The 69437-nt window shown below is 59.6% G+C and overlaps 2 protein-coding genes across 2 annotated transcripts; both read right to left on the reverse strand.

The window, feature by feature from the left end:
* Positions 1–267: 267 nt before the first annotated feature.
* Positions 268–22330, reverse strand: SCARF2 (scavenger receptor class F member 2). The gene is given in 14 exon segments (XM_050906866.1): positions 268–1025; positions 1028–1483; positions 1871–2023; positions 6283–6404; positions 7925–8042; positions 8127–8230; positions 10726–10854; positions 11260–11478; positions 11594–12113; positions 12434–12535; positions 14522–14580; positions 20854–21050; positions 21100–21961; positions 22320–22330. Coding segments are annotated over 14 exon segments (3798 nt in total). The 3' UTR covers positions 268–279.
* A 4810-nt stretch (positions 22331–27140) lies between these two features.
* Positions 27141–37880, reverse strand: LOC127022997 (proline dehydrogenase 1, mitochondrial-like). Its single transcript, XM_050906887.1, is given in 15 exon segments — positions 27141–27292; positions 27295–27405; positions 28641–28729; positions 29130–29228; positions 29320–29495; positions 29672–29818; positions 29921–30013; positions 30335–30416; positions 30692–30771; positions 30939–31055; positions 31437–31501; positions 31645–31794; positions 32131–32165; positions 37161–37369; positions 37593–37880. Coding segments are annotated over 14 exon segments (1476 nt in total). The 5' UTR covers positions 37319–37369; positions 37593–37880; the 3' UTR covers positions 27141–27218.
* Positions 37881–69437: the final 31557 nt, after the last annotated feature.

Here is a 69437-nt window from a genome sequence, read left to right on the forward strand (position 1 = left end):
GGCCAGCTCCCTGCGGTCCTGCCCTGCGCGGGGAGGGCGAGCTGCCAGACCTGGGCAGGGAGCAGGCAGCAGGGCACAGATGGGGAGGACCAGGTCCTGGGGCAGGGGAGACTAAAGGAAAAAGGGGGACGAGAGAGATGGAGGGGGAGGAAATGGAGGCTCAAGACTCTTCCAGTGCCCCCTGCCCAGTCCAGGCTTCCACGTCCACTGGCCATGCCAGCAAACGTCCTTCCTCCCGGCGCGCAGCTGGCCGGCGCGGGGCCGGTTCCCGGCTCCCGGTCACTGCACTGCCTGAGCGGGCACAGCGGCTGCTCTGGGTGGCTCCAGGCTGGCTTCTCGGCTCTTCTTCCTGGGAGGCTTTTTAATGGGGATTTTCTTGGCCGCTTGCTCGCTGGGGAGAGCCTGGTCCTGGCTGCTGCCGGTGCTTGGCTTCTCCACCCGCTTGGGCTCCCCGGCTGCCGGCTCGGCCGCCCCAGGGATCAGTTTTTGCAGGTGGGGAGAGGTAGGCAGCAAGGGCTTGCTGGTCTTCTGGCCGCCGGCGGCCGCCGAGCGCTTGGCTTTCTGCGGAGGGGTGGGCTTCTCCCGCTGGGCACCCACCCCGTTCGCCCGGGTGCCTCCGTCCCCCTTGTTGAGGCTCTGAGTCTTTTCCTTCAGCTGGGCGGCCAGCTCGGAGGCCAGGTGGGGATGGAGGGGCTCGGAGCGGGGTTTGCTGGCGCCGGGGCTGCGAGGAGCATCCCTGTTGTCCCCGACCCGCCGCTCCGGCTGGAAGGCGCCCATCTTTCGGAAGGCGTTCTGCACTGCCCCGTTGATGCTCTCTGTCGGCTCCGAGCCAGCTTTGCTCCTCTGCTTGGGCTTGGAGGGTGACTGGGGCTCACCGGCGAGGCTGGCTTTGCCCTCAGGGACGCCGGGCTCCTTCGGTTGCTTCTGCGCTTTCTCCTTGCCCCGCGCGCTGCTCTTCTCCTCTGCTCTGCCCTGCACGCCGGCTGACGTCTCGCTCGGGCTCCTCTTCCTCTTGGCCAAGCCTGGCCTTGCTCGGGGCTGCCAGACCGGGCGGCCACTCGGTCTGGGGACCGGCTGGGCGCTGGCAGAGAGTTGGACTGGCTGGAGTTGTACCTGCTGTGGATCCAGGAGACTTTGGGCTTCGTGGCCGGGTCTGGGGGACGCGGCTTGGTCCTTTCCGGGGATGGCGGCTTCCCAGGGCTGCGGGGCTCTGCGGTGGCATCCTCCTCCTCCTTGGACTGCTTGGAGAGTCGGGCAACCCGGGCATAGAGCGCGGCGCCGGCCGAGCCCGAGCCACAGGAGGAACGCTCGCTGTCTGAGGACTTGAGCAGGGGCGTTTCGCTGCTGTCGGCTGGGAAGGCTCTGACAGAGCCTGTCTCCTTCAGGAAGGTGTATTCGCCTGCTTCCTCCCCGCCGGCTGGGGCCACCAGCTTGTCCCCGGGGCTGGCGGGTGTCCCCCTGTCCCTGCTGTCGCTCACACTCTCTGTGGGAAGATAGCATGGGGGTGTCAGGCGGGGATGTGCCCGGGAAGGGGAAAGACCGAGATGCTCGCACAGCACGGTGGGACAGTATCCCACCTGGTTCCCCGCCGCACCCCGGTGCGTCCCCAGGTCCCCTCGTTCCCTCCTCCCAGTCAGGGACCCCAGCACAAGAGGGCTCTTAAAGCAATCCCAGAGCAGCAAACACCGGAGGAGGGAGCTCTGAAACTGCGTGGGAGGCAACATTGGCACCCGCATCCCTTCCCGGGGCATGAGGAGCCAGGGTGACGTGGTCCCCACTGCGCAAGGGTGAAGCCTCTCCACCGAACAGGAGGTGGCCCCTGGTGATGGCTCCAAAGTCCCCTGGGGAAGTGCCCCGTCCCCCTGCTCACCTTCATGGGGGACGCAGTACACCGGCCCCTCATCCGTGGTGTCGAAGGAGGAGAAGGAGCCGCGGGACGACCAGGATGGGGACGGCTGCTCCACCACGGAGGGCGGCTCGATGAAGCTGCAGTTCAGGGTGTTCTCCAGGTCATGATGGGCCACTGCGAGGGCAAGGAACTGCTGTCAGTGCCTGTCCTGCCGGACCCCCTCAGCCCCCATGCCAGCCAGGAGGGTGGGATGCTGCACAGCTCCCCCCTGCCCAACTTGCCGGTGGGTGTTGAGGACAGGGAGAGCATCCCAGGCATGGGGACAGCTCTCACCACGCATCCCCACCAGGTCCCCCAGCCAAGTGCCCACAGAAGCCATCAACCAGCAATGGTGGTGACCAGCATCCCCCATGCTTGGGGTTGAGTGGCTGTGGACAGCAGAGCCTGTGCAAGCCTTGCACCTCCCATCTATCCCCCCTCTCCACGGCAGGTCTCCAGCTGCCCAAAGTGAGGATGCACGTGGCGGAGGGATGAGCCACCCAAACCCCTGGCTCCCACGAGGACCTGGTGAGCGTCCCGGTGGTCACCCATAAGCTGCGCAACCCAGCACAGCCACCCTGCAAAGAAAGTCCCGGCGCTGTGACCATCCCCTTCCTGGGGAAAGAAATGAGCTGCCGGCTTTAATTGCACTAATTTCCACTTCAGCATCTCCGTTTGCATTTTCCTTTTCCTTCTGCTTCTGCAAAAGGAGGTAGAAGGATGGTAAAAGGATGCCTGCGGCAGGGGGACGTGCATCACCGTTTTTTCCTGATTCTGCCACTTTTCAATCCCTTTGCCAGCTTCTCCCATCCCGAAGCTGAGGAGGAGCATCCTCCCTCGCCCCGGCGCTGCCCCCTCTGCTGCGGGGGCCGCCCGCAGCAGAAGCCGAGTGGAAGAGAAAAACCACCAGAGAGGAAAAACTTGGTGTTAAAAATATTTTCGGTTTCAACGGTTTAAAAAAAAAAAAAAAAAAGCTGAGCAGTGACAGTTGTCTGCGCCGGGAGGGGCTGGTTTTTCTGTTTAATCATTTTTAAGGCTTTTATGTTGGATAAGTTCATGTCCCAACCCACCCTGCGGGGCTTCCCCAGGTGCCTGCAGCTTCAGCATCGTCCTCGGGGTACCCGCAGGACCACGGCAGCACCCAGCTGGGTGGAAGGGACTGACCCTCCCAGAGAGCTGGGCAGCACCAGATGCTCTTGTCCCCATCCCCTGCCCGCTGGCTTTTGTCCCCTGGGACAGTGGCAAGCTGCCTCCAAGGCCAGACAGAGCCCTGCTTTGCAGGCTCCCCCTGCGCAGCAGCTGTACGTCGATATTTCCAGGTATTTGTAACCTCTGCCCGCACATCCCAGCCATCTAAGTCGTGCTGCAATTTCCTGCTCAGACTGTTTGATTCTTGCACCACGTCCTTGTTTTACAATAAAATAACTCTTAAGTGTTATTGGGATGCCCACCGGAACGTTTATTCTTTATTAGGGAATCTGGCTTCAGAGCTGCAGAGCCATTAAAATGACAGCAGTGATGCACGCTCGCCCCTGCATAGTTTGGCTTCTTGGAGAAAGGAAAAAAAAAAAAGCAGAGATATTTAAAGAGCAAACGGCCTGGAGAGGGGGAAGCGGCAGTTTCAACATGGCTTTCCTTGTAATAAAAACCAAAAAGGGAAAATTAAAAGCAGCCGGCTGGAAGCGGATGAAGGGAGATGCTTCCTGAGAGGAGGCGTGACGAGCGGCTGGGACTCATGGCCACGAGGCGTCTCTGGGACTCGAATGAGACCCAGGATACAGCCAAAGGATGAAAAGAGGATGTGCAGCACACCCGGAGCCCGGCTCGGGGGCTCCTGCGTGGTCCTCTGGGATTTATCTCCCCTGGCCAATATATCACGGGCTGATGGGGCTGGGAGAAATGTGAATGCTTCCCACAGGTCCCCTCCTGCCGCTGCTCCCTGAAATCTCCCAGGGCCACAGCATCAGGGTGCCAACCCCAGCCCTGCTTGCACAGTGGCTGATCGCTCTCAAGACTGGGACAAAGCGTCAAGGAGCTGCAGAAGGGCCGTGGGAGGGTGGTCCCGGAGCCCTCCTGGCCGTCCTCTCCTGCTCATCCCAAGCTCCCCACGGTCGGCATCACCCTCAGGGCTGGCTGAGCTTCACTGCTTGGAGAGATGTGGCGGTGGGGTGCAGGAGCGGGCACTGCGCGGTGCAGAGCTTGGGTTAGCCCTGGCATCCACGGGGCGACACGCAACCGAGACCCACGCTGGTACCGCTGACATCCCAAGAGGCAAACCCCGTGAAACTCGCACACACAGGGATGCCCAAACCCTGGCACCGTGGCCGCTGGTGTCAGCCCAGGACGCGGCCGCGCGGGCTGCCAGCTCGGGTGCAATCCCCAGGGAGATGCTGTGGCTCTGAAGCTGGTGCCAAGGCTGGGGAGTAGCTTTCAAGGGGGGCACCTGAGACTCCAGGCACCCGATGAGCTTTGGTGGGGCTTCAAGACCTGCTGTCCCACCTGGGAAGGTTCTACTACGCATGGGCTTGTGCTTGCTGGTGGTGACCACGATCATGTTTGAGCCCAGAGGGAAAAACCCACCCAGTGCCAGCAAACACACGGCCGCAGCGGCGGCTCTGCAAGGATGCGAGCAGATCCAGAGCAACCATCTACCAGGCATCCTTGGCTTCACCCAGCACCGGTTTCACCGCGACATCCCCACAGGGTCCTGAGCACCTCCAGCGCCGACCTGGCACTTGGGATGGGGCATTTCGGCATCCCCTGGACCCTCCTGCTGGGGCAGGACCAACGCGGGGAACGGGTGGCCTCTGCCACCGGGTAGCGGGCACTGTGGCTTCCAGGTGGAGCCACGCGCTGACGTGGCACCGCAGTCACCGGGCATCGCAGGGATGCAGCCACCGCAGGCACCCCAGCAGGTCTCCCTCACCCGGGGGGTCCCCAGACCCAGTGGGGGCTGGAGGCATTGCCGGACCATGCACCAGAGGGACTGGGAGCTGCCGAAACCCACACCGGCTCCACCACGCAGGATAACACAATGAACACAAAAGGCAAGCCCTGACCAAAGCCTTTCCCTCCAGGGAAATAACAACCCCCAACCCCACAACCAGGCTCCAGGAATAGCCCCAGCCCTGCTGGGATCCAAGACCATCCCGAGCATCCCTCCGGCACCGGCACCGCATCCTCAGCCTTTCCCGGGGCTGCTGCCGCCCTGTTTACACAGAGCAGCTGGGTGGGCGCCAGCTGCCTCAGGGCCGGCGGGGGGAAGGCGCAGGCAGCCCCCGTGAGCCCCCCCTGCCCTCGCCGCACACAGGCACCCTCTGTCCTCCCCGAGCCCTGCCCGGCCCCTTCCACAAACACGGCCTCTGTTATCCTCTGTTATCCTTGCAGCAGGAATGTTTCTCCGGCCCTGGCGCACCCTGCTCTAGGGCAGGGCTTTGCCGTGCCCCACGCGGCAAGGAATCGTCCCCCCTGCTTTGATGCTGGAGCTCGGGCATGGCATGCCGGGACGGGGGCCGCCTCCATGTCCCACCCGGGATGGGGGATTTGGCCTCACGCCGAGCCGCTGTGTGCCGGGATGCGGCTGCTTGGGGCATCCCACCAGCATTGCACGCCCAGGGAGGTGCTGGGCTCAGGAAGGGGGGCATGGGACTGAGCCCCATGCCAGCGCGGGGTGGGGAGCGCTGCCTTCACCCCCGGGTTTATTCAACGGGGTCCTCTCCGAGGCAGCACATCCCCAGCTCCTCACGCTGGGATGAGTGCAGGGAGTGTTCGGAGCATGCAGGGGACAGTGTCCCCCAGCTGCCTGGATGCAGGGGGTCCCCAACAGCCCTGACAGCTCCAGGTCAGGGGCTTTACCAGGTGCGAGCAGCGCCCTGCAAGCCCAGTTTGTGCCCGGGCAGCACAGGGAGCTCACCCAAAGTCTCTGCCCCTCCATCCTCAACTCTGCTGCGCACAGCAGCGGGGCGGGCTCAGGCCCCAGCTTGGACGCTCTGGCTCCATGCAGAGCTGGGGCAGGGTTAGGTCAGGACCAAAAGGGCAAACCAGGCATTTCGCTGCTGCGACAGGGACCGTTCCTCTACCTGGGGAACCTAAAAACCTCTCAGAACAGCTCAGCAGAGCTCCAGGCACCAGGTACCCACCCTCACAGAGCAAAATGATGCGCTTTGAGATCCGGAAGCTGCAGATTGAGAAAGGGCTGAGCCCCTGCGAGCCAGGCAGCTCGCACCGAGCATTGACGGTCCTGGGGACCTGTGTGTCCCTGTCACTGCTCTGCCGTGCTTGCCGCCCTGGGTTTGGGGCTGGAAAGGATGCTGTGAGTCACGTGCGCTGCCCTGCCAGGAGTAAAGCCCCCGGGGTTTGGCTCTCTGCTCCCTCCCCAAACCCCAGCATCTTACCCATGACCTTGGGTAACTTCTGGCGGCGCAGGGGGATGCGTGGGAGCTTCATGCTGATCCGACTGAACCGCCCGCACAAGCGTCTCGGTGGCTTCTTGGCTGCTGCCGGGTCCTGGCTGGAGCTGCAAGAGAAGGCGATGGCCCCATCAGAGAGGCATCGGCACCCGCCTCGCGGTGGGGACAGCCTTCATGGGGCCATAGAGAGAGTCAGGAGCTCAGAGATGCTGCAAACGCAAAGGGGTTTCGGGAAAGATAACGGGGCGGATCAAAGCAGGGGGGTGCCCAGGGCACAGGGGGTCGAGGACCCACCGGGGCTGCTGCCAGCCCTGGGCACCAGCTCGCACTGCGCTGGGATGCAGAGCGGTGCCAGGGGATGGTGGCAAGGCCAGATCTGCCATGGCCGTTGGCAGCCTGGCCCCAAAACACCCGCAAAGCCCGGCCAAGACCCTGAATCTTTAAAAAAAATAAAAATCATCCCAACCCAAAAACAAACACGTGGCTTCTCTTTATTTGCTCTCTGGTTTTAAAGCCTCCCGGGGCCGAGGTTTCAAGCAATTATCTGCAGCCACAGGAACGAGCGGCTTCGCGTGTCGATGCAAGGCAACCTGCAACATGCCCACCGCTGCCGCGGTCCCTCGGGATGCTCCGGCAAGGGACCGCCGCTGGGACGGCACAGCAGGTGACCCAGCTGTTTGGCGACATTGCAGAGGTCCGGGCACCTCGGGAGAGAGGAAACTATTTTGAGCCATTTCCCCTCTCCCTGTGCCCCACGCGGGGCTGCGTTTGTGCTTTTATCTGCGGGATAATTACACGCAGCCCCCAGGCTCTCCAAGCCAGATGTGCTGGGCTGGGAATGAGCTGGCAGGGCTGCAAGGGGAGGCTTCTGGAAAATTCCTGTGCAGTGGCCGGTGGCACAAGGGGAGGCTTTCCTCCGCAGCCGGAGGAGCTCCCACGGCCTGCTTATCCCTTGCTGAGCAGCACAAGCCTTCCCGCCCCAGGCAATGGGGCTGTCCCCATCCCTGTCCTGTGGCGGGATGTCACCCGGTGCTGCCGAAATGCTGCCAGCATCCTGACCTTGCTGCAGGAACTCACCCTCCCTGCCCCGAACGTCCCCGTGCGGGACAGCCAGCAGTGCTGCAGCCCGTCACCCCCCCAGGTCTCACCCCATGGCTCAGGGATTTGTTCTGGGGGTCTCAGTCACGTCTCGATGCCCTCGCTGTATTTTAGGGTTCCCTTTGCAGATCAGTTCCAGCCCCGGGAGACTGGAGGGGACCTGGTGGGTCTCCATGAAGTGATGGCCCATGAGAGGGAAAAAAAGTCACGGAGAGGGGGAAGGGGGTCCCCAGGCAGGGCTCACCCCGAGCCCCTCCATCAGCCCTCCAGCTGGGTACTACCCTGAGGATGCAGCAGGACCTGCTCAGACCCTGGGGACCCACAGGGCACACAGTGCCGGGCAGACAGTGCTGCTCTGCCTCAGTTTCCCTGAAGCACCGCTGTCTCAGTGCAGTCCCTGCATCCTCCCACCAGTCCCAGCCCTGCACTGGTCACCGACGTCCCCAGCTGACCCCAGACCTGCAGGTCCCTGCTCTGCTCGGGCTTTGCGGCAGGGCCAGACGAGAGCCCGCCCGGCCCCGGCACTCACCCGCGGGCTTCGTCCTTCTTGCGGCAGACGCAGCAGCAGCAGAGCAGGGAGAGCAGGAGGATGAGCAGCAGCGCCAGGAGGGCTCCTGCCCCAATCACCCCCATCCGCTGGTTGGCCTCTGCAAGACAAAACCGGCCGGTCAGCCCCGGTGATGGCCCCACGGCAGAGCCCAGCACCCCGACCCGTGCCCGCCGGCACTCACCCATGTGGCAGGCACCCGTCAGCGGGTCGCAGGCGCCGTCATGGCAGCTGCAGGCTTCGGCGCAGTTGGCTCCATAGCGGCCGGGCAGGCAAGTCAGGTTACAGCTGGAGGGAAGGGGCCGAGTGAGAGCCCCCGCCACCCTGGCTGCTGCCTCCTCCCAAACCCTCCGTGCTCCGGGGAAAAGCAGGGGCCACTTCTCCAGGCTGCTCTGACACAGCCCCCCCCCCACACCCTGGGGGACCCCCTAATCCCCAGGGAGCAGGAGCCCATCGCCCACCCAGCGGCTTCGCCCATCACTCGGGAGATTTGGCCCAGCTGGAGCTCAGACGCCCTCGCTGCTCCCCACACGGGGCTTTGCAATTAGGCGCAGCAATTACAAAAGGTCGTTAACCCAGCGGTTGCATCTAAAGCCACCCCAGCGTCATACGCAGGGTTTCCAGCTCAGCTGGGCAGTGATGTGGCCGCGGCACCCCTGGGCCCTGCCATGCTGAGCCGGGCAGAGCCACGGCAGCACGAGCTGGGAAAGTGCTCAGATTGATTTTATTTTTATTTTTTTGGCCTCCAGGGAGAAAAAACAACTGAACGGCCCTGAGGCATTCGCTCTGTCAGGGTGGACCCTCCCGGTTCGGCTAAGCTCGGCATCAAATCCCCACCACTGGCAAAATGACCTCCCTGGCAGCGTCACCAAGGTGATGGGGACACGCATGGAATGGGCATTGACCTGCGAGCATCAAGGGTGTGAGCACAGAAAATACGCGCCAGGCACACGCCAAAGCAACCAGGGCTCTCAGTGTCGGTGAGACCAACCTGACCTTCCACCCCAGCGGTGGACAGGCACTGCGGTGCAGTGAGAGCAGGACCCGGATGGATTTGGGCGATGCCGGCGGCGCTGCTGAGCACCGAACCCTTCACCAGCTGCTCACCGGCAGCAGCATCCCGGTTGGAGCGGCTGCAGCCGTAAGGAGCCAGCGGGCTCCAGCCCAAACCCACTCCCCTGGGAACGCAGCTGCCCCCAGCCCTCGGCGCCGTGCCCGGAGCCGGCTCAGCCCATTTCATGCTCTGCCGACTTGCAAAGCGCCGCCCCGGCTGAGCCTCGTGCCCGCCAGGAGCCGCGTGCCCGCCGGGACGGGCGCTGAGCCCCTGCGGCCGCTCCGAGCAGCTGCGCTGGGGCAGCAAACGCGGCGGGACGGGAGCTGGGATATTTCCCTGGCAACCCAAACCTCCTCACCCCGCTATTTAGACCCACATTTCTGCCCCAGGCTGAGATTTGGGGAGAGCAGAGGGGGGCTGTTTTTTTCCACGGGGGTCCTGACACCTCTGGGAACGATGATGAGGAGATAAACCTCTTTGTGCACGCCACAAATATTTTAGCAGCCTTTCCTTTAGCATCCTCCCGACGTAGAGCTGAGAGGACATCCCTGCACGCTGAGGAGATCGCTTCTGCCTCCCTTCCAGAAATCATCCCCTTTTTAGCAAAATTATATGCCGCTGACAAAAACACGAGTTTGCACATAGTCACAGGGATCTGCCTGAGCACCAAGAAAGTCCCTGAGCCCGCCCGGCGTGCACCCGTATGGCACAGCTCAGCCCGGGGTTACAGCTCCGGGATGCTGCTGGGGCCGGGGCTGCATCCCGAGCATCCCCAGTCCCCACATTCCCGGTGCTGCGCTGGGGTCTCAGAACAGTTTAATTCACGCGCTGCCCTCCGGCACTGTGCCGAAAGCACCACCGCACACCCCCGGTGAGCACTGCCTTTGCTACTGAAGGTGGCAACGATGCCCAGGCCGGGCATCCTGAGCTGGTGGCGGTGCCCAGCCGGCTCTTCGGCAGCACGAATGGTTTGCGAAGCCCCAAAGCAAGCCTCCCGAAATGCAAACGCTCCCTGTTTACATGCCCTGAACGAAACGCTGGCACGGGCAGGACGCCAGCTCCGAATCCCTGTCACTGCCATCACCCTTGCAGTTAATTGCTGGGAAAATCTGAGCAACACCCAGTAGGACCTGGGGGAGCTGTCTACATGCCCCGGCCGGGCGGGAAACGCTTTCCTCGCCTTTTCAAACAGCATTTCAGTCCCACACTGGAAAAAACCACCAGGGGATGCAAGCAGGACATTGATGTCCCTTGTGCCCCTTCCTTGGGCACGGGGAAAGGGGGAGGACTGGGGGGGCTTTTCCTAGGGGTGAGGAAGACCCTGGCCAGAGCTGCAGCTTGCAGCAGGAGCACCCTGCAGATGCCATGCCCATGAGGCTGTTTGCTATTCTGGGATGTGGTTTTCTCTCTCTTTTCAGCTAGAAATTCCACCCTGGACTTAAAAAAACCCCAAACCAACCACTGTTTTGTCAACGGCGTTTGTTTTTGCCAAACAGGCATTTCCTAAAGCAAAATCCCTCTCTCACAGCGTTACCTTGCTGCTAACAGCTCTGTGAGCACGTCCTTTCCCCTCCGCTCCAAAAATCATCCAAATTGTTGCCCGCGAGTGCTTCCACCGCAGGAAACCTCTCAGCTGGGAACCGCGTAGGACCCAAGGGGGCAGGAGGTGCCTGAGCAGCACCCGTGCCCCGGGGTGCACCCCGAAGCGTGCCCACCGTGGCTCACTTACTAGGTGCCGTGGGAGCCAGGGCGGCAGAGGCACTGGCCAGTCTCGAAGTGACACTGGCCGTTGACGCAGTCGCTGCAGACGAAGGCGCAGTTCTCCCCGTACGTCCCGTTCCGGCACTTGGTTTCACACCTGGGGAGGAATGAGGGCAGGCGGCTGGAGCACCCACGGCTCCTGGGGACCTCCGGCATCCCCCCGGCCCTCCTGCCTGGAGGCAGGGAGATGGGGCTGTGTGTTGTCAGCCCTGTTTGGATGCTGCAAAGCTCTGGAACCAATCGTGGGCGTAAGAGCCTGCGGGAAAGCATCCCAGCCTGAGAGCTGAGCCTCACCGCGAGCACCCAACGTTACCTGGGGGCATGGGGCAGGGGTCTCGCAGTCTCCCTCCGGTCCCACGGCTGTGCCAGCAGGCTCAGCCCATCCCTGCCCTCCGCTCCTGGCTGCAGAAACCCACAGCCACCCCTAGTCCCCAGGCAGGGAGCAGCAGGGAGGCCGGGCATCGCTCTGCCGGGGCCCAACTCTGCACCCAGCCACACTCACCGGTCTCCGATCCAGCCCGGGTTGCAATGGGAGCACTTGCCGTTGATGTGGTTGCAGGTGTGGCCGTCCTTGCAGGGGGGACAGAGCTTCTCGCAGCCCTCTCCGTAGAAGCCGGGTGAGCAGGGCTGGTCGCACTTGGTGCCGTTCCAGCCCGCCTCGCAGGTCAGGCAGCGCCCGTCCGCCACGGTGCACGGCTGCAGGCTCTTGCACTGCCCGCAACTGCAACGGCCGAGGAGGAGCCCGTCACCCGGCGCAGCGTCCCCGAAACCTCCTGCCGCCACCTCCCACCGAGCCCACGGTGCCGGATCAGGCCCAACGGGGTCCGGTCACTCACCGCCTCCTGCAGCCTTGGCCGTAGAAGCCAGCCGGGCACGGCTCGCGGCAATACTTTCCCCGGTAGCCCGGCTCACACGTGCAGGTCCCATCCACCTGGTTGCACTTGCCCTTGTAGCACTGGCAGTAACGGTCACAGCGGGGCCCGAATGTCCGCTCCCGGCACTGGCAGCGCCCCGTGAACTGCTCGCAGGGCGAGTTGTTGCAGGAGCACTGGTTGTTGCAACCGCGGCCCCACCAGCCGGGCTGGCACAGGCAGTTGCCCGTCTGCTGGTCGCACTGGGAGTTGTGGCTGCAATAGCAGGAGCTGGAGCATTGGGGTCCCCACCAGTTGGGCTCGCAGGTGCATTTGCCCGTCTTCTGGTCACACTTGCCGTGCTTGCAGAGGCAGATGTTCTCACATTTGGGACCCCAGCGGTTGGGGTTGCAGGTGCACTGGCCCGTCACATCCTCGCATTGCCCGTTGGGGTGGCAGCTGCACATCTCCTTGCAGTCGGGACCCCAGAACTGCCGGGGACACTCTGCGGGCAGAGCCATCAGCCGCGGCACTGCCCACGGGACAACCCCACCACCGGGCACCAGTGGAGACCCCAGTCCCAACAGGACCTCTCGATCACAGTCCCCCCGCCTCCTCCCGGTGCCTCCCAGATCTCAGCGAAGACCCCTCCAAAGGGACGATGCCCTGGGGACAAAGCCAGGAGGACAGACGAGGGCAGAGCAAGAGCATCTGCACCCCCTTCCCTGATGCTCTGCTCTGGAAAGTCACCCTGGGATGAGCCAGCACCCTGGGGCCACCCCAGTGAACCCTGCCGAGGACACACGGGCGCCTGCTGGTACTCACTGGTGTCGCAGTTGGCGCCGAAGTAGCCGTGGCGGCAGCGGCACTCGCCGGGCCTGACACACACCTCGTTCTCCTTGCAGGTGAAGTTCCCCTCGCACACGGCTGGATGGACGGACAGACGGCAGGCATGAGCGCGAGTGCCGCCGGGCTCGTCCCTGCTCCCCCAAACCTCCCCCAGCCCTGCAGAGCAGGGGAAGGGGTGCGCGGTGGCACTCTGGCTGCTACTGAGCTGTGGCACTGTGACCATCCTGGCAAGCAGCTGGGCAGGCTGGATGGGACCCTCGCCAGAAAAATGCCACCAGCCTCCTGCCACCCTGTTCAGCTCCATCCCTGCCACCAGCGTCCTGCCTCCCAGCTCAGCTCCATCCTGGCCACCAGCCTCCTGCCACCCAGCTCAACAGCATCACTGCCACCAGCCTCCTGCCACCCAGCTCAACAGCATCACTGCCACCAGCCTCCTGCCACCCAGCTCAGCCCCGTCCCTGCTGCCGGCTGCACCCGTGGCAGCGTCCCTCGCTCAGCTCCGTATCGCCGGCAGAGGCAGCTCCGGGCAGGGGCTGCCTGCAGGCGCTGGGGGCGAACTGGGACATGGGGTGGGGGGTTGCAGGCAGCCACGAGCGCGGTCCCCCTGTCCCACTCCCTGCACTCCTTATGGATCGCAGCGGTGTCATTGCCACCCCCGCCACCGACTCTCCTGCGCGGGCCGCCAGCCCCCAAAGGCCAGCAGCCCCTCTCCTGCCGAGGGGACCTTGCGCTGGGGCCAATGCCCAGAGCAGGGCAGGACAGGCAGCACCACAGTGCAGGCAGGCGCAGGCAGATCCCGCATGGCCCTGGACAAGCCTCCTTAGCCACCGGGAGAGGGAGAGCAGACCACCCATCCCATCCACCTTACCTGGGAGTTCTTAGACCTACGGTGATGGATACTATAGAAACCCCTAAAATAGACAGATTACACAGGTTAGGAGCAGTGAGTCTAACGGTTAGAGCAGATTGGGGGGGGCGAGGAGATGGGGACAGCTCGCTGGTGGGACCGTCCTCCCCCCGCTGTCCCGGCAGACCCTGTCCTTCTCCCTTCCTGCCGGCACGCCGAAGGGACGGCATCCTGTTCCCGGCGCACGGGCACCCAATGCAGGCAGCGAGCGGTTACGAGGGCTCATGCACGGTGGGTTAGTTGGTTACGTGATCTTCGCCGACGGCTGCAAACTGCTGACACCCCGGGCCGGTGCGCAGAGCTCCTCCGGCTCTCCTGGGGCAAGGTGAGCCCCGTGGCCAGCCAAGACTGCGGGGAGTAGCACAGGAACCCCAAAACAGCCACCTGCATCGGGGCGGCAGTGCAGGGGATGAGAGCTCCCGGGGATTCATGCTGAGCATGCATGCTGGGCTCATCGTGGCCCCTGGTGAGAGCTGTAACGCCTGGCGTGGCCCCAGCTGGGGCTGCCCTGCCTGCAGGCTCGGTGGCCCCTGCCTGACAGCCTGCCTGCCACGGCAGCCTCTCCCCCGCGGGGCCACGATGGACACGTGCCTGGTCCTGGCGGCTTCTCCTCCACTGGCAGCTCTGGCTTGGCTCCCCACGCTGCTGCAGCACCCGTGGGAAATCTCTGGGTCCCATCCCTGCAGCTGCACCTTCCCTGTCCCCACGCTTCACCCTGGGGGACACCTCGCTGCCCCTTGGGTCCCAGAGCAGCACCTCCAAATCCTTAGACCCAAAGCTGGCTGGTGTGGAGAGAAACCCCCCAGCCTGGAAGCGGGGGTGATGCTCCCGCGGAGGAGCCCACCGGGGGCTGGGGCACCCCAGGGCATCACTGTGGGGGCAGGGAGTACCCCAGGGCTGGGCTCTGTGACCAGCACCCCAACACTGGGGCTGAGCACCCGTTCCATCCACACGCTGCTGGCTTCGAGCACTGGAGGGAGGCAGGACAGCCTCCAGCATCCCCGGGGAGCCTGGCTGCAGGCAGAGGTCCCCGGGACAGGGGGTCCCTGCCGCAGGGCACATCAGGGTGGCCCCTGACAGCGGTGGTGAGGCCAGGAGGGCTCAGCAAAGGATGGGCAGATAAGCAGTGTCCAACGAAGCAAAACGCTGGTGCTTACCTATTAAACACTCGCTTCCTTGTTGCCTCCATCCCGGGCAGCACACAAGCACCGAGGAGCTGCAGGGGGAAAAAAAAGCACCACAAACGGTTACGACCCTCAGAAAGTCCTGGTCCTTCCCAAAAACCCACAGGCAGCACGGATGCCTTGATGGAGAGAGGTCCTGCTGCCGTTCAGCTGAACCCTGGCCGGGGGCTGCTGCATCCCCGTGGAGCAAGGAGAGCTGCTGGCTCTTCCTCTACCACGCAAGGAGCACAGATCTGCTGGGGGGCTCCCATGGGCACCGACTTAAGATGCTCCACCAGCCAGCCAAGGCAACGCCAGGAGCGAGGACAGGACCAGTTCCTCCCATTAATCAGGAGCGATGAAACAACGAAAGTTGTGTTTGGAACAGTTATTGCCAAAAAAAATCCCAAAGATCCCCAAAAGCTGGGAAAAAAGGGAAGGTTCTAAATGTCCCAGGGGAAAACCAACTGCTGTGCCCCTGAGGGTCCGTCCAAGCAGCCTGCTCCCGGGCTGGGATGGCACGGTGCCTGCAGCCAGACACCCGCCTTGTCTCCCCTTGGTGCTGGACCTCCCCGCTCAGGAGGGTGCTGCGGTGAGCGGGGGCCGGCAGCGCCTGTACCACGAGCGTCCCCACGCTGCTCTTCTCTGCCTGCATTCACCCTGCTGCCTGCATGCACCCCACTGCTCTTCACTGCCTGCCTGTACCCTGCTGCCTGCCTGCACCCCCCTGCCCTCCTCTGTCTGTATATACCCTGCTGCCTCCATGCTCCCTGCTGCCCTCCTCTGCCTGCATGCACCCTGCTGCCTGCACGCACCCGCTGTGCCAGGTGCCAGCAGGAGCCGGGAGCAGACCAGGAAGGAGCCCTGCAGCGCCGGCAGCACCTGCAAGTCACCCATGGGCGCATGGGCGGCAAGTCCCCCCTCGGCTCAGCCCTGCCCTGCCAGCACTGGGCACTGCAGCTCAAGGGCCCTGCATTTCCACTCGGCGCTGCCTGGCTGCCGCAGAAAGACTGAACGCGACCTAAAACCCAGGTTCGCTGCTCGGTGGCCTGGGGACGGCACCCCAAAGGCAGGCTGGAGCCACCCTGCCGGAATGGCTGGAGCACAGCCAGCTCCTGGGGGACGTCCCCGACGTATGAGCCGAGCGATGCCAACTGCAGGCAGCTGGGATGTGTCCCTGAGCCCTTGGGTGTCCTGGAGTGCCACCACCTCCAGGGAGCACCCCATGCACAGGATCATCATCAGCCAAAGCGGTTTTGGCACAAGCTTGGCCCCGGCCAACACCAGGGTGGGGTCTCAGACCCCCTCGGAGGCTCAGCCAGAGATGCTCAGCTCCCTGCTGGGATGGGACACGTGGGGACTAAGCAGGGACACCTCACCCGCACTTGTTCAATGACCCCCCACAAGCGAATGGCTGGGGGCTCACAACGCTGCGGCCCAGGCGCAGGGAACGCGCTCCCCGTGTCGTGACACCGCAGGAACCCCCCGGGCAGGGGAACCCTGCTCATCCCCGGCGCGACCCGCTCGTCCCTGGGGTGACCCGCACCGCCTGGTCCCTGCTGGCGACGGGAGCGATGCTGGAGGGTTACAAATGGTCTGAGCGGACGCTGCAGTCAAGGAAAACTTCACCGGGGCTGGTCCGGCAGTGCAGCTTGGAATGCGTTTTGCTTTTTCTTTTTTTTTTTTTTTTCCTTTTTCCTCTTTATGTGTAACAAATGCAGAAGAGGAGGAGGAGACAGCGAGGAAGTATTCGCTCGAAACCCAGCGCAGTCACAGGACCGCGTCTGGCTGCCAGACCGCCTTGTCCTGGGGCCGGGGAGGGAGCTGCCAGCAGCCCCCCAGCCAGACGCGGGTACTGGAGAGGCTGGACGCAGCTTGCACTGCTGGCCCCTCGGTGGGTAGCACCCGCACGGCCGAGGCGGGAGCATCGCGTCCCCCTTTTCGCAGCGGACGAGGAAAAATTGGAAAGGAGGCAGAGAAGAACCACAAAAATGATTCAAGGCCTGGAAAAAATGCCTTGCAGCCGGAGCCCAAAATAGCTCCATCTATTCAGCCTGTCGAAGCAGTCGCAAGACGCTGCGATGGCAGCCAGTGTGTACCCCCCGTGCGGGGACCCCCGGGCTCAAGTGGGGGGCTCTGCGCCGGCCAAGCGTGCAAGGGGATGCACGGTGTTGATGGCAAAGGGGGGTCAACCACCAAACCACCTCCCTGAGGACCGGGTGGGCTGGAGACAAGGTTCTTCTCTGCAAGAGGCTTCAAGGCTGCCCTCCCCGAAAAGCCTCGCCAGCTGTGCCGGGATGCTCAGGCGCAGGCGGGGAAGGGTCTGCGGTGCCCTGACCCTGCCACGGCGCGGCCAAAGCACTCGCTGTCCCACCTGGGGTTGCTTTCACCGCTCCACCCTTTAGAAATTCAGTGTTTGGCGGTTTTGAGATGAAACCATCGCAGGTTTGCAAAGGGAAAGCCCTCCGCCTGGGAAACTTCCTCCCTCGAACAGCTCAGCCTGACCACCAACACGGGCGTCATGGGTGATGCACCAAAAAGCATCACCCGTGATGAAAGCCCCGAGCTGATGGCGGGGAGCTGGGAGCCGCTGAAACACGGTGGCAGGAGGGAAAAACCCTTCCCCTGCCGCAAGCCGGAGGAGGCGAGCGGCACAGCGACCACCACCAGCCGGGACCCCAGCCCACCCACCGCCTCGCCGGACGCAGGATTCGTGCTTATCTTTTCACTGACAGCTAATCTCTCCTCCACCGTGCCCGCCGATGGCGTCCCGCACCCCTCCGCTCAGCCCCCGCCTCGTTTATCAGTGGCTTTGACAGCAAATAAACTTGCTCCCGTTGCAAGGAGAGGCAGCTGGGATGCGGCACTGGGTAACTGGTGCTCCTGGTGCGGCACACAGACTGGTCCCCGAGCACAGCCAGCCCCAGGTAGGGTTGGTGCTGGCTGCAGAGGTGACCAGCACCCATCGGGGCACGGGTCTAAAACACGTCTCGTGGTCTCAGCTCCTCCAAAGAGGGCTTGCTCCATGTGCCCTGTGACCACTGGAACTGGGATAACTGGGAGATCTGTTTAAAAGCTCACTTCCGACCCACACGGACACGCCACTGCAGATATGCACAGTGCAAAGGCATTTTCTATTTCTTTTTCTTTTCTTCCAAGCACTACAAATGCTGGGAAAAAGAAAGAAAAGCTGCCTCCGAGATGTGGCCGGGGCTTGGGAGCTTTGCTGATGTGGAGGAAAAGGAGCGGGCATGTGGGCAGAGCTGGAGCCGTGACCTGCAGGGATGAGCACTCGACACCAGCGTTGCCCTCAGCACGTGGCCGCATCCTGCGGCCGAGCATCAGCGGGACCTCCGCAAATGCTCCAGGGGTTTCTACAGAGGCAGAATATTTTTCTTGCGGAATAATGTCCCACATGACTCCCTGAAGCACATCCCCTTTACCTATGGCTATGGAGAGGGCTCCTGAGGCAGGAGGGACAGCTCCTCATCCAGTCCAATGCAGCCCCCCCTAAACAATGAGGAGCGGGCTCACACCCCCGAAAGCAGGAGAGAGACCCTGGGGCTCGGGTGGGAGCTGCTGCCCGTGGTCCCACGCGAGACCTCCCCGCTCCCAGCCCACTGGACGGAGCTGCGGAGGAGCCTTGCGGGTGCGCAGCGTGTCCCCAAAGCCCAGAGCATTGCCATCACCTTCCCCACCCCAGTGCTCCCCACCCTGCTGCTCCTCCCGAGCACCACCCCGGTGCTGAGCTCCTTCTTTCTCCGTGTCACCCATCACTCGGTGCCACCCAGCTCCCCTCGTGTGGCACACAGGGCTCTTGGGACCACCGGGTCCCAGCCAGCGGCATCCCCCCGCAGCCGATGCCAGCAGCAGCTCCCCGACCCGAACCCAGCCTTGAGGTGCAGGCAAAGACAGAGATCCTCTGGTGCAGGCAGGAGTAGGATCGCGTACGTAAACAGAAAGCCTTCAGGCAGAGAAAGAAAAGAAAAACAAGTTAAAAACCAAAGATTACCAAAAGAAAGCGTTAGTGAGAGCAGGACAGGGACAAAGCAATGCCCACGCTTGCAGGGCTCTCATCAGCCTGCATCCCAAACAGCAGCTTCGGAGAGGGTCACGCCAGCTTGTAACGGATTATACAAGAGCTTCAAATTTAGGAGCAAGTTGCATTTAGTACACAAAACCTTAACACCTAATAGCCCCCAAATATGCCCTTTTCTTCTAACCTAAATAGTTCCTTGAATTGCTAGTCGCTAGCCGGGTCTCAGGAGGTCGCAGGAGGGGCTGAAGCAGAATCCTCCTCTCGAGCCCTCTGAAACCCGCAGCCGGCATCTCCGAGGGATGCCTGGATGCGCTTGGCAGAGCCACATGGCCAAGAGTCCAACGAGCAGCTTTACCAAGCTCGGGCAGGGGACACGGGGACCTCATCCCCAAGCCACCTCCAGCCTGGCTGCCGCCAGCCCCAGGCACAGGGCAGGACCCGCAGCTCCTGCCCCGCGTTTTTGGGGCCACCAAGGTGGGTTTGGAGAGTGACACGTGGGGTGTCCTCCATGCTGAGGGGAGCAGCACAGTGAAGATGGGGATGGGTGCCAGGCGTGTGGGTGGGGAGGGAAGAAGGGTTTGCAGAAGGGTGAGGGGTGGAAAATGATGCAAACATCATCTCAGCTTCCCAGGGACCGTCCCCTCCCCACCTTGTCTGGCTCCTAGGCTGCCTTCAGGCCCCGTTCGCCACGGGAGGATGGACACCACCACCTGCCCATCCCGTGCACCCTGTCCTGCTCTACCAGCGAGTGCCTCTTGTGCACCCCACAGCACCCATGGGTGGCACAGGGAGCGAGTCGGAGCCCTGCGGTGCTGGGTGCAGCATCTCCCCCATCTCCATCCAGCGGGGATGGGGAGGGTCCCTGTGCAAGGGTGAGCACCCTGGCGATGGGGTGCCAGGTATTGGTGCAGCACGTGGGGCAGGATGCAGGGAACATGGGGGGCTCAGGTCCCCTCTGCCACCCTGCGACATGGTGGCACTTTTGCTGGGAACCAGCTCGGCAGATCACGGGCAGCCAAGGAGGGACCGCTCCCCGCATCCTCCCCTGCCGAGGAACAGCACGGGGCCGGGAGCTGCGGCCGCTCTGGCTCATGAAATGCCTCCTTAGGAAACTCAGCCTGTAATTTGAGGAGGGGGCACCAGCGCCCTGCGGCCCTGCTGAATGGAGCCATTATGCGGCCCCTCTCGCTCGCAGCACATGTTTTCCTTGTGGACTCGTCTGACCTCACGGGTGAGATGTAAAGGTGCATTTATGGCCTGGGCCCCCCATCAAGGGCAGGGGATCCTGCTCTCCCAGCCCAGAGGGAGCGGCTGTGGGCACTCTCCCCCCTTTGCTGGGGCCAGCCTGGCCGAGGAGCCTGGCCAGCACCAAGCCCCAGTGCTGCGAGAGGCTTGGCCCCAGGTGATGCTCTGCAAAGCGACCCGTGGTACGTGGAGAGCACTGGGAGCAGGGACAAGGCAGTGCCAGCTCCCGGGGCCCTGCCCCCGGCCAGGCAGGCAGGATGTGACCCCCGGGGACAGCCAGGCAGTGCCAGCACCCACTTTCTGAAGCCAGACCCGAGGGTCCTGGAGCTGCCAACTCCGCCATCCCAAGCAGCCCGGGGCAGCTCCACCAGGATACCCAGAGCATCCTGCATCCTACCAGCCCAGGCTCGGCAGTGGCACTGGCCCCCCACAGTGCAACCCGATCCCCGGAGGCACTCGGGACCGGCTCCCCACAACAGAACCGGCCCCGGGGATGCAGCATTGGCCCCCCACAGCACGACTCGATCCCCAGAGGCACCCAAGACCAGCTACCCCACAGCAGAACCGGCCCCGCGGGGTGCAGGACCGGCCCCGAAGGCATCCAGGACCGGCTCCCCGCAACACGCCCGGCCCTCGCGGAGTGCAGGACCGGCCCCGGGGCACTCAGGACCGGCTCCCCGCAGCAGGACTGACCCAAGGGGGGGCAGGACCGGCCCCGGCGTGCCCAGGACCGGCTCCCCGCAGCACGCCCGGGGATCAGGACCGGCCCCCCCGCTCCGGCCCCGCTCGGGCCGAGCTCCTCGCCCCTTCCCCGGTGCCCGGCTCCCCCCCCGCCTCAGCCCCACACAAGTCGGACTTTGTCTTGGAAGGCGCCCAGCGCCGCGGCTGGCCCGGGGGAGGGGAGCGGCGAGTCGTCGTCCGTTCCCCCCCCCCCCCTTCCACCCCCCCGGCCCCGCCGCACCCCACCGCGCCCCGGTCCCCGAACCGCGGGTCGGGGGGTCCCGTCCCGCCCCGCCACACCTGCCCGCCCCGCCGCTCCTACCCGCCGGCCCTGCAGACGTTCCTGCCGCGGGGGCTCAGCTCCTGCGCGGCTCCGCGGCTCAGCAGCACCAGCAGCAACGGCAGCAGCACCGCGGCTCCGGCTCGGGCGCGGCGGGGCGGTCGCAACCCACGGGCCGCCATGACCGTCGGAGCGGCGGGGCCCGGCTTGACCCGGCCCATCCCATACGGGGCCGGTCGCTCTCCCCCCCCCCCCCACCCTCCCCCCCCTCCCCGCCGCCGCCGCCGCCGCCGTCGTCTTCCCGGCTCCGCCGTGCCCGGTACCCGCCCTGCCCTGGCTGCTGCTCGGCGGTCGGAAGCCGCAGTGCGAGCGCTTCGCCGCCGCCGCCGCCGCCGCCGCCTCCCCCGCGCCCCTCTCGGCAGCGGCGGGAGAGGCCCCGCCGCCAGCCAGGAAATTCCGCATTGGTTCCCCTGACGGCGGGCCAGGCTCCGGGGGCCGCCGGCCGCCGCCTCCCCCGCCGCGGGGCAGCGCCGCCCCGACGGCCCCGACGGTCCCGGGGGTCTCTACCGGGTAGGCAGCCCCGCGGAACCGGCGGAGGGTTGGTTTCCCAAAGCGGGGGCGGTGGGGGGGGGGGGAAGGCTGAGAAGTCCTGGCTTCCAGTTCAGCCCGGGGCTCCAGTAGCTCCCAGGTGCCCGGGAGTCCTGGGAGTCCAAGGGCTCCGGGGTTTGGATGGTCCCGGGGTCCGGCAGCAGCGGGGTTCGGCTGTCGTGGTGGTTTGGACAGCTCCAGGTCCCCGGGAGTTGCGCCGGGGTCTGGCTGTCCCGGGGATCCAGCAGCTCCAGGGGCCCGACAGCCCTGGGTGTCCGAGAGCCCCGGGGTCTGGCTCTCCCAGGGGTCCAGCAGCCTCAGGTGCCCAACAGCCCCACGGTCCGTCTGTCCTGGGGATCTGTGCAACAGGACTGGGATGTGGCTGTCCGAGGGGTCCGGCAGCCCCACTACCCAGCTGACCCGGGGATCCAGCAACTCCAGGTGCCCGACAGCCCTGGGTGCCCGGCAGCCCCAGGACCTGCCTGTCCTGGAGGTCTGATAGCCGCAGGTGTGTGACAGCCCCAGGATCCAGTGGTCCTGGTGGTCTGGCAACTCCAGGTCTCTGGGAGTCAGGCAGCCCAGGGGTCCGGCTGACTCGGGGATCCAGCAGCTCCAGGTGCCTGACAGCCCCAAGGTCTGGCTGTCCTGGGGGTCCGGCAGCCCCAGGTGCGTGACAGTCCCGGGGTCCAGCTATCCTGGTGGTCTGGCATCTCCACGTGTCTGGCAGTCCCGGCTGTCCAGCAGCCCCTGGACCAGCCTGTTGGGAGCCACGCAGGGACCCGTGGGAGCCAAGTGGTGCCTGCAGTAGCGGAGCCAAGGGAGCACAACCCTGAACAGGGACAGAAGGGCTTCAGAGCAGCCACTGGTTAACCCACCATAAGGACACAGCTGGGAATTGGTGGGACACACTGGACACTCACAGCGGTTCCATGCCTCTAGCCCAGTGGGGCAGCCCGGACAATAAGCTTCCTCAGCCTGACAGTACAGCAATACTGAATGGGCCAGGGCTTCCTTGGCCACCACCCTGTGCCAGCTGGCTTTTCAGCTTAATGGTCACTGCAAGAGATGGCTCAAGCTTGTCTGAGCTCCAGGGACATCCAATAGCTGTATGGTGAAAGGTGCCAGGGCTGCAGAGGGGAAAAAGGGGGGGCTACCCTTTTTCCTCATGGATGGAGGACACCCTGACTATCTCCCATGTGGTAGCACAAATGCAGCTAGATAGCTGCATCAATCTCCTGCTGAGTGCTGGCTGCATCCAAGGAGCATCATATGGACAGCGTGCATCTCCCGTGGAGCTGGGTCTGAGGGCCACACACCTCCAGGGGTTTCCTGTGGATGTGGACCCTCCATCACAGTAGGCTTGAGTTGGGCAGCATCCTTCTGGAGAGGATTAGGGAGTCCTGGGTGGTGTCCTGAGCACCTTCCTGGCCCTGGGATCCCTTCACCAAGCAAAGAGTAAATGAGTTTGGTGGGTTCTCGCCACCAACATCCTTCGGTGTTTGCAATACATGGGGCTAATGTGCAGGGAAGGTTTCTCTCCTGCTCAGGCAAGAGATTCCCAATGGGGAAGCCCCTGGTGGTCTTACTGGTCGGAATTACTCTTTTTTGCAGTTACATCCCCATAAATGTGACTGCAAGAGTCTTGCCGACCTCCCAATGCCCAGCCATGGGCAGTGGCTTGTGCAAAGTGCACAGGCAGTTTCAAATCTACGGGACTGCACCTTGCAAGTGTGCATTCTTTGCACTGGCTTTCAGATACCGCCCCGGAAGCCACCGACAACCTGCAATTTTGACAGTCCGGGTTTGTAACATCCTGGTCCAGCGCCTTGTCTGGTAGGGGGCAGCGAGCCCAGGTGCCCTGTGGCCTTTGCATGTGTGGTGCCACAGCGGGGAGCAGCCAGGGCCCTCTGCGGTATGAAGCTGGGAAGGCAAAGCTGAGCGCGTTCCTCCTTCCCACTGAGTGACGGCATCGGGCCACCGGCGGGAACTCGGATGGCAGTGACCATGCCTGAGATTGCCTTTTCCTCATTCCCTGTGCCATGAGTGTATTGGCAGGTTGTGGCTGACATCCCACTGGCAGCATCCTTGGTGCAGAGGAAAGGTCCGGTGGTTTACCCAGTATAACCCACCGATTTTCCTTTTCAGACCTGAGCTTTCAAATGGGCTTGTGACCATTGGGTAGCCCCTGCCTTTTTCCCCTCTGCAGCCCTGGCACCTTTCATGTGCCCCCGGTCCCCTTCTGCATGTTTGGCAGCAGCACGGGGAAGCAGCATCCCTTGCCCGGCTTCCCCTGCCTCCACATCCCTGTCCCCCGCTTTGCCCCATCCTGCTTCCAGGGCCTCTCTGGAGGGTGCCTCCATGGCTGGGGCAGGAATGCGAAGACCGTGGTGGCCTGGCTGCGCCGAGGCGCGAGGAGCTCCCTTGGGATGACTCTCAGCCCCGGGCTGAGCTCAGCATCCCTTCTGTCTGGGAAAGCAGGCTGGGGAGGTGGTTAACTCCAAAGTTAGGCAGGAAGCCAGGCTTGGTGGTCATATCCCCACGCCTCCCCTGGCAGCCGTGCCCACCTGGAGCTGCGGCCTCGCTCCAGCTGTTTCTATAACCAGGATTCCCTTCCTATCCTGCTCTCTCCATCACCTCCCCGCTGTGCCGAGCACTCCTGGTGCTCCTCTGCCCGGCTCCCGATGAGCCAGGGCAGGTTCGCACCACCCCCCCTTTCCCATGCTGTTGCTTTGTGCAAGGATGCGTTTGCTTTTGGCTGTTTTCTTGGCTTCCGTAAACCTCTCCTCTCCTCTCCTCTCCAGGCAGGCAGGCAGGCAAGCAGGCAGGCAGGGTATCCCATGCTGCTCTGTTTTTACCAGGTCTAACCCATGCCAGGGCAGGGGTTGGGCCGTAGCTGCGGAGATAAGCTGGTCCCTCGGAAGATGCTGCCAGAGGCTGGAGAAGCTGCTGAGGATGCTGAGGGGAGGAGGTGGAGGGAGGATTTACGGTGCTCAGAGTGGGTGCCATGGTCTGGGCTGGCTGGTGCTGCCAGGGCTGGGGGATTGCACGGCCCACGGTATCAGCCACCCACCCTGCCTCTCCCTCTGGTCCCAGCGAGGCTGTTCCCCGTGCCTTTGTGCAGAGCAGGCTGTGCCAGCACCCTGCGAGCATGGCTGGATGCTTTCCGTTACACCACCGTTTGCAGTTCCTTTTTCAGACCTCAGGCTGGAAATGCCCCACCAGGTGCTTGCCTCCTGTTGAACTGTGTTTTGGAAAATATCAGAGAAAAAAAAAAAAAACAGCACTATAGTATTTCCGAACACAAAACTAAGGAAAAATACGTTGTTTTGTCAACGGTTCAAAAATCCCTGCAGCTGTTTCAGCGGGCAGGACCGCACGCCGGGGCGGGGGGGGGAATGTCATACGATACGAGGCACTCGTCACCATCCTGCCGGGACGCAGCCAGGCTCTGCTCCTTGGAAGAAGCCCCCGCTCACGTGTGCGCTCGGACTGCTCACGGCATTCGAGCGCAAGGCTGCCCAGATGTGCTGCAAGGGTACGGGCTCTTTCCCCTTGCAACTCCCCCTGCTGCTGTAGCCAGCATCCTTGCAAGCAAGCGTGCTGCAGCACAGGCTACCGGCATACCCGCCACCGTTTCATGCCTTCTCTTCCTTTGGGACAAGCAGAAAGCAGCTTCCAGCAGCAAGAGCTAAAACTGAGCAGGGTGGGGAAAGCCTAAGATATAGGGAGGGTTTGGTTGGGTCAATGCACCCAGAAATAAAAGGAACAGTTGCTGTTTTCTGGCTGAGCACGGGTAAAGGTTGCTGGGAACACGGGGATTTGGCAGGTTGCAAGGGCATCCAGTGCCTCGGGTAGCCAGGAGGCAGCACCCTGCACCCTGACCCCATACACAGCCCCTGCAAACAGCAGCACACGCACCGCAGAGACACGCTGCGGAGCTGTCCTTTCTGTCCTGGAAAGAGGGCTGGGGAGGGGGTTAACTCCAAAAAAGGGGGGGTCAAGAGGGGCTGTGTACAGATGCCTGAAGCTGCTGGCATGGAGGCTGCAACATCTGCTCCTGCAATAGCTACGCAGGTGCTCGGGGATCTTTGCAGAAGCCTGCAGCGGGCGACAGCTGCTTGTGCATCCAGCCAGCCCTGGGTCCAGCCGCACCGGCAGAGCCCAGGTTGTGGGGCAGCAGTGTGCTCCGTGCCACTGCCCCAGCACCCTGCACGGGCTGGAGAGGCAGCCCGGTGCCGGGAGCGCATCTCCTCTCCTCCTCGCAATACCAGGAGCCCAGCTGCTGCCTGCACCAGCACTGCTTTTAAATACCAGCAGCCCTGGCCCCGTGCTCCAGCCACGCTCCCTGCTCCTCCAGGTGCTTTTTAAGGCATGGGGGTCTCAGCTAGAGAAAAGGCAGTAGGTGAACATCTCTGGAAAGCCTAAGCTTCAGCCCTTTGGCTTGGGGGTGGCTCACCAGAAGTGGATGGACTGACCCAGGGGAAAAAAAGAGATGCTGCCTCAGCTGCCGGGCAGGGAAGCCCAGAGATGCTTGTGGTCCTGCAGAGCCCAAAACAAGCCCAGGAAAAACTGCCCCTAATTTGAGGCAGTGAAAGCCTGCAGGGTGCTCATCCCCCAAAAGCAGACCTCAGGGCGGGGAGAGGCTCTCCCACAGCTGCCATCCCCCCTCTGCAAGTAGTAGGATGCTCCAGGGCTCCCAGCTCCCCCCAAGCCCATCACGGACAGCTCACAGCTTCTCCATTCCCAGGCCTGGGGAAGCTTGGCTCACTCGGTACAGCCCGTCTCTGGCTCCTTCCCCTAAGTCCTGGCCCCAGCTCAGGCCAAAGCGTGCAGCTGAAGGGGGCTGAGAGCAGGCACTAACCCCCCCTTAGAGACCAGGGCAGTGAAGCACAGCCCTGGGGACAGATGACCTCCAAATAACTCCAAAAAAGAGACAGTAGCAAGAACAGTTATCATTTAATCATCACCATTCTCTGCAAATCCAGTGTACAGCAGAGCCGAGCTGTGGTCTGGCTCCCAGTGCTCCCACAGTCACCGCCCCTGCCCACAGTGCAGACCCGGTCCATCATGGGAGCTGGGGACTGCAGGCAGGGCAGGAACAGTGCAGGGATGGGGCTGGCCAGCTCCCCTCACCCCTCCTGCCCCGCTGGATGTGTGCCTGAGGATGGACAACCCCAGGCAGCTTTGGCTCTGCTTAGCCCGGTGGGATGGGGGGGAGAGCCTGGTCCTGCCCAGCTCTGGTCTGTGCAAATCTGGTGAGCAGCCAGATACTGGCTGCCCTGAGACAGGCAGCAGGGACTGATCCTGCCCCTGCCCAGTGACCCTTCACAGGTCACTGTGGCCTCTGCTTTGGCATCTGCCTCCATGGAGCTGGAAGAGACCAAGCCCCAGCCCTGGCAGAGGCTGGAGGAGTTCTGGCTGAGGCTAGCTTGTCCCCAAGCCACCCGGCCCACTCTGGACCTGAGCCCACGGCACGAAGCAGGCAGCCAAATGTCCCCGTGCAATCCTGCAAGGGGAAAACCCAGGACAGCATTCACCGAGGCAGGGGGGGCTGGCAGGGGAGCCCCAGCATCTCCCCTGAGATGGCCCAGGGCCTCCCTGGGAGGGCAGAGGGACATCCCTCGGGGCAGCGCCAGCTGGGGCAACCCCACAGTAGTGACCTCCAGAAGGTGTATGTGGTTCCAACAGCAACAAGGACGTGTCCCCTCCCAGGGCAAAGGGTGCTGGGGGGGAAACTGCAGCAGAACTAGGATGGGGAACGGCAATAGTGGTTATAGGTGAAGGCACAGGAGCCCCCGGGCTGGATGCCACGGTTGGGGTTAGTGGCTGGGGCTGAAGAGGCTGCCTGCAAAGAGCCGCCTCTTGACCTCCCTCCAGAGAAGGTCCCGCTCCGGTTCGCCCTCTGCATGAAGCCCCTGTTCTCCTGGGCCCTCCGGGACAGGTAGGGCAGCACCTCGTTCACCGGGCCGTAGGGCACGTACTTGTAGACGGGGAAGCCAGCCTGACCTGGAGGGAGAGAGGCTGGTCAGGGAAATCCCAAGAAAGCAAAAAAACAAAAAGAGAGAAAAAGGGAAAAAAAAAAAAAGAAAAAAAAGAGAGAAAAAAAAGAGAAAAAAGAGAAAAAAAAGGAGAGAGAAAAAGGGGGGGGGGGGGGGGGGGGGGGGGGGGGGGGAAGAGAAGGGTGCGGGGGGAGGGAAAAAAGCCTCCCTTACCTCCTAGCTCCCCTGTGCCCCTCGGGCTGTGCCGATGGAGCGAGGGATGGCGGGCAGGAGGGTTGCTGCGGCCGGAGGCTGCGGTTGAGCACCGGGAAGGGAAGCCTGGGAGCGGCCCCGGCCAGACGAGGCCGAGCCTGGCCGGGCGGGGGGAGCGGCGGCGCATCCCTCCCCAGCTCGGCACGGGGAGCTTGGGAACGCGCCGGGGGGAGCAGGCCGAGGTCACCAGGAGCCCTGGGAATGTCGGCAGCCAGGGCCGGGCCAATTCAAGAAGCATTCAACCAGAAACATCAAGTTAACACATTTTTCCAGCATGACCAGAGGAGGTTGCAGACAGGCAGCCAAACCCCGCTTGCGAGGGAAACTCCAGGACAGAGCAGCATCCACGCTGGACAACTGCCCAGTCCGCCTCCTGCTCCTCTCCTGGCCTCGGGTCTCTGCTCCGGACACCAGTGCGGGCAGGGGGATCAGTCCCTGACCTGAGCTGGGCTACCTCGACCCTTGCATGTCCCTGGGAGCTCTGCTCCGCTGCTTGGGCCAGCGGCAGAAGAGAGGACAAGGTCACGCAAGAGGCTGATGCCACCCCGGTAGCGGGGAGCCCCGGACTCGGTGTGCAGCTCCAGCGGAGCAAAGCGATGCTCCCAGACCAAGGAGGTACAAGAGGGGTTTTGCTGGCTGCCAGGATCAGTCTCTGCCGCACCTCGGAGTACCCTGATCTCAGCTCGTAGCCCAAAGCAGGAAATCTCCCTGCCCAGCCATCACGGTCTCATGGGGCCTCCAGGAGACAGATGTGCTTCTCCATCTACATCCTTGTCTACGTGCTCCCCAAACCCCACGCAGGGGTCACAGCACTCCACACAGCTGGGGAAGAGGCAACAAGGCACTGTCCTCAGCCAGTCCCGCTCTCTGACAGACCCATAGCCTGGCTCCATCCATCCTTCAGACCCCACAGCAGCTGCTCAGGGAGACCCCGAGGTCAAGGTGGGGCAGGAGCACGTCTGCCAAGTCCCCCCTGCTCCCAGCACTCACCCAGGGGGAAGGTGATCTGGTCACACATGCCCAGCAGCTGCCCGAAGTACACCTTCTTCTCCGAGGGATGGATCCCAAGCTCCATCATCCTGCAAGCCAGGCCTCGGCGTTAGGGAAGAGCGGAGACAGCGGAGCACGCAGTGGCAGCGTGTCCCACCAGAGGAGCAGGGATCATCTCCGAGTATGAGAGCACGGCACTGACCACGTCCCAGACGGATGCTGGGATGAGAGGACTTGAGGGATTTGTTTTTAAAGCAGCCTTTGGGTTGGGGAATGGGGCCAGCTCTGCAGCCGCTGTGGGCTACCATGCTGCGCCCCAGCTCCAAGCCCCAAGTGAAGCCCTGAGCACGAGATGGGAGCTAGGATCCCACTGGGCGAGCACAAAGGAGACCTGACAAGCCACAGCACATCTCACCGCAGCTCTGCTGGGCCCCCACATCCCTCGAGCCCCCAGTCCCTGCCACGCCACGCTGCCTCCCCAGCACCCACCTGCGCAGGGTGAACTTCACCGTGTCCTCATTGTGAGATGCCACCATCACGTTGGCTTTCCGGCTGTGCCTGATCTCCTCCAGGATATAGTCCAGGCACCTGTAAGACAGTACGGGGCTGTGTGATGAGGCTGCTCGAGCCCGTGCCCAGTGGGGCGGGAGGGAGGAGCGTGGCTGGGGCTGTCCCCTACCTGTGGTACATCTCGTTGGTCTTCTCGTAGGTGGGGTTGATGGGATCCTCATAGCCAATCTGGGCCGCCCTCTCCCGCTCCTGCTCCATGTAGGCGCCGCGGACCAGCTTGGTGCCAAAGTACCAGCCCTCCCGGCGCGACAGCTCCACGTCCACCGTCACGTTGTCGTAAGCCTCCTGGGACCAGGTGGAAGAGATGGCACAAGGTCATCACACCAGTGCCACCTCTGCCCTGTGCCTTCAGGCAGCCAGCCCCAGAGTTATGCCATCGCATCGCCATGGCTGCAGGAGCCAAGGTCTCCATCCAGCAGCTTCAGCAGGTCCTTCCTGCCCAGCCTCCTGCCGGACCTCACCTTCAGGTAGCACTGGTAGGTGTTGAAGATGATCGCCTGATCCCTGTTGAAGCGGCGCTGCATCTCCAGGGTGAGGCGGCTGATGGCTGGCTGGAAATAGCTCTGCTCCGCATCCACCATCAGCCTCACACCCTTCTCCGTGGCTCTCTGGGGGGTGAATGACATGCAGGTTGGGTTCATGGGGCCGCCTGCTACATGTCTCCCCCTCTGTGGCAGTGCCCAGCTCCCCCAGCCCCAGCGCTCCCTTACCTTGGCAAGGACATCCATCCGCTGCAGCATCCGCTTCATCTGCAGATCCTCCTCCTCGGTGAAGCGTGAGAGCAGAGGCTCAAGCTGCCCAGTCTGAAATGAGAGCAGCTTGTGGCACCCTGCCCACGGGAGACAGAAACGTGCCCTGGAGGAAGCCCATCCTCAGGGCTGCTGCCCACCCCAGCTCCCCAGCACCCACTGGCCAGCACAGGGTGCCCACCCTGCCAGCTTGGTGGCTGCACACAGTGGATCACAGCATGGCCAGGCTCTGGCAGCACAGATGCCAGCCAGCACCACAGCCACCAGCAAGCTACCAGGCAGGGCCTGGGGGCAGCGGACCCACACCCTGCTCCCCCAAACTCCCAGTGCCCTCCCTGTGGGGCTGCTCCAGGGGTAGCGTAGATGGGTACCCACCTGCATGTTGGGGACAAGCAGCAGCTTGGAGAGCTTGGTGCGGCTGTCGATCAGGCTGTTCCAGTCCAGCAGGTCCACAGTGCTGGGAGCAGAGAGCCAGGTCCATACCGGTGTCTTGCAGGGGCAGGGGGGTCTCTACCAGCTCCCAACCCCCACCAGCAAGCAGGGTGCATGGCACGTGCCACCCTGACCTGTCTTGTCACCTCCACCCAAACCTCCTCTATGCTGGGTCGCTGCGCTGAGCCAGCGCTGGCCTTTGGAGACCTCCCCTTGCTGCTGCCCCACTGCCCCAGGAACAGGGACAAGGTCCCCCAGCATCCCCATCCCACAGTGTCCCCCAGGTCACAGGCAGCTTACCCGCTCATGCCCAGGTTCTCGCCCGTGAACCAGTGCTGGCTCTCCGCCTTGGTCGCGATGCCGAGGTTTGCCAGGGCCTCCTGCCACCAAAAGGCGCATCAGTGCCAAGGGGCTACAGGGGTCTTACTGCTCCAGGCTCAGAGGTGTCACAGGTCCGGGCTGCTCCAGGACTTCTATGGCCACCGGGTACCTCCAGCAGCACATCCCCAGCAGCACAGCCTCCTCCCTCGGACATCACCCGCCTCACCTGCAGCTTCTCCGCCTCCAGCTTCATCTCCAGCGCTGCCCGCCCAGCCTGGCCCTGCTCCGCAGCCATTTGGTGGAAGAACCTCCGCCACTTCACCAGCACCTCTGAGAACTGCAGCTGTGGGGACAGAGCTTGAGGTGAGACAGCCGGGCTGGAGCCCGGCTGGCTTGGAGCCTCCTATCATGCCAGGGCTTTGCACGATCATACCCAGCCTGAGGCAGACCCTGACCCTATAGCAGGGCACCTTGGCCAAGCAGGGGCCAAGCCTAGCAGTACAGATCCCCCACGCCCTCATGTTAGGACCTTTAAACTTCTGAGCTCTTCATGTGTCCCCAAAAGTTGAGGCAGGGTCTCCGGGGTGGTGCCCACTCCTCTCTGCCATCAGTAGAGAGGCCACTGCAGCGAGGCCTCGCACCCCAAAGTGCCTGCCCCCACAGATGCATCATCCGTGGCCCTGGCTCTGATCCACCTCACCCTGGTCACAGCCCTGGCACTCACCAGGAACTGAGGTCTGCCCAGCGCTGTCAGCTTGATGGCCGAGAAGCCGTTCTCTGAGCTGCCACCTGGATGGAGCCACAAAGACAGAGCTAGCCCGACAGGCAGGGTGCTCGGGCAGAAGGGAGGCACTCGAGATGCGGTGGAGGGCTGCAGGGTCCCTGCAGTCCCCAAGCACAGCGGGGCTGCTCAGGACACGTGGAGCACTTACCTGAGGCATCGATGCAGCGGAGGAAAGTCTCCATGTGCTGGTCGCACTTGGCCTCGTCGGCGTAGAAATATGTGCGGGCACTGATGACCCCACCGCGGCGATCCCCAAATCCCGGATGGGCTCGGTATTGCTTCTCCCTTTGTTCTGCTCCTGGGATGGAAGAGGATGGAGATGGGCCATGCAGCCCTGCCGAGCTCCTACAAGCCTCCCCAGGAGCTTCTGCTGTGGGCGAAGGGGAGAGGGGCTCCAGCTTGGACCTCAAAAGAGCCCCCGAGGGCTGCAACCCGCCCTGCCTGCTCTGTTGCCCAAGCAGAGGCTGAGCCTTTGCTGAGGAGCAGGGTTGGTCAAGAACCAAGATGTTCCTCATCCAGCTCATGTTTTGAGGCTGTGGGAGCTGGGTCCTTCCCCCACACCAGGCCTGCAGTGCCCAGGATCAGCTGGACCTTCAGGCTATCTCCTGTCAGCAGGAAAGGCTGGGTCACTCACCTCCCATCTCCTTCTCGGCTGCAGAGGTGCAGGAGCTAAGAAGAGAAACAGGGAAGATAAGGGCCAGGTCAGCAACCCCCCACAACCCCACACTGGTGGCCAGGGCAGCTCTGAGGCTCCCCTGTTGCCAGCCTGGCGCTGGACCCTGCTCTTCCCTCGCCATCCCATCACCAAGGGATCAAACACTGCTCAGCGCGAGCTCTGCTGACAGGTCAGATGCCCCAAACCTGCTCGTGGAAGGCAACGGGGTTTCAACATCCAGGCGAGTGTTACCTGGAGGCCCTGTGGCAGCACAGGGAGGATGCTCTGTCCCAGGGTCCAGAGCTGCTCTCAAACAGCCCACCCCATGGCAAGGACAAGGTCAGCCCTGGTGGGGCTGGGTGCTCCGTGTCCAGCCACGCCAGCCCATGGTCCTCACTGTGGTGGCACCAAGCCTCAACCCAATGCCTCCCCACCTTGCAAGGCACCAGCAGCCAGACCATGAAGCAAGGAGCTCCTCCAGACCCAGGGCACATCAAGCCGTAGGATGCCCTGCTGCAGCTCAGCTGCCCTGCGCTCCTCTGTGCCTTGGCATCAGCCAGTAACTTACAAACAAGGTCTTGGCTTCAACTCCAGCTGACCTCGGATGTAATTTCAAGCCCAAGCTCTTTGCCACAGAGATAAAAGGGCTCTGACTGCCTGAGGGATGCTGGCCAAGTCATGAGATCCTCCTTGAGCTTGAGCAGCTATGCCTTCTTGCTGACACCCTAAATCCAGCCCTCAGACCCGGGGTCTCATCCAGGAACACTGTAAGCCCCTGGAGAGCAGCTCTGAGTGACAGCAGAGCCATCTCCTCCAGAAGATCTCTGCCTTGGAGTCACTGTCCCAAAACTGGCCGTGCCCGACACTGGGGAAGCACACTGCGAGGCAAGCAGCAAAGCCACCCGTCCGGAGCCAGAGGACTCGCACAAGAGAGCAGAGAGGCATGTGGCATGGTCCCAGAACATGTTGTCCCGCATAGAAACCCTGTGACAGGGATTAGGGGCTGCTGGAAGCATAAACAAGCGGAGACAAGCCCTTCCCTCGTGCTCCCTGGAGCCAGGAACAACCCCACATTGCTCAAAGTGCAGCAAAGCCTGGCCTGAACCAGGGCAGGAGCAGCTGGAGCTCATGGGGAGCAGCAGGCATGATGTCTAGCAGGCTCTGCTCGGTGATTTTGCTACCCTGAGGACAGGTCAAGAAGCTTTCTGCCCCTGAATACAGAGGGGAGAGGAAAGGAAGGAGGAGACATCATACATCCAGGGGTGGGATGCGACAGCAAAGCCCACAGTGGATGGAAGGTCCCCTTGGAGCGGGCAGCGAGGCGCAGGGGAAGGCTTCAGCTGGACACACTGCTGCCACTCTGAGGACATGTTGAGATGGGTCCCGTGGGCAGGTCCCAGCCGCAGCACAGCAGGACAGCTCTGAACCCCAAAGCACGCCTTGCGTCCAACATCTGAGATGCTGGGGACAAGTGGCAGGGAGCAAAGCCTCCTCTGACCTACCCAGCGTGAATGCACACAACTCAATTAGCAAAGAGCACCCTTGAATTTGAAGTGTTTTGTGTTCCGGAAGGCAAACACACCCTTTCCAGCAGCATTCCTGCTGCATGACTGCACTGAGCCCTTCGTCCCCGAGGGGGGCATTCAAAGCAGTGCCACGGTGCTCGCTTTATTGTTCTGCATCAACCAAAACAAAGGAAGCTCCTTCCAGCTGAAGAAACAGCTCTTCCTGGATATCATCTGCTTTCTTTGCAATATTAGTCTTGGCCAGCAAAGCCATTCCTATACCAACCAAGTGCCACCAACCCAGCTTATACCTGGCCATCCCTTCTGGAAACCGAAAGCAAGTCTCCCAGAGCGGGACACATCTCCAGGCACTGCCCAAACGCTTCTGGCAGGCTGTAACCAGAAGCAGCCACCTGCAAGGCACGCTCAGGACCTGGGAGCTCACACTCGCCCAAAGCATGCACAAAGCAGGCCCTCCAAGTGCTGCAAAGCAGGTTATGAAGACTTAATGCAGCCCACTGGATTGCTGAGAAGGGTAATCCAGCTGACACAGCAGACTGGGGCTTTCTGGAAGTTTTTATCAGGCTCAAATAAACCATTTCAGGAGAAGCACAAAGGTCCCCCTGTCAGAAATAAGTAGGCAATAATCCATTTTGCCCTGGAGGTTACCAGGAGGGTGCCACGAGCACAGCATATTTGCTTTGCTCGTCAGCAAATGGGTCTGGCAAAGGGGATGAGGGAGAAGCTGTCCCTGAACTACCACATCCAAGGAAAAACTCATGGTCACATGAAGCCCAGACTGGAGCTATGGGTGATGCTTAAAGCCCTGCAGGTAGAAATAAAGCAAAGCTCCTGGCAGAAGAGAGTCCTTCAGGCCTGCCCCATGCATCAGTTGCCAGCACGCACCAGCCCAGGAGCATCGCAAGACCTTGCATAGCTTCAAGCTAAATAGAAACCACCCTGTGATCCTGGGGAGCCACAGCACACGCAGGCAGAGCACTGGGCACGGGTGGCAGCAGCACTGGGAGCAGGAGGAGAAGGGGAGGCGGTGGCTCTGGGAGGCTGATTGGCCAGGCTGGATCGTAATCCCACGCTGGGGCAGGTATCAGGTGTCCACGCAAGAAATCTCTAGAGGAAGCAAAGTCCACGCGCTGCACGGCAGAGCCGTTCAGGGAGTCTGACAGCGCTCGGGGGCAGGATTGTCCTTCCCCATGTTAGCACAATCCCAACCCATCTCCTGGCTTGGGATGCTCATGGGCCAGCAATGGCCCCAAGGCTGCAAGGGGACCACAACCACCTCCACTATCGTGCAGCTCCTTGTTTCACCCCACGGGGAACAGAAGCCCCGGCCCAGCCGCAGCACTGCCTCTCCACACCCCACTCAGGGCTGCACCCATCCCGAAGCCCCCAGCCCACGTACTGCCCCAGGAGTGGAGCAGCACCCAGGCTCTGCTGCCCGCAGGACACCTTTCTCCAGCCGTGTCACCATGACCCGGCAGCAGCCTTCAGCACATGGCCAAGGACTCCTGGGACAAGGCGGCAGAGCTCTGGATGCCAGCCCAGGCAGGGCAGGGCAGGTATGAGCTGGCAGCAGGCAGGATAAGCTGGTGCCTGCCTGCGTTGCATTGCTGTTCCCAACCAGAAAGCCCGTGACAAGGAGCAGCCAGGGCCCATTGCTGGGGAGGAAACGGGCATTTCCCTGCTGTTATCTCCAGCTTGCTCCAGAAGAGCAGGCTGCGCTGGTAAGGCCAACACAGCTCTGCCTATACCCAACACCCCCCCTGCCCCGTGAGCAGGCAGGATACAGGTGCAGGCAGAGCCTGCCTGCGAAAGCCCTCAGTGGTCAACCATAGGAAAGTGCTCGGCACAGGCACAGCCAGACCGAGGAAGGCAGCAATGCCAGCCCGGCAGCACCGGCACCACCAGCTCAGCCGGGTCACGCTGGGGGCCAGCTCAGCCCCACGGGGATGCTGAGCAATGTGCCTGGACCACGGCTGCGCACCCGGGGAAGAAACCAGCCGCTCCTGAAAACACCGCTGCTCCTCGCCTTCGTAAGAGCCATCCCCGCCTCCCCGGGCTGCAGCGGGGTATTTTGAAGCTTTTATATAAAAACAAAATGAAGTTTGCAGCTCAGTCTGCAAGGGGCTGGGATGGGCACAGCCCTGCCTCCCCCCCGTGCAGCTCCCACGCCAGCGCTGCCCTCGCAAGCTGCCTGCTCCCACCGCAGACAGGCAGGACCTTCGTGCCCACAGGGATTTCCAGCAGCAGCGGCAGCCGGGGGCAAGCAGGGGGGCCCCCGATAAGCAGTGCCTGAGTGGGGAGCAGAGATAAGACTCCCGGCGGCGGCTGGGAGGAGTCCAGCAGCACCACCTGCATCACCACGCTGTCCCGAAACCCCACTTGCAAATCACCCCAAAAAAGCCGTTTCCGCTGTATTTTTAACACTGTGTGACAAGCATGTGGCAGCCGGACGGCGTCCCCAGCTGCGAGCATGGACACGGGGCTGCTGCAGTCTTGCCCGGGGGAGCGCTGCATCCCTAGTCTGCACCCTTCGGCAGGGTCACCTTTGTCCTGGGTGGGGGGGACACCACCCACCCTGGTGACCGTGGGGTGCCGGCCAGCAGCCCATCGATTGGGTGAGCGGAGCTGCCCGAAGCTGGAACCCAAATAGTGGAAAGTTACCGGCGGCTTTGGGCCGGCGCCTGCCCTTGGCAGAGGGCGGGAGGCAGGGAAGGCTGCCTGGGATGTGGGTGCAACCTGGGGGGGGGGGGGCAGGGGGGGCAGGGGGCACCACCCCAGCTTGATGGGGGTGGATACGGTGGGGGGCAGCACCCCAGCGTGTGTATGGTGGGGGATGGAGGGAGCAGGACCCTGGGGGAGGAATGGGGGGGGGGGGGCAGCATCCCAGTGTGGGGGAGAAGGGAGACTAGAGGGGGGACAGCACCCCAGAGTGTGCAGGGGGGTGGAGGGGGACAGCACCCCAGTGGGGGTGGGGGGGAATAGAGGTGGGGAGCACCCCAGGGTGTGCAGGAGGATGGAGGGGAACACCACCGCAGTGGGGGGGGGGCAGGGCAGCACCCCGGTGTGTGCAGGGGGGGTGGAGGGGGACAGCACCCCAGTGTGAGGGGAATGGGGGGGCAACAGCACCCCTGTGTGTGCTGGGGGGTGTAGTGGGACAGCACCCCAGTTGGGGGTGGGGGCAGCACCCTTGGGGAGGAGAACGGGGGGGGCAGCACCCCAGCGTGTTTGGGGAGGATGGGGGGCGGCACCGGCGGGCGGGGGAGGAGGGCGGCGGCGGCGGGGGCGGCGCGCAGCGGGAGGCGGGGCTGTGACGCACGGCAACTCCGGCTCCGCAGCCAATGGGAGCGGAGGGGATGGGCGGGCGCAGCCAATAGCAGAGCGGCCAAGTCCCGCGCCCGGCGCACGCCGTGCCCGCGCCGTCCCGCCGCCGCCGCCCCCCCCCGCCCCGGCCCCGGCCCCGGCCCCGTCGGGCCCCGCACTCACTCCAGCTCCTTGCGCTCGGCCTCCTCGGCGCTCAGGTCCTCCTCCACGCTGTAGTCCAGCACGGCGCCCACGCCGAAGGCCTGGTTCCGCCGGATGAGCGGTTTGATGGCCTCCTGGTCCTCCCCCGCCACGAACTGCCCGTAGAAGGTCATCTTCATCAGCCGCTCGAACAGCGCCTGCCCCAGCACCCGCTGGCACAGCTGCAGCAGCTGCGGGACAACGGCAGCTCAGTGCTCCGCCGGCCGGCACCCGGCCCCCACCGGCAGCCCATCGGGACGGGCACCCCCCGGAACGAGAGCCCCCCCCCCTCCCCAGGCCCGGGACCGGCATCCCCCCTGGAGCGGGCAGCTCCCCCCCGCCCGGCACCCCACCCGGAGCGGGAACCCTGCTGCCCGGGACCGGCACCCCGGAGCGGCAGCCCCCGCCACCCACCTCCCGGTTGTGCTCCACCAGCGGCCCGACGGCGCACAGCCCCAGCACCAGCAGCCCGCGCAGCAGCTCGGCGCTGCTCTTGCTGCGGAACGCCTCCCGTGGGTCCCCGAAATCCACGGCGGGCGGCGGCGGCGGCGGTCCCCGTTCCGCATCCCGCGGAGGGGGGGGAGGCGGCGGCGGCACTGGCCGGGCCCCCCTGCCCGCAGCCGGCGGCGGAGCGGCCCCGCGGGGCGCGGTGGCGGGCGCGGAGCGCGGGCGGCGGGGGACGCCCAGGCGGGGGGCGGCGGCGCAGAGCGCCCGGGCCGCGCTCGGCGGAGCCATGGGCACGGCGGGGCCGCCCGCCCCGAGCCGCCGCCTTAAGTACCGCCCGCCCGGCGCCGCCCCGCGGGGCTCCCCGCCGACACGGCCGCGCCCGCCGGGGCTGCGGGGCCGCCGCTCCGCCCCGCGGCCCGGCTCGGCACCGGCACCGGCACCGGCACCGGCACCGGCACCGGCACCGGCACCGGCACCGGCACCACCACCCTGCCCGGCGCGCCCCTCTCCCGCAGCCCCCAGCCCGGTGCTTTCCCCGTTCCCATCTCCTCGGGGCAGCCCGCCCCGGGGACGCATCCCTTCCGAGGAGCCCCAGGGAGGGCGTAGAGGGGCAGGGGTGGCCCGAGGGGAGCCCTGGGTGGGGCTGAAGGGAGCCCCATCCCCTTGGAGCAGCGCTGGGGAGGGTCGGGGGGGGGGGGCAAAGAGAGCCCCATGCCCTTGGAGGAGCCCCAGGGAGAGCTATGGAGGTCCCAAGGGAGCCCTGAAGTGGTCCCCATCCCACCGGAGGGGCCCTGAGGGGAGCACCGGGGCCAACCCTACAGGACCAAAGGGCTCCTGACTGCTTAGAGCAGCCCCAGGGAGGGCCAAAGGGTGCCCCAAAAGGGCCTCCGTCCCCTCGTAGCAATCCCTGGGGCAGGCTGTGACATGTCCAGCCCACAGGGAGGCCCTTGGGGAGGGTATCTCCGACCCCGGGGACCCGTCAGAGGAGAGATGTCGTTGCAAGCCACCGTGCTTGCTCCTCCTGGTCTTTGCGTGAACCATTTGGGGGTTTCAGCTGAATCCTCGTTCGTTTGGTCAGGGTTCATGGGTGCTGGGGTGCTTGGGGTGGCTTGAGCCAGCAGACCGGCTCCCTCGGCATGGGCTGGGGCAGTTGGGCTTCGCCTGCTCCATGGAGCCCCAGCACGGAGAGGCCTGGCAGGGCCTTGGGAGGTTCCTGGGCAGGGCCGAGTGTCCGTGCCACTCCTGGCAGGCATTTGCCTGAGCTGTTCCTCCCAGGCACACCCAGTGCTGAACTCCAGAGATCACCCAGCACCCCGCAGCCAGATATGCTCCCGACTCTTGGCCTGGGGAGCAGAGAGCAGGGACCTCCCTTCCTTTTTGCAGGACCGTTTTGCAGCAAGCATCACAGCTGCATCCCCTCTCGGTGCCCACATCCCCTCTCCACGCCCACGTCCCCTCTCCATGCCTGCTTCTCCGGCCCCAATTTTGCAGTGGCTCCCTGAGGATGACTCCGGGCTGATGCAGACCTGCCCAAACCCAGCTCCTCAGTGACATCTTGTGCCTGAGGATGCTCAGCGCAGGCAGCATCGGCCAGGCAGGAGGGGAGCAGGCAGCAGCAGGCCTGTGAGGTTTGCTAGGGTGGGAAACCACGTCCGGAGTGGGGTGGAGAGGAAGAGCCCGAAGCTTTGAGAAGGCTCCAGCAGCTGCGATGCAAAACTTTTCTTTTCCAAAGCAACCCCCAGTCCAGCAAACTGTAACCACTGTAAAAGTCTGGCCCCGTCTGGATGAGGTACAGCTACCACAGGGCCAGCGGTATAGGAAAAATCAGTTACAGCAAATATTTTTTCCTCCGTGCCCCAGCACTGGCATTGCTGTAATTAGCAGTGAAACCACGGAGGTTCCTTGAGCTCATTTGCAAGGTTTCCTTTTGGGATGTCCCATCCTTCCACGGTGAGAGCCAGCCAGTGGCATTGCCCCCTAACAGAGCTGGGCAAAAAGTCAGCTGTGAAAAAGCATCCTTTTCCTTCAAAATATTCCTGCGCTGCATTAACTCTTTCGTGCGATTCAGAGCGAAATAATTCACCCAAAGTGCGTTGCCGCGACGAGGTTGCACACTGAAGTCTCAAGCTGCAGTTCAAACTCCTGTTGAAGAAAAAAAAGCCGACGTTACACCGAGCTGCCTTAAAGCCCGAGGACCAGATGCTACCGCTGGAATTGAAAACTTTTAATCAGCTATAACTTTTGCTCCTTTTTTAGCCTCAGTGGTGCCAGGCCAAGCCATGGCTCCCTGTTAACCAACAGCCACAGCCAGATCCCCCTGCTGTGGCAGGGAGCTTCTTTCTCAGCCAGGTGCCACAGAGAAAATTCCCTTGAAAGGCTCTAATGGCATCAGTCACCCCTGGGAAATACTCGCCTGAGCTTAGCGGGGAAAGTTTCCGAGCATTGCCCGTTGTGCCGGCAGAGCTGGCAGCCCCGCGGCATCGGTGGAGCCTCCAGGCTGGGAGGGGGAGTTTGTGGTGCACGACCAGGTCTGAGCTTCTGGAGAAATTTTAGTCTCAGATCTGAATGCAAAGATGAAATGTAAAAAAGCCACATTTTGGTGGAAGCGAAATCCGATGGTGTTTATCTTGGGATGGCTGCTCCCGAAGCAGAGGGGATCCCTGAGCTGGCAGCCCCACCGATGGCTGGGAGACCAACAAGGGATGCTCAAGGCTGCTGTGGGGACTGTGCCAAGCCCCCATGGGCCACCGCACCGTGGCCCTGCAGAGCACTGACCCCCAGCTCCCGATAGCCCTCGGCTGTGACTTTATGCCCTTTGGGCAACTGTCCCCATAGCCCACCATGTCCAGGCAGACGCTGCTGGCGCAGAGGGGGACGGTGCATGCTCGAGGTCTGCTCCTACTGGCACGGTGGCTGCAGCTGGCCCACGCGTGGTGTGGGAAGCCCGGTCCAGCCCACAGCATGGGTACTCACATCACGAACGCAACCATGCTGCTGTATCCTGCACGGGGAACGTGCCCCAGGCCTGATAACATGCATCCGAGTCCTTCAGCGGGCACGCTCGGCCGCACCAGCGACAGCACTGAGCCGGGGAGAGGCTGTTATTGATGGCTTGAGAAGCCATAAGATGTAAAGAAACAAATTTGAATGCAAGACAAATAGGTGAGAAGGGGATTTAGTGCGGGAGGAGATGGCAGTTTGGAAAGGGGGAGGCCACGGCATGCATATTTCATGGGCCGGTGCTCGGCAGGGAGGCTTTTTTGACACCGCGAAAATAACAGATGGCAACAAGTAACAGCAGCCGCTCATGGCACTGGGGAGGGAGAGCTGTGAGATGAAAATCGCTCCTCCGGCCTTTCGGCAGAAGCGGGCACGGGCGCATCACCTGGGGGCTGCTGGGCTGTGCCGTATCACCGGGACGCAGGGATCAGCCTTCCTCACCATCGTCTTCCTCCAGCCAAGTGCTGGGGTAGGGACAATCCTGCCCCATCCTTGGGACTGGGGCTCGATCCTTGCTGTCCCGTAGCTCTGCCAGCACTCGAGCCCTGCCTGCTCCAGCAGCCCTTGCCGCGCCGGGCCCCCCACGCTCCCAGCATCCATCCTCTGCGGTTTCCCTGGAGAGTGCTGATTCAGATCCTCCTCCGTCGGGTATTTCTCACGCTGATCATACGCCTGGCTCGTGCCCAGCACCAGCGCTACCAAACCGCTTCCACCTCCGGCCAGCGTGCCGGGAGGGACACCTACACCCCGCCAGCAAGCAGGCAGGGGTGTGGGGAACGGTGCGGACCCTCAGCTGGCATCTAGCTCTGCTAAATGTGCCCTCGGAGCAGGATGTGATGAGGTGGCCAGGAGCTGCAGCCCTTCCCCAGCATGGGTCAGAGGCAGCCGTCTGCCGTGGACCCACCAGCAAAACCCATGAGAAGGTGGAGGTGAGGGCGGCACTTCCCAGATTGCAGCGGCGTGTGGCTCATCATCTGGCTCAGGGTTATTTTTCTTCGCAAGAGGCTTCATCTCCTGCCGTACCACTCTTCAGGGAGACCCCCAGACCCACTAATAATCCACACTGATGGGAATAAAACCCCTGTGGGGTGCACAGGAGGTCCCAGCCCTAGGACAGCGTGTGTTTAGATGATGAGTTGGTTCTCTCTCCAACCCCTCCAACCCTCTCCAACCCCTCCAACCAGCCCTGTCACCCTCCCAGGGGTGGCTCTGGCTCGTGCCGCAGTACGGACCATTGCAAGTGCTGCTCTGCTTTGCTGTGCCATGCTGGCAGTGGGGTGGAGGAGCTGGCCCATCCTCCCACAGCCGGGGAACCGGGGAACTGTGTCCTTCCCTTTCCTCCTGGTGCTAAAGAGAGCCGTGGAGGTTTAACCGCTGCAGCGAGGGTAGCGGTGAACCCCATCCCGGCACTGCGCAGGCAGGGTGAGGCTGCAGCACTCCTGTCCCGCCTCTACGGCACCGGAGTAGGGAGTTTTGGGGACTTGCTGGTGGTCACCAGGGAGTCACAGGGTGGGAGCTCCAGCTCCTGGGGTGTTTCTGTGGGTCGGGAGCCCCGGTGAGAGCAGCTGAGAGCTGCCACAGACCCTGCCGGTGGAAAGAGATGCTGGGGGGCTCCTCTTGCAGCTCATCTCCCAGCCGTCTCGGACCTTGGTCCCCCAGCATGGTTGGGATTTGGGAAACTGGGCTGGGCTCTGATCCCTGGCGTCTTCCACTTGCATCCCAATGGTTTTCGGTGAATCACTTGCAGCCTAAGAAATAAATGTCTTCTTGATTCTCCCTCTGAATTCCTGCGGGTCTGGTGTGGCTCAGCAGCCACGAGAAAATACCCGGGTGAATTCCTATCTCCATAAAGGTCAAAGCTGTAAAAAAAAAGGAGGTTGCCTCTCAAAAGGCACCTAGGAAATATCCAAGGCAGGGAAAGGCACATCAGAATTCCCACATCAGGTAATTTTTTTTTTTGCAGAGGCTCCTCTGGTTTTCCATCCGCAGGTAGAAGTGGATTGTGTGAGATGTCCACGAGTGCGCCTGGGGGAAAAGGAAGGTCAGTGAATGCCTGAAACAATTTTGCTGCACTTACAGCTGAGAAAGGATCGTGCCGGAAGGTTTCTGTGGAAGTGGGGTCTGGGGAATAGACATAAAAAGCCTTTTTTCCAAGCTGACTCCCTTGGCGGGTGGGTTGTTTACGGAGCCTGGATGCCAGAGTGCCTGGAAGGGAGCCAGCTCTATTTTAGCCCTTCGTAAATGATTTAAACACCTCATGCTGGGGGACCATTCCCGGGAAAGCAGCAGGGAGGGGAAGGCGAGGGAGAGGAGCGCTTCGGGGCAGAGGCAGTGCTGGGAGGAGGGAAGGGGCGGCTTGGCTCTGCTTCCCTGTCAGAGCAGGGGTGTGGGTCCCTAGGAGAGGGGTGGAAGGCAGAAGGGGCCAGCCCTGGGCAGGGACAGCAGGAGCGTTTGGTGGGGGGCTGGCTGTGCCCCTCCTGCCCCTATCAAGAGTTGCTGCTGAGACGTGAACCCAGGGAGGTGTGTGCCTGGGGCTGGCAGTCCCCGGGGCCGGTTGCCTCCAAGGACGGCTCGCCAGCAAGCATCTTCCCAAACCTCTCAGCTTCCTCCCAGGTGATGCTACTAAGGAGACCCTCTACTCCTTTTTTTGCCTGCAAGAAGCATCCCCTGGCCAGGCCCATGGAGCCAGGCTCCCCACACCGAGCCGAGCCGAAGACCCCCCAGGTGTGGGTGTGGGAGCCCGGTGTGCTGGGGGCTTGGGGCAGGGTTCCCTGCAGCAATCTGGGGGCAACCAGACATCATCAGACGCGGGATAAGCAGCGCTCTCAAGGCTATAGCAGATTAACTCAAGTCACCCTTACCCTTGAGAACCTGGCTGTTCCTTATTGATTAATGTGGTGGCTCATTTTTCTAAAAATACGCTTTTAATTACTGTGCCTTGGGAAGCAGAGATGTCTCGCAGCAAAGCCTCATCGATTTGAGGGCTGCTACAGCCCCAGCAAAGCCCCTTTGGTTGCAGAGCCTTGATGTCCACTGCCCAGAGATGGCTCCTCTCTGCAGGCGGGTTTCGGTCTGGTTCAGGGGACGAGTCGATTCTCAGCTCGCAGCAGCCGATTGATACTTGCCTTTTTCCAAGTGTCACTTATTTTTGCTTCTTAACTTTCCGTGTATTTAATTGACAGCAGGTAGCACTGAGTGGCACTTGGACTTCTCTTCCAGTGGAACAAAGTGGAAGGAAAAATATTCCTTTTCCCCTTGCGCTCCTGAGTTGTCCATAGGGAAAGGGGAAAAGCTGTTCTGTTTTCTTTATTTTTGTGTTGTTTTCCTGCCTTCCTCCTTTTCACAGGCAAATACTTTGTAGGAAACTTCATGCTTTTCCCTTATTCTCCTGTCCCAGGGAAGCACTGAGTTGCCCCCTCAAAAAGAGAGCACCCAGGGAAGGGGCCTGACGCTCCCCAAGCGCAAGATCCCATAAAGGCTGAAAATAGAAAAAAATAGAAAATAGAATTGAAAATAGATTGACTTTTCTGGGGTCGTTTCACCTCTCCGGGCTCAGCCTCCCACGCTGGGAGCAAGTAGCTTGCCAGGTCCCGGAGATGGAGAGGGGGTTCCTCGAGGGCCCTGTGGTCCCCTGTCCTCCCAGCAGCACCGCGACCTCTCTGACAGCCAGGCACAGCCCGAGAAGGGGAGGACAGGGACCTTCTGGGACAAATTAAGGAGAAAAAAGAGAAAAGTGACTGAGGCTGCTGGCTGCCAGTGCTGGCCGTGCCTGCCTCCCTCCCCGGCCTGCGCAGCCAGCGGCAGCGTGCAAACCATCCGTCATCTGACAGATCAGCAGGGCACCACGCTCCGTCCCCATCTGCTTCCGTCCAGGCTCCATGTCTCCTGTCCTCCTCCGTCTCCACTGCTGTCTCTGCCCTGCGATCCCAGTCAGCCCCTGCCCCTGTGCTGAGACGAGCGCCGCTGGCCCAGGGGATGCTCAGAGAGGGTTCATCCACTTTTGCATCTCTAACATCCATAGGCGTTAGGAGAGAGCCCTGAACTACACATCCAAACCCACGTATCCTCACTCACCGCACGGGCTGCAGATCCTTGCTGATCTACTAATTTTTTTTTTTCACCCTTTGTACCTTCTGTGTAGCCACCACCCCTGTGCCCCCCACCTCTCCAAACCAGCTTTTTGCTTCCCCACGGGCTTCTCTGTCGTATTCACCTTTCCCCAGGTGAGCGCTTTGCAATTTGCTTTTGCAGCCTCCAGGAGAGCAAGGGCAGAGCTGAGGTGTTGCTCCGGGGTGACATTTCACGGCCCCTTTCTCTCACCGCAGCACTTGCTGCCCACCTTTGGGTTTCAGCACCAGACGGAGCAGGGCGTGCAGATGATGGCATCCTTCCTCCCCAGCCTGACGTGCCCCTGCTCACCCCATCCTGCATGATGAACATGGCCTGCGAAAAACAGGCTGCGTGGCCTTTGTCACTTCAAGATGCATTTTACTGCCCAGAAATGCTGATTTTTTCGAGGCTGAATCCCATCTTTCACTCTGGTGGTTGCGTGGCTTCATTTTGCACATTCAAAGTTCCTTCTGGTCAGACTTTTATATGTAATTTCTTAATTCTTTGCCTGAGGAAGTATCAAAGGGAGCATCCCTCCTCGGAGGGATTCAAGCCATGGCTTGATCTAATGCTCCTCCCAGGGGGAGGCTGACCTGGAGATGCCAGAGGCCCCCACGGCTCTGCCATCCCTGAGCCCTGTTCGTGCTGTCACGCAGCCGTGACAGCCACCCCAGGACCACAGGACGAGGGAGAGGCCAGGATGGAGCCCACCCCAGTGCTCCGGAGGATGCTCCCACCGGGGACGGTGAGAGGACACCAGGCCTGGGACAGCAGCGCTGGCAGCCGCCACCAAAACTCGCACCCTGACTGTATGAGAACTCAGATCATTTTTTGACGTCACCAGTCAAATTTCTGCAGGTTTTCCGGGGGACAGGAGAAGGCAACACTCCATGTCCCTGTTCCACAAGCTGGCAATGTGACAGCTTTCCACTGGAGTGACTGATTTTTTTTTCCTTAATGCAGGCCAAACAAAGTCATTTTCTCTCATTAGAGCTGCTGATACAGCTGGAAAAAGCGAGCTCGCTCTCTGAAAGCTCATCTGCTGCTCCGACGAAGGGTACCGTCCCCGCAGCAGACCTCTGGGTGTTGGGCTGCCCCAGCTTCAGCGCTCCTTGTCCCTCTGGCTATGACTGTTTGCACTGAAACTTGGAAAGAAAAAGACTCCGGGATGGAAAATTTCAGGCCTAAAGGGTAAAGTTGGACAAAATCCAGGCAGGACTTGGCAGACAGACCCAACAAAGGTTGTTCCTCTTGCTGACATTTTTGCTTCTGTGCTTTCGAGAGCCACTCTGCAGCGCTGCTCCAGCCGGGTCATGTTCTGCCAGTGTAAGAGGTGATGTTACCACCACGACAGACGACTTTCTCTGGGGTTTCCCAAGTTTTCTTGTCTCTGGAGCTGTGGATGTTGCAGAAGCAGACACTGCAGGGCCTCGCATCTTGTGGGAATGCCTGTCCCATCACCCCATCCCACTCCCTTGCCAGCCCAGAGGTGGCTGGTGGGCTTTGCTCCTCTGGCTGCTTGTGCACAGCAGATGCTGTCCATCCATTGCTGCACCAGAACAACCCTAACACAGCTCAGATAAACCACCCGGTGGAAATGAGGATCTTATTGCAAGCTCTGGTTACCGGCAACAAAAAGCAAACTGCTACTCAACATGTCTGTGCATTGCAAGCTGGCTCTTGGACACACATGAGGTCGCTTTTCACAAGGAACGTGCTGGAAAACTGGTGTGACTCCATCTTCCTCCTGTGAATTCTTGCACTCAGGTCTTGCCAGGAGGACAAGTCAGCCCATCCCTGCAAGGCTTGAGGAGCTCTGCAGAAGGACCTTCATGGGCTGTGCCGAGCCTGAGCTCCTCTGCAGGAGGAGGGACCCCACAGCACTCCGTGGTGACTGAGTCATTCCTCCAGGAAGCCCCCAGATGCTGAGGCCAAAGGCAGACCAAATTCACCTGCAGAGAAACAGCTGTACAAGGAAATTGGATCTGAGTCATTCCAAGTGTTTAAACCTTTTTTGCGTTACTAAAAAGGTATCTCTATGTTGGTTTTTTTTTTTCTTTTTAAGTGCAAGGCAGCTAGTTCAAGGTGAGAAAAAGCAGGTTGAAGATGAGAGACGAACCTGCTCTGAGGTAAGTTTGGGGTTGCCATCACCGCACCTCGTGGGGGATTGCTCTCAGCTCCTTCCCTCCAGGGAGCACTGTGGCACCTCTTTTTCCCTGCACGTTGGAGAGAACAGATTTGTGTTGCTTACCCAGAAAGAGAAATACAGCTCCGACAAGCTGCCTCTGAAGGTCTCCTGTTCTCCCCTTTGCTGGCCAGGTTCCTTCATCCAGGGGATGACCAGAGGCCAAAGCTGCACCAGGACCCATGTATGGTCAGGAAGGGGCTGCTCAGAGCTGCTCATCCCTCAGGAGGTGAACGCACCTGCGCCAGGGAGCAGAGACGGCCAGACCACCACCATGCAGGCGTGATCTTCAGGAGGTGTTCCTGCCGCTCCTTGGGTCACCCCCCCCCCCCCACTTGAGACAGCAGCGCCCTTTGGACGCGTTTTTGGGGGAGTACACAGCAATGGCAGTGGTTGCCGGCGCTAAGGGGGCAGGCAGGGAGCGGGCAGGTGGGTGCGCTGGTGCTGGGCATGGGGTGGTGGGTGCCGAAGGGAGGGGGGAAGGATGCCGGAGGGGGGGGGAGGCGGCGGTAGCGCCTCGACGCCGCTGGGTGGCGCTGCGGCTCCGCCCGTCGCGCCGGTGCCGGTGCCGGTGGCGGCGGTGGCGGTGCTGGTGCTGGTGGTGCCGGTGGTGCCGGTGCCGGTGGTGCCGGTGCCGGTGCCGGTACCGGGGGGGTGGTGGGGGTGCAGCGGCGCTGCCCGGCTCCCGCAGCATCCCCCGCTCTGCAGCCGGGCACGGCCCCGCACAGCCCCCGGTGCCCACCGGTACCTCTCCGGTTTCCCTGCCGGGTGACCCCCGCGGGGCACTGCTGGCCACTCCGCCGGTCCAGGGCAGGGGCGAGCGCGGAGGGCAGCCCTGCTGGGGATGCGCTGGGTGTTTTACCGAAGCCTCTGCCCGCAGCGAGGCTGCTGGGGGCTCTGTCAGCGAGGACCTGCTGCGATGCCGTGGTCAGGCAGCCACGGAGGGGCTTGTCCTGCTTTCCGTTCCCTTTTCTCCTGGTTGTCTTTATCCCCCAGCCCAGGGTCTGGGCCGCTCTTGAAGCAGTTGCTCCCTTGAATTCATCCCACTGCAGCCCGTCAGGCTCCTCCAGCCCCTGCCCCAGCCTCCCCCCGGCTCCCCCAGCACAGCACTGCGGGCCCTTCAATTCTCTTTGAAAACTCAAGTTATCTATGCTCCGGCTGTGCTACGGCCAAGGCGTCCCAGTGTCTGGTCCTCCAGCCTGAGCACTGCACTGCCCTGCAGCCTGGGGTCCGCAGGCAGCGGGGTGCAGGGGGGAAGGTGCATTTGGCTCTCCCATAGGCAAAATTCTCCTTTCGCTCCAGCCTGCGATTGCGAGATGGCAGGGACTTGCAAGCTCCCCAAGGAGCCGTAATGTAGGTGTACCAGGTGGCACTGAGATGCCAGGCTGCCCTTGGGTGCCTGCGTCTACTCCCCACATACTCTCCCTGCCTGGCAGCACGCAGGGCTGCTGCAGGGTGCTGGGAGAGGGCAGGTGGTTTGGGGACACCCAAATCCATCCCTGTGCACATGCAAGGGGACACGGCAGCTCTCTGAACAAGCCCTCCTCCCAAGCATGTTGTTGGCCAGCTCCACCAGTGTCTACGTGCATGGGATGAAGGTGTGGGGGTGTGTGGGGCGCAGATGTGAGCACACACAGGATTGTGCACAAGAGCTTGTGTGTGTGTGTGTGCATCCGTGGGAGTGTGTGTGTGAGGGGTGTTCATGCAGGGTGAGGGGTGTTTATTGGGGAGCATGCATGTCGGAGGGCTGGAGGAGGCGGTGTGTGTGTGTGTGGGGGGCAGTGCCCAGCAAGACCAAGGTGGGTCTGTCATCAGCCCTGCACCTGGGCACACACTGTGCTGGCCCTGGGGTACCTGGCTGACACAGGGCTCCCCGCAAAAACCCTCTTGCCAAGCCCTGCTCTGTGTGCCTCGTCCTGGTCTGAACGGCAATGGCATTTTATTGCTGCTCCCGGGGACAGCCGCTGGAGTGCTGCAGAGAGCATCCTGGGAGGAGCTCCCAACCCATCCATCACACACTGACTTGGCATTTATGAGGGATGTGAAACAATAAATTCTCCCTGGCAGTCGGTGTCAAGGATGGGCTTGGCAAAACCTCTGCAGGCACCGCGTGCCCTCACGGCAGCTGCCGGCCGGCACTGCACAGCCCGTGCTTGTTGCCGGCTCCCTCCCGGTGCCTGCAGGGCCACCCTGGGGCTGGCCCCGGCTGAGGATGCTGCCCTTGCCTGGGCTTACGCGTCCCCTCAACCATGCTGCAGCATGCCAACCTGCCAGCCTGGCCCGGCATTGGTGGCCGGGTAGAGGTAGGGACAGCCATGGTTATGAGCTTCTCTCCAGGACAGACACAGCTCCCACAGCCTGGCTCTCTGATGCAAACAATTATTGGAGAACTAGTTCTATTTTAAAGACAAGTGAGGTGGCATCTGGAGTGCTGCACCCAGTTGTGGGCTCCCCAGTACAAGACAGATGTTGGCAGACTGGACCGAGTCCAACGAAGAGCTGTGAAGATGATTAAGCCGTTGGAGCTTGCCATGAGAGAAGCGGTGCTCTCCGTCCTTGGAGATATTCAAAACCCAATGGGTGATGGCCCCTGAGCAGCCTGCCCCAGGTGACCCTCCCTGAGCAGGGGGTTGCAGTAGACCATCTCCAGAGGTTCCTCCAACCTCAGCAGTTCTGTGAGTCTGTAATGAGATTGTTGAGCCCTGGAAAGATGGGGCAAATGTCCAAGACTAGAAAACAAAGAGAAATAAGAAGACGGTCCACACCCTTTCTTGGTGTTTTTTGGAAGCATCTCCAGTTGCAGAGCATGGACAGCAATGAAGGGCCAAGCTGGGTGGTGGTGAGGGACGGAAGAGAAGAACTGATCTCCCAGACCTCCTTTTGGCTGTTCAGCATCACCAGAGTGCATCAATGGGGAACATGGCTTGTTCCCAAAGAATACAACAGTTCAGGCCCAATGCCACATTTCTTCACCCATTATTGGATCAAGGTAACAAAAAAGATGATAAACAACACACAAATTGTCCAAAATTTAGCATTTTTTCTGTGAAGAGTGTTGGGATTCTGATTAAACCTGGCTTTGTCGTGACATTTTGCTCTGTGAGAAAACTCTTCTTGGCTGTGCCCAACACTGTGTGTTGCTCAGCAGAGCACAGACGGCCTGACAACAATTTGGCTGCTAAAACTTCTAAAAATAAAAGCCATCCTTTTTTCTCTCCCCCCCCCCCCCCCCCCCCGAAACATTGCAGCATCACACCTTCCTCCCGTCCAAACTGTCAAGCCTCTTCAGGCGGAGGGGCTGCGTGCTCGACGCTGAACTCCAAGATTGTGTCATTTTGGTTTTCTGCAATATTTCGTTCTGAGAACGGGGTATTTTCTCAGGTCTTGGCAGTGTTGGAGGAAACAGGGAAGCAAAGGTTGCAGGGTGGATTCAAACACTTGTTGTTGGTTGGGGCTGCCCAGAGAGGAGCGTTTTGGGGGGCCCTTCGGGAACCCATCTGCCCAGATGGGGAGGTGGGGCTGGAGTTCACCCCTCTGCTCTCTGGGGCGGTGGACAGTTCCCGTTGTTTTGTGCTGGACTGGTTTAAACTGGGAGCTCCATCATGCAGCATCACCCCTTTTTGCAGCGGGGTGGCTACCTGGGGCTGTAGCACCGACACTGCTGCTGAGATGGGGCTCCTCGCACGCTGCCCTGGGGCTGAGCTGGCAGATGGAGCTGAAGCTGTTGCTGATCGTTGCTTAAAAGCCAGGAGGCTCAAGAGTGGGGCTGGAGGAAGAATTGAATTTTTAATTTAGTACATGAATCATAATTAAAAAAAAATAATAGATTCTTGTAATCTGAATATGTATATATATCTATATTTAACAGGGCTTTCCTCAAAGCCATGCACTTCCCATCACCTGAAATGTCCAGTTAAGAGCAATCGCTTTAGTTCGCAGATGTTTTGGAGGGGCTGGAGAAGAGTGCCAGCCCTCCCGATGGGATTTCGTGCTGGGAGAGATGGGAGGCGTGCAGGGCTGAGCAGGGGACAGCAGGGCCGGTCACAGCCGTCCTGGGACTCTCCTCCACACATTCCTGCTTGCTGCATCTCTCCGAAGATCCAGTGCTCGATCCCCCCAGCCTCGCCACTGGTGGGTGTCTCACTGCTGTGCTTGCAGGCAGCTCCAGCAGCCGCCTCCCAGGAGGATATGCCTTCATTGCACTGCTGCTGCCCACGCGGCCCCTGTCCTCCTTCCCAAGGGAAACGGCACCACTGAGTGTCTGCCGGGGGATTGGGGATCCCCGGTGGCTTTGGGGATCCACTCAGGTGTCACCCCCATGTTTTGACGTGCCCACCAGCCATGCTGCAGGAGAGAAAAGGCATCCAGCCTGCCGCGGGACAGAGCCCTGCCAGCCCCCTCGCAGCCTGCTCCCAGCCTGCCAGCGAAACGTGGCTGGCTTCGCTTTGAGCACCAGTTTGCGCTCAGTTTTACCCATCTCCCGGGTTTTCACTCAGATTGTGTTTCCCTGCCTTGTTTATGAGAATGCCACTCAGGACAGCACCAGAGGCTTTGCCTAAGATATATCACATCCACCGCTGCCTCTTCCTCCACTAGACCAATTACCCTGGCAAAGAGGGAAATTAGATCGCCCTGACATGATTCGTTCCCGATAAAACTGTGTTGGCTGGTTTTTATTCTTTATTTTTATCACATTATTGTCCTCTAGGTGTTTACAAATGGATCGTTCTACAATTTGTTCCAAAATTTTTCAAGGAACTGGAGCAAGGCTGGCTGATCTGTAACTCTCCAACTTTTTCATCTCCTTTTTTTCTTTTCTTCCCCCCCCCCCCCCAATATACTTCTGCATTTCTCTGGGATCTCTCAAGCCTTCAAAATTTGTCACAAACTACTGCTAATTGTTCAGAGATTGCTTAAATTTTCCAGGGTAATTTTTCTTGACCCCCGACTACTCATATACATTCAGCTTATCTCGGCATCCTGTAACGGCTTCCTTCCTGACATTGACCTCAGCTCCCATCCCCTTGCTAAAGATAATTGTTCTAGATATGGGTTACAGCCTTATACTGTGAAAACCATGGCAAGGAAGGCACTGTTTACTTCTCTATATAATCTCTTTGCTTCTTCTCTCCGTCACAAGACACAAGTGCCGACTCTCTTTTCTCTCCATGACGCTTCCAGTGTATTTCTGGAACTTTTGTTGCTTTTTATGCTCCTCGCTGGCTGTAACTCACTTGGCTCCTTAGCCTTTCTCGTTCTACCCCCATGCGCTTGAGCTTTCCCTTTACACTCATCCTTATACCCTCTTTCCCATTTTTATGGGATTCTTTTTTGATTTTCAGGATACTAAAGTGCTCCTGATGCAGCAATATTGGTCTTTTACTGTTGTCCTGTGGTTCCTCTGCATCAGGATGTTTAGCTGCTGTGCACCTAATATACTCCCTTTTAGTAACATCCCACAGTCCTGTATTTCTTTTTTTCCTTAGGACGCCCTCCCGAGGGACTCTTGCTAGTGGTAAAGCATCCCCACGAGTTCATTAAGTTCATGTTTGTGCAGCCAACTGTCTTTTTTTGGATGGTCTCTTTCTTTTAATGTCAAACCCAATGAATCATGCTGTTTGTGATTGTTGTGCCCCACATGATGCCCAGCCGGTCCTTCCGTATTGGTCAGAAGCAAGACTGGAAGAGCTGCCCCCACCTTACCTGGGACCACCCAGTCCCAGCACTTTGGGAAAAACAAAATGGCCAGGGAACTTTCCAAACGTTGTCTGGGTAGGCTATGTCCTCCTGCATTTGTTTTGGTGATGGAATGTCAAAATGAGGTGGTTTAGACATAAAAAGTTGCTGTTTATTCAGCCAACTGCTTGCTGAATGAGGCCTTAACTTGAGAATAATTGCAGACAAAATGAAGCTATATTTTTGATGAATAAATTGTTCTTCTTTCAAATGTGCTCAATTTGAGGTTTAGTGCTATGATAAATCTTCACTAACTTCTGTTCCTGAGAGAAGGAGCAGACAGGGAGGGAACGTGCCCAGCCCCGGTGTGGGACAGATGGTCCACGCAGCAATCCTGCAGGAAAACGGAGCCTCCTTCCCGCCGGCGAGAGCGATGGGGACCTGCCAGGTCTGAGCACGGGCACCTTCCCTGTGGTCTGCCTAGCCCTAAAGTGTAATAGGGAGGGGGAGTGGGAATGCAAGAGAGGTGGGTCGAAGAGTGGTTATCACCTAGAGGAAATGTGCCCAAAATGCCACGCTTGCTCTCTAGCCAGAGTCAGTCTGTCCACCCATCCCTTCATCCATCCCTCCATCCATCACTCCATCCTTTCATCCATCCATCCATGTATTGGGTTTGCGTGGCAAGGTTTTGGTAGCAGGGGGGGCTACAGGGGTGGCTTCTGTGAGAAGCTGCCAGAAGCTTCCCCTGTGTCCGACAAAGTCAATGCCAGCCGGCTCTGAGTTGGACCCGCCGCTGGTCAAGGCCGAGCCCATCAGCGACGGTGGTAGCGCCTCTGGGATAACAGATTTAAGAAGGGGAAGAGAAGTTACTGGGCAGCAGCAATTGCAGCCAGAGAGAGGAGCGAGAATATGTGAGAGGAACAACTCTGCAGACACCAAGGTCAGTGAAGAAGGAGGGGAGGAGGTGCTCCAGGCGCCGGAGCAGAGATTCCCCTGCAGCCCGTGGGGAAGACCATGGTGAGGCAGGCTGTCCCCCGGCAGCCCATGGAGGTCCACGGTGGAGCAGATATCCACCTGCAGCCCGTGGAGGACCCCACGCTGGAGCAGGGGGATGCCCGAAGGAGGCTGTGACCCCGTGGGAAGCCCGCGCTGGAGCAGGCTCCTGGCAGGACCTGTGGCCCCGTGGAGAGAGGAGCCCAGGCTGGAGCAGGTTTGCTGGCAGGGCTTGTGACCCCGTGGGGGACCCACGCTGGAGCAGTCTGTTCCTGAAGGACTGCACCCTGTGGAAGGGACCCACGCTGGAGCAGTTCGTGAAGAACTGCTGCCCTTGGGAAGGACTCACGTTGGAGAAGCTCGTGGAGAACTGCCTGCTGTGGGAGGGACCCCACGCTGGAGCAGGGGAAGAGTGTGAGGAGTCCTCCCCTGAAGAGGAAGGAGCGGCAGAGACAACGTGTGATGAACTGACCGCAACCCCCATTCCCGTCCCCCTGCGCCGCTGGGAGGAGGAGGTAGAGGAATCGGGAGCAAAGCTGAGCCTGGAAAGAAGGGAGGGGTAGGGGGAAGGTGTGTTTTTAAGATTTAATTTTTATTTCTCATTGTCCTACTCTGATTTTGTTTGGTAATAAAATTAAACTAATTTCCCCAAGTCGAGTCTGCTTTGCCCATGACGGTAATTGCCAAGTGATCTCCCTGTCCTTATCTCGACCCACGAGCCTTTCATTATATTTTCTCTCCCCTGTCCAGCTGAGGAGGGGAGTGATGGAGCAGCTTTGGTGGGCACCTGGCGTCCAGCCAGGGTCAACCCACCACAATCTGCTACCTTTAACAATGTAATGTGGGAAAAGGGACTATATATTCTGCAAAACCCTTTGAGCCAAGGAGGCAGAGGTGCACAAACCAAGACAGGTCTGAAGGTGCTGCGGTAGCCTGGCTGAGGCTGCGGGTGCAGCCCCATGCTAGCAGCCAGGAAAAGGTCAACACTGGTGAATGGAGGCTGGGATGGAGGACAAGGACTCACCCAGGGGCTGGAAGATGGAAGGAAGCCAGGAACGGTGAGGAGTCAGAGGCACCAGAAGACAATTTCCTATCCCAAAATGCGAAGCCATGTTCTGCATCAATGGAAAACAAAGTTGTGGCCTCTGCAGTCAACGATACTCAATGAACTCATGAGGAAACATGATGGGAGTAGTACACTTGCTAGAAACAACGGCCACCACCGGTCCTGCCATGTCCTTGGGGCAGTGAGGACTGTCCTGATGGGAAGGTCCTCCCAGCACCCCCTTTCTCACCCCACGTCCTTGTTGGTGCTGCCCGTCATCTGGGACCACTGGATTGGGGCTGGGGAGCAATGGCCAGTCCCCATGGGGATCATGCCAGCCCAGAGTGATGCTTTGGAGGGGACTCTCTGCCCTGCTGGGAGAGGTGGTGATGCCCATCATTTCACACTGTCCTGCCCCTCACATCTCTCCCAAGGTCCGAAAGGAGAGCGGGCTCTGCCCTTCGCCTGGCACAGTCTGGGCAATGCGGGACCCAGGGCCACGGGCATGGCCCTGTTTGGGGACATCAGCTGCCTGTGCCACCAGGGAGGGCTGCACAGGGCAGGGCTGGTCCCTGACCCGGGGAGCTGTGAGGGCTGCCCAGACCTGCTGTTGCAATGGCCGCGGCTCAGAGGGCCACACGTCACAGATGTGACCTCAAAAGGGAAACGCTAAGCTGCTCTGCTTTCGGAGAAGCTTAGCACTTAAAGCTGATTTCAACAGCTTTTGCCTAAAGTTTTAAGACCCGTCACTAATCAGCAGCTGGTTTATGGCTGTTGTAAAAGATCAGAAAAAAATAAAGAAATCTCCCGAAGTTGGGGAGGAGCACTTCCCAGCTCCCGCATCCATCACCGGCAGTGCCGACATTTACGAGTGCAGGGAGCCATAAATCCATGCGGGGCCGACACCGGCCCGGGACTGGGTGCTAAAGGGGAAGTGTTGTGTCTGAATCTGTGTCCTGCCCTGGGAGAAACTTTATTAATGCTTCGCACGCTGAGCCAGACGCATCCAAGCCCCGGGACATTCATCTCTGGGTTTTGCAGGCTCTCCTGCCCGCTCTTGCCGCAGCCTGGTGCTCCTGCCGCATGATTTTCTGCTCCCAAGCCTCCTTTGGACAGGAGAGCTGGGCATTTTGTTGGGAGGAGGGACAGGCAGTAGCACATTTTGCTGTGATTTCGGTTACCCTCCGCCTCCCTTGCTTCGTGGAGCAGCTCTGGTGCAAACCACATCCCTCCTCGGACTTGGAAGGGAATGGAAGAATTGGGTCCAGACTGGTCCCCTGTGCAGAACTGCCTGTCCCCTAGACGAAGCTGCTCTGCCTCAGACCCTGGGATGCTCTGGGACATGGGAAAAGCCCCTTTGAGGGATGACTGTGGTTTGAGGGGTCTCTTTTCACTCTACAAGTGCTTCTGTAGATAGTGTGTCCAGGCACGCTGCCATAGGAAACCGCTGGGGAAGGCTCCCAGCTCAGTGCTTCAGGCTTGCGGTAAAATCCAGCCCAAGGGGAGGGTGCTACGGGCAGCACCACAGTGTCCCTGCTCCAGCCTTTGGGCGCAGCTGGGACCTCCTGGGGCAGCGGGAGCTGAACCGCAGCAGAGGAGCGGAGGAGCCGGGAGGACCCAGCCAGCCCCCGGCACTGGGTCTGGCAGCTGCCCGCGGATCTGCTCAGCCTGGTGCGACCCCGGGCTGAGCCTGCCACCAGCAGAAACCAGAACTAGCCATCTCCCCTATGGCTGACAGCCACCCCAGAGCACTCCGTACGTGCATCAGCCTTGCTGCATGACGGCAATCATCACCCACCACGACCAAGCCTCCCGTCCTCACCGGTGCAGTACCAAGGTCCTTTCCCTGTCAGCCAAGGAGCAAGAATAAACACGGGGCAGCTGAAGTGAGGGGAGGCCAAGGGAATGGCTCGATCCCCATCCTGGTGAGCACAAGCAGAACAAGGTGCCCGTGCAAGCCGGCCCTCCGGGAGCCCTGCTTCCAGGGCGAGACCTTGCTCCATTGCCTTGTAAAATGTTTTCTTTGCAAACCTAAGGAAACCATGTGTGTGTATGCAGGCGGAGAGGCCTGAGATGTCCCCAGCCGCTGCGTTCACTCCGATTACACATAAATTGACATCTTGTAAGAGAGCTGTCCAGAATACTGAGTAATTATAGCTCGTACTGAATCACAGAGGAATGTGGGCATAGCATCTCTCTTACAAATCATTGCAAAGACCCTGCAGATTAAATCCTTCTTTCCCCCCATAAAGGGCTGCATTTGTGCTGTAAACAGTAAAAATAGCAAGAGCTGTTATTAACTAGGATGTACCGCAACTGCTGACTCCAATGCAAAACGCGTCTCCATATGGTCATTACAGTTGAAGGACAAAAACAATATTTTATGTTTCTCACAGTTATTGTTCATCAAATGTTTATGAAAATGCATAATGACTGTGTATGATGAGCTCGTTGTTCAATAAAGGGAATGAGACGAGGACCCACGTGAATTTCCAACCCAAATAATAAAGACCATTAAATTAATAGCCTAATTATGTGATAAATTTCAAAACATTTTCTAGAATTCATTTTATTTTTATTTAACCTAATAACACGTCTATCTGCAACTCTTTCTGGGATCAGTACAATAAACCCACAGCAATGGAGATGCTTCCCCGAGTCTCAGTTTCTATTTTTATTGCCCTTCTGGAAGCTGCCAAGGGCCCAGGTCCCGCTGCTGTTCGGTCCCACGGCATGCACCGGGGCCGGGGGTGTGTGATGCACAGACGGGCTCCAAACAGGGCTCTGAATCACTTATCTCAGAAACACTGAATGCATTACGGTGCCGATCCCCCTCCGCCAGGACCCGCGTGGGTTTATTCTCCTACTCACACACTCCGAGGTGCCTTCCTGCCAGCTCAGGGCCATGTGCAGACTGTGCAAGTGATATTCGATATTGCATTTTTCCAAGCAAGCAATTACTGTTCATTAACTTCACTTCCTCACTGTGCAAGTGTCCAGCTTCATGCAAACTCCATTAGCCTTGCTCCTGCACGGTCGTACCCTGCTCTAATGAGCCAGCGACTGGATCCTCCAGCCAAGTACGGCATCCCCACTTTGGCATGGGTGTCGACAAACAGGAAGATGATGAGAAAAGAGCTGCAAGAAGGGCAGACTGGCTGGAAAACTTGCCTTACCCTGGGAGATGAGAGGGCAGGTCGCAAGGTGACCTGCCGGCGGTGCGGGAGTCCTCGCTTTGGGAGAATAGTGCTGGTAAGAGACAGATATTCGGATGAGCAGGACAGCACATAGAGAAGAGCCAGTGGTGGAAACAGACACTAGGATGAGTCAGATCAGAAACAAAAAAAGAGCATGAACAGCTCAGTTAAAGATCTGGCAGATTTGGTGTCACTGACAATCTTCTACCAGGGAGCTGCCAGGGAGCCTTGGGTCTCTGCCCTGCTACGAGAGCAGTGGAGAGAGAGGCTGAGCAATGGTCTGAGCTAAACCCTGTTTTGGGGGTTTGGGGTGTGTGGCGACTGCTGGGACCGTGGCTGTTCCTCCACGTCCCCTTCCCTTACCTGCACCCTTGTCCTCGTCCCCTTGAAGCCGCATGACCCCATGCACCTCCAGTCTCCTCCTGCACATCCCTCATGGTACCCAGTCACCCAAAATACCAGCACTCGCCCCATCGCCCAAGGAAACTCTCTGGGAATGGGTCACGTAGCAGTTTTGGGAGCAGTTGGTGGTAGTCCCATCACTGTCCTCTCACGGCTGGGCTCTGGGCTCAGCCTGTGCACATCACTTTGGAAAATCAGGGCAGTTTCTCTCCAAATCCACGGCATAAACCAGCAATCGGGGTCTTTTCCATTCTGCTTTCTGGCTGCACTGTAAGTGGAAACGTCCCTGCATGCAGTTAACATGTCAAGCAAGGAGATTTGAGGCTTGTGCTCCTCAGCAGATCCGCTAAATGCTCTCTGAAACACAGCTACGGGTAATTCAGTAATAACCAATGCCCCATTAACAGCAAGCAAGGCCTTGCAGCAGGCTTCTGAGAGGCATCATGTAATTAGCTGAAACTTCTGTAAACTATAAATTTATAATTAGAGTCTGTCTAACAAATTACAGTGGTGGAGGGGGGGTGCATGCACAGTTCCCAGGCACAAACGCCTCCCTGGCTGAGAGCAGCGCATTCAAGCAGCGTCTCAGCGTTTATGCCCACTTGATATTCCACTTGCAAAAAGGTGTTTTATTAAATGACAATTTGAAACTTAATTGTATTAATTTTCCATTGATTGCATATCTAATTCTAAATGAACTCACTGGCGCCTCACTTCCCTACCTGCACGTTGAATTAATCTCAACAGCCCAAATACTTGCAAACACAAAAGCTGATGGAGTCACAGGCTTGTCACCTGTGTGTCACCCGTTTATGCGGGTGCTGAATACTCACCCTTTGCACCCACAGAAAAGGGCCGATGCTTTTGCTCTGCAGAGACTGGTGCTTTCATGGGTTTCCATTCAGTCAGTGCTTTTGGCCCGACCTCGGCTCTTGGCTCTTGGCTCTTGGTCCTCTGTTCGTTGAAGTCCTGTTGGAGGAAAGCTCATGATTCATGCCAGGCGTGCAGGCTCGTCACAAACGGCCACCGTCAGCAGGTGTGGGTCTCTGGGAGCTGGTGTCACACCACAGCAACCTCCTGGTGTCCATGGCCTCATACTTGCTCCGGGGATGGCTGAACCTATAAAGGAGCAGGATTGCTCTCCTCTTGCTTGGAAGAAAGAAGTGACTCTGGCCAGGACCTTCTCTGTGTCCCTGGATTTCTCTTCTGTGCTTCGCCGTGGGGCTGTAGCTCTCTCTTCATGGCCACCACTGGTCCTGAGCTAGCTTCCAGGCCCTCCTGCCCAGTGTCCAAGCACTGAGGTGCACAGTGGCTGGATAGGTGGGTCCACACCCCCAGGGCTGTACAAAAGGGTGGGATGGACTGTGGAGACCCAATGAAGTGACCACAGCTCATCTGCCATCAACCACAGCCGCTGTTGCCCTGCTTGGCAGGTCCTTCTGCCCCACCTGCTCCTGACTAGGGCTGTCCCTGTCATCAGGAGCCGTGCTGGGTCAGTGGCCCTGCCTGGTGAACTGAACTCCCTGGGGCAGTGATCCAGGACATGGGAGGATCCATGACGCAGCTGAAATCCCCTCCTGCCAGCACAAGAACGAGCCCAGATGTTTCTCCAAACAGCCTTTGAGGTATGGAAGATGCTGTGCAGCCCCTGCCCCTCAATACCCTCATGTCCTCTGATGCTGGCTCCAGAAGATATTTCTTCATCCCCAGTTGGGGAACTAGGGGATACCCTGGAGTCCAGGGGTTACCCCAGATCCTCCTGGCTTTGGCCGCAATGTGACTGGAGAAAGGAGAGGTTCCCAAGAAACACTGTCTGCAGGCACTGTGCGAGAACCTTGCTGAGCCTGTGAGAAACACCATGGGCTGTTCTCCGTGCACTGCTGCCCCGAACCCTCCCCAGCCCCAACTCCCCATCCTCCTAACCAAAGCAAAGAGCACACATCTCACTCACAGACACTCATGCTTTGGTTCCCACTCCCACAGCAGCTACTCCAGCCACACCAGGCCATGAGAGGATGTCTGGAGCCCACTGGTTTCTAGCAGTGGGGAGGACCCAGGTCCCTGGGTGGGCAGGGTGATGGTGAGAGCCTGCAGGGAGGGTGGGAGCTGTCTAGTGGCCAGCATGGGGATGGTGGAGCTTCTCTTCAAAGGGACGTGGAGCACCTTTGGCTGAGGGACTGTGGGGTAACAACCTGTGTGTGAAACAGGCTGCCGGAGCAGGCACGGGGTGAGCGTCACCCGGTAGGTCTTTGGGGCGTAGGGATGTGTGCTCTCAGCCGCATGAGCTGGGAACGGCCACAGGAGCTGCGTGATGTCCTTGCCCCAGGCACCAGTGTCCCTGCTCCTGCTGCACCCTGGCTCAGCGTCTCTGCTGAACAGAGATCCTCGCTTTTATGGGCACTACAGCAGTCATCGCTATATTCGAATGGAGGCTTCTTATGGTTTAATATCATTAAATACAGATGCAACTTGTGTTCTCTAAGGCCATAATGCCCCTTCCTGTTACTGCCTTACAATTAACTGGGCTATAAAGCTTTCAAACATATTGCAGACACTAATTCAACTGGATGGTGAAGAAACATGGTTTTATTGGGCAATTACAGTGCTTGGAACATGTTCCAGTCTGCACGATATCTTCCCAATAGAAACAGAGGCTACCAGGCCAGGCCACTAAGAAAGGTTCAAAGGTGGTATCAAAACAGCCGTGTCTCCAGGCTGCAGGGATGGTTTTATTTACATCTTAATAAAAAACTATCCAGGAGTGATGTCAGAGCTCATGAAAGCACAGAGCACAGTGAGCTGTGCAGATCGGAGCTGGGCCAGCTCCTTTGCACCTCCACTCTGCGCCACCTGCCCAGCCATCCTCCATCACGCTGCTGATGCCCATCTGCTCACTCTGCTGCTCCCAGTTTAGTTTCAGATGCCTGGTCTGTGCCCTCTACACTCAGCCCACACCTAGTACTTTGGTGTCTGGAGACCTGTGCGGAGAATCCCTCCAGCCCCCTACCCTGGCAGACCCCGAGGGTGTGCAGGTTGCTGGACAGGAGGAGGACCGTGGACCTAGCAGCTTTCTGGGTCTTGGTCTCACATATGGGGTCCCGGTCCTTCAGCAGGGACCTGTCCCAGTGCCAGGGCACACTGGGCAGAGAGGTGAGGAGAGGTGAAAAGGTGGGTGATACTGGACTGCCAGGGGAGTAAGGGAGCCTGGGGAAGCTGGGACGGGTCCTGGGACCATCGCTGTGAGGGCTACCAGGTAGGAGAGAGTCCTCATCTCCTGCGGGACCTGCAGGCTGTCCCAGAGACAGATCTCAGTGCCTTTGCTCCTGACATGGGAGAAACATGACATGACACTACATGACATGATGTCCTGGTTTTGGCTGGGATAGAGTTAATTTTCTTCCTAGTAGCTGGTACAGTGCTGTGTTTTGGATTTAGTATGAAAATAATGTTGGTAACACGCTGATGTTGTAGTTGTTGCCAAGTAGCGCTTATCCTAAGTCAAGGATTTTCAGTTTCCCATGCTCTGCCAGCAAGCATGTGTACAAGAAGTTGGGAGGGGACACAGCCAGGACAGCTGACCTGAACTAGCCAAAGGGATATTCCATACCGTGGAACGTCATGCCCAGTATATAAACTGGGGGGAGTTGGGCAGGAGGGGCAGATTGCTGCTGAGGCATCGGTCGGCGGGTGGTGAGCAATTGCATTGTGCATCACTCGTCTTTTCTTGGGTTTTATTTCTCTCGCTCTTTGTTATATTCCTTTCCACTACAATTATTATTATTGTATTTTATTATTACTGTTATTATTATATTTTATTTTAGTTATTAAACCATTTTTAACCCACGAGTTTTACTTTTTTTTTTCCAATTCTCCTCCCCATCCCACTGGGAGCAGGAAGGAGTGAGCGAGTGGCTGCATGGTGCTTAGTTGCTGGCTGGGCTTTCTCTGGAGAGCATCCTCCTCCGAAGTGTCTCCACACATCCCTGCAGGCCCTTGGAAAGGTGAATCTAAACACTGAGCAAATGTGCCACAAGGGACAGGACTGGGCAGGCACAAGAGAGTCAAAGGCAGGTGACCACATCCTGACCGCATCCTCAACCCATTCGGACTGACTTGTTGTGCTGAAGCCACATGGCTTTGCTGAGCCTGTTTCCCCGCAAAAACACAGCTAATGATATTTGTCTGCTGGAGCTGTCAGAGGGTGTCAACCTGTGAGCTGATGGGGGATCTGTGACACAGGGGATGGTCCAGAGCAGGGCTGGGTGCTCTTGTGGTAGTGTCACAGCTGCTGGTTCCAGCCGTGTCTCGTTGCATTGTGAGAAGCATCAGGGAAAAGCTGCTTTTTGGTTCTTTGCAAGGTCCAGCAAGAGACTGTCCACTTTCTGGGACATTCCCTGGCTGGTAGAAGCAATGCAAAGCAAAATGGACAGACCTGGGTGTGAGCATCCACTGTGCTCCCATGGAGACATTCTTGGAAAAGGCATGACATTGAGATTTCCCTGTGTGATTCACGGATGGAGCCCTTGAGCTGGGGGAGAAGCAGACTAAATCCTTGACCTCATCCTTGACACCACTGCCTTGGCAATGAGCCTGCTCTCAGGCACAATCGAATAGAGCCTATTCCTGCCTTTTCTCCAGAGATGTTTTTTCTGTGGTGGCCAGCTCCAATGGAAACAGGAATTCATCCCCCACAGTGGTGTTGGCTGCGTCTCAAAGCTGGGCAGTGAATGCCTTTTGCTGCTGATGGCCATGGGTCATGCAGGCATCCTTGCTGGGAGGAGTGAGAGGACAGCCTGGCTGGGGAACGACTTTGTCCCCTCTTCTCAGCAGAGGGGTTGTTTCCTCAGTGTGGAGAAGGGAGGCTGACACGCCACCCTCTGGCAGACAGAGCTAATGACAGCTCAGTCTTCCCCATGTCCTCTGGTGGGAGCAGAGGCTTTTTGTACCTCTACAAATGTCCAGTCCCTGAGCTCTTAGGGCTGGGTGAGAGCAGGTCCCAGACAGCAGCTGGGGGCTGCGGGGACAATGCTTCCCCATCCCAGTTTCAAGAATGCTCTGTGCCACAGGACAGCTTGGGTAAGGGCTGGGATGGAGCCTGTTCGGAGACTCCTTGATAAAGCTGTCCCAAAAGGCAGCAAATACCTGACTATTCACAGGAGGCAGGCGTGATGTCCTGGTCCCCATCCTCCCAGGTGCACAGCCATTCCCACTACAGTCCTTTGCTACCCGGCACAAAATAATGTCTCATATCAGGATGGTTCAAGGGAAGGGGTGGAAGAAGTGCTGCCCTGTCACATGTGGTACCTCTGCTGGTGCAGCCACCCAGGGAATGATCTCAACCAGGTCTCCCTGCACAAGAGATGCTTCAGCCTGTCTGCAGAGTGGAAGACCTGGTGACACGAGGTGTGGATGCTCAGCAGGCCTGGAAAGCAAGACATTCAATGCTGAGGAAGGGAAAAGCATTCTGGGTGAGTCTTTGCCCTCAAGAGTTTTTTCTGGTTGTCCCTGGAGGTCAGCCACAGCAACCACCAATGCAAGTGGCGTGGCCAGGAGCAGCAGGAGGGTGGCTGTCGGGCTGGGGACTACAGCTGGTGCTGGCATGGCCCTGCCACATGGCCGAGCCCAAACAGCTTCTGCAAGCAGCAAGATATGAGTGGGGCATTCGATTTGGGGATTTCTTTGGAGTTAGTAACCACATCTATGAAAGAAGCTGGAGTCAAATACTCCCTCTTGACCACGCTGATTTACACAGCCCAGACTGGGAGTGAGAGCAGACTATATACATATTCCTTTTTATTTTTTTCCCATTTTGGAAATGGAGAAAATTTGTTAAGTCTTGAAGGAAAATGTGTTTATTTCTGCTATAATAGCAGAACTTTCTATCCCTGTTTATCCTTGATATGACTGCTGCTTTCATGGTATTGCCTTCAAGAAATAGTTTCTCATTTGTACGTTTCTCTCTGGAGAGGAAGGTCATATCCTTCACGAATGGGAAAACTAATTAGAGAAGTAATTCAGCAGTTGCCTGATAGGTCAGATATCGGAAATAAATATACAGGTTAGTGCATTATTATGATGATGGTTTTTGCTCCTTTAGTGAGTCATGAAGAAAACATGTTGTATTAAGAAAAGATTAATTTTATCACCCACTGGTGGAGCAGAGGGTATGTAGCTGCACAGCGTGCTCAGCAGCAGTCTGCACACAGCCTGGGAGCCTCTCGTCCGCAGCTCTCCAGAGTAACTTCACCTCCTGGCTGCAGCCGTGAAGGACACCACGGCATGGGACTCAGGTGTGGTCAGCAAAGCCTGCTTGTAAAAAGACATGCATGATGCAGGTGAGCAAGTGGATATTTCTTTTCCCCAAACTTCTGCAAAAGGTGCAGCTGCTGTTATTTGGTGAATAGGGAGGAAAAAATGAAGCCCCACTTCACCAGCGATGAGCCTACCCGAGATCTTTTATGACATCTGCTGGGTTTGGGCACTTCCCAGGCAAGGCACCACTGAGCAGCACCTCTGGACATCCTCTCCCATCACTCTACATCCTGCAGCATGCACTGGCACCTCATTCGTTGCCCTTTCCCTGGATGTGCCTGTCTGGGAGTGGGCTGAGAAAGCTTGTGAAACTGGCACAGTGTTTGGAGGCTCATTAGTGGATTTACGCTGCCTGCGATACTTCAACTGAAAGCACAGCGTTACTGTGGGGGATGCTCATCTCTGCGAGTCCCCAGCACTGCTCTGAGCCCAAGGAGCAGGAGCAGGAGCAGCATCTCCTGGGACAGCATCCTATGCGTGGGAAGGCATGATGTCCCTCCACTGCAGCCTTAGAGCTGGAGTGAGTGTGGTGGGGGCCAGCAAAGCGGCATTCATGCTTGTAGCTATTTACTGCTTGCAAAGGAGCTACAGCCTAAGAATTGTTCACAGGAACGGCTCCAAGTAACAAATTCATTTGAGAAAGCCGCAATCTGCTCATGGCTAATTCAAGAACAGAAAGAGAGGAGGACTGGTGCATGTGATGAATTATTCACACAGTGCCGAGGGGGGTGCATGAGGTCTGTGGTGCAGAGGTGTGATGCAGACATGGCTTGGACTTCACAACCTCAAGTAGGGTGTAGCTTAAACTGGCCCCAAGCCTGGGAGCAAATTCCTCTCCTTGCTCTTGAAACAGGGAGAAGCAAACAAAATGCCTGACTGTCAAAGCTAGGTCACAGGCAGTGAGGTACCTATGTATGTGCCCATGCACTAGCATGTAAATTACTATGCAGCAGGCAATGAGGTTACACCTGGGAGGAGAAGTACACATGTGCATTAGATGCTACTGCACTGGGAAATAAAACCTACCGGCAGTCCAAGAGAGTCTGAGCAACCACCTGAGAGAGCAGGTTGCACAGTGTATGAGTGTGCCTTGGTCTCCACAGCTTTTGGTGGTGCTGGGCTTAGCTCTGGTGGTGTACCTGTGACCTGCCAGGCCAGGATGATTACTGACATTGAATTGCCTAAATGCAGCTCCAGAACTACATGAAAGATGAGGAGCAGAAGGGAGTGAGAAAGGGGGAAAGTGCAGGAGCGCAAAAATGGGACTCACATTCGACAGAGATGCTGAAGATCATGGTGGAACTGGGCCGAAGGCAAGGAAGGAGTGGGAGGAACGCATATGGGAGGTGGAGGGGCCAAGGATCCTGAGGTGTTCAATAAACCTGAGCCTCGGAGCCATAACCACAGGCAGGCAGACTGATGAAATGGGCATTTTGTTCCATGGGATTGGACACAGCAACAGTCCAGACCATCCCACAAAGGGGTCAACCCCAGGGCTGGAGAATTCTAGATTGTCATGGTCCAGCCTGGCTGGGAAACATGCCTTGGAGCTGGGGCTGTGCAGACACAAGTCAGCTGCTTCCCAGGAGTCCTGCTGGACTCAAGAACTCCTCAAACTGGACGTCAGCAGGCACAAATATAACCTTGGGCACAGACCAACTCAGGGAATTAGACATCACCATCAGCCATCTGGCCACTGCTGCTGGGGAGCTTAATGCTAACAGGGAAAAAAGAGATCGGTCGGGATGAAGAACAAACATTTTTGGCCAGGAGTGACCAGAAAAACAAATCCTTAAGCCAAAGATAGTCCAGGTGAAGCAACAAAGTGCCGTTTTCTCATAAAAGAAGTTTTTTACCCAAGAGTCTCCCTGGTCTCTGTGGATGAGATGGGAATGGAGCAGAAGGAGGGTGACCACTCTCCACCCCCTCTTCTGGAGTGCCCTGAGCCCTTTGCACTGCCCTGCCTGTGGTCAGCCCTGGCAGGGGGGTTTATGAGGACCATAGGTGCTCTCCAGTTCCATCCTGCTCTGTGTGACAAGGCTTTGAGCATCCCCCTCCTGCAAATGCCATCTCTGCTCCTCAGAAGCCTGAAGGGCATTTCAGTGCTCTGTGCTCCAGCCCGTTGTGCATTCGATTTGGCTCTCCCCTTTCTTTCTGAAAGGTAATGCTGGTTGGTGGCAGATGTCCTCGTTGCAGGCCTCGGGGAGGGGAACCTCCATTAACCTGGCCAGTGCCTGTGAGAGGAGCCACTGACCCTGCTGTTTGTTACGGCTTTGTAATTTAATTTGAGTTTATTGACTTGTTTGTCACAGTCTGGGAGCAATCACTGCGGTGCTCAGGAGATGCTGCTGACAGTTACGTGCTCCTCCTGCTTCTCCTGGCCAGCCTGGAGCAAACGTCGGGGGCTCAGCGCCTGTGGATGGGGTGTGAGCAGACCCAGAGGGCTGTCACCCACATCACCCACAACTCCAGGCTGCGTCTTTGGGAGGGATCAGGTTGACAGTGCCTGTCCTCCACACGCATGTTAGGAAGGCAGCCTAGCAGGTGATTAATTAATAAGGGGCACCGGTTGGCAGCTTTTTGCAGAGCTCCGATGTCTAGAAGCACTTTTGCATCTCAGTGGCATTTTCTGAGCGATGGAGGGAGCAGTGAGGAGAGTTAGGACAGGGAGTGCTCCATTAAATGGACCTTCCCAGGGCAGGAGCAGTCCTGCTGTTGGGATGGAAACCTCCCATGAGAGGGCAGAAAGTGCTCACGTGTGGTGGGGACACTCAGTGAGGAAGGTGGGAGGCATGTGGTCCTGCTGCACGGCTGAAGGGACCTTGCTAGGAGCTGCTGGGCTTGGCTGTGAGCAGACCGTTATGCAGAAGTCATCTACCAGGGGGCTCATCTCTGGTGCCACATGGCTTTCTCACTGCCAAAGGAGCAAGTCCCATCATTCACTTCCAAGTCTCTGCTCTCAAACCCTCCAGCTGGATGGAGCCTTTGACCCAACATCCAGTGTGAGCCTGGACCCAGAGGCAGGCTCAGTGTGCTCCATGGCACGCAGGACCCCTCTCGCCCCGGTCACGCTGTAGGTGCTGTACATAGGTGGTCAATGTGCTGACTGCAGGTCACCGCATGCGTCAGAGCATGGACCTGCCAGGCCTCATCAGCTCCAGGGCTGACGGGGACACCACCAGATGCTGCAGTAGAAAGGGCAGCACCAGGGGTTGCATGTGTGGGATAATTCTGGTTTCTGAGAGCTAGAGACTGGCTTCCTCCCAAGGTACCAGGCAAAGAGTCTCGCCATCGCTGCTGTGCTCAGCAGCAGGTGAATAATCTTGTGTTCTGTGTAAATGTACAATACCTACTTCAGTCTCGCCAAATTCCAAGACCAAAGTGTCTTCTGGTACTGGGGACGCCCACAGGTGCCTCCTGCAAAAAGGTGTTGCCTCTCCCCATCAGAGCTGCTGCTTCCCAGTTTCACTGGGTGTCCTTGGATTAAGAGGCAGGGAGAATAGATGCTGCCAATTGCTCTTTTCTAGATCATTTATCATATCATCATGCCCCTCTTGCCTGTCCCTTCTCCAAAGAAGCACCCCCAGGCTGTCCAACCTCTCTTCACGGCTGAGCTGCTCCAGGCTCCAGGCTCCTGTCTCAGCCCGACGTTCTCCAGGAGGAGTTCAGCTCTTCCACTTTCTTCTAGTGGCTCCATTTGCCTGGTTTAAATCAGCACAAACTGAAATTGTCAACCATCCACATTGGCTATCAGACCGCGGAGGGGCATCACACGCAGTTTCCATCATGGCAGGTGCCCTTGCCACGGGACTCCTGTTTTCTGAGTATGGTTGTCTAAAGGCCATGCACCTCTTCCACCCCGTCAGTGCGCCATCACACTGAGATGCCTCTCAGTTTACGTGCTTGGGACATCCCCAAAGGGCCCAGGGAAGCTCAAGCTCCTTGGCCAGAATAGGACATCTGGAGAGGTTGCTGCTCTCGAGCAGCACCAGGTTTAAATCCCCGGGTGGCGTGATACTGCTGGGAGGAGCAGTGAGATTTGTTGAGCAAAACCTGGAGATGGCCCCGGGCAGACCTCCAGCATGGGTGCTGCTGGAGATGCTGCTCTACGGGGAGGTGGGGGCCAGCCTCCCATGCTACCCTCCCAGCCTTGCTGGGAAAGCTGGGCCCATGAAGAGCAGGGAGGCTTGTTGCACGCTGGGGCTGCTATCTGAAGGAGGCTGAAGCAGAGTTATGTTTCTGAATGCTCATTGTTTGCTGTGGGAGATAAGGCTGCTGGGAGCTGAAAAGATAGAAAGTGCTCTGATAGCAGAGCTTTCTGCAAATATTGGGTGAGTGCATTTGATTCCCTCTGAACAGAGACCGCCAGTGTGCCCTGTCCGTAATGGAGAGATTGTTTTCCAGGTTATCAGGGAAATTCTGTTTGTCGTCTCCATCTGGAGCTGTTTTCAATTGCAAGTTCATGTCCTCAGCCCACATGCATTCTTGTCTTGACCCAGCCTGGGACTGACCCAGCAGATGGGAAGTGCCCATCACAAGAGATGGAAAGCTCCCTGCACCCTCCTGGCCAGGAGCACAAGCAGGAGCTGGGATGCAGCAATGTCTGATGGACTATCCTTGTGGTCTGTCTGCTGTCAGGGACACCTACCAGTGTCCCTTTGCTGTGGTGGAGGTCCAGGCTAGCCCAGAAGGGCTCTGGGAGCAGAGGAGTGCCCAGGAGGCCAGGGCAGGGCAAGGCATGCAGAGCACAGGGGCACGCAGGCTGGTGTCCCGTTATGAGACCCCTGAGGTCTACCCTACTCCTTGCTCAAGTTTTGCTTCAAATAGGTCTTCTCCAGCATCACCCCATCTGTGAGGAGTGCTGTTCCCAGAAGCACAGATCCTGCTCCCCC

Source organism: Gymnogyps californianus, chromosome 16 (assembly GCF_018139145.2).
Source record: "Gymnogyps californianus isolate 813 chromosome 16, ASM1813914v2, whole genome shotgun sequence".
In the NCBI taxonomy this organism is placed as follows: domain Eukaryota; kingdom Metazoa; phylum Chordata; class Aves; order Accipitriformes; family Cathartidae; genus Gymnogyps; species Gymnogyps californianus.